The sequence below is a fragment of the Moschus berezovskii genome, chromosome 8 (genome assembly GCF_049115385.1).
Source record: "Moschus berezovskii isolate FMDL1 chromosome 8, NW_MosBer_1.0, whole genome shotgun sequence".
NCBI classification, from domain to species: domain Eukaryota; kingdom Metazoa; phylum Chordata; class Mammalia; order Artiodactyla; family Moschidae; genus Moschus; species Moschus berezovskii.
The window spans coordinates 40478387-40539334 of record NC_142467.1 but is presented as its reverse complement, the minus strand read 5'-3'; the positions used below and the strand labels follow the sequence as shown (position 1 = coordinate 40539334).

The following is a 60948-nucleotide window of genomic DNA, read 5'->3' as shown; positions in this document are numbered from 1 at the left end:
ACACAACGACTTGTACACAAATGTCTATAGCAGCATTATCTAAATGATCAACACATGGAAACAACACAAATGTCCATCAATTGATGACTAAATAAACAAAAACTGGCATAGCCACACAATGGAATCATAAAAAGGAACAAAATACTAACACACATGAGTATATGGATAAACCTTTAAAACAGTTAAGTGAAAGAAGCCAGACATAAATGCCCATACAGTGCATAATTCCATTTATATTAAATGTCCATTATAGGCAAACTCATTGAGACAGAAACCAAATTAGTGGCTGCCAAGGGCTAGAGGTAGGGGGAAATAGAACAACTCAACCCCAAAATTTCTCAGGGTGATGGAAAATTTTCAGATTAGATAGTGGTGATGGTTGTGAATATACTAAAATCCACTGAATTGTATAATTTAAAATGGTGAATTTTATGGTGTTAAAAAATGTGAATATTCAGTTCAGTTCAGTTCAGTCACTCAGTCGTGTAACTCTTTGCGACCCCATGAATCACAGCACGCCAGGCCTCCCTGCCCATCACCAGCTCCCGGAGTTCACTCAAACTCATTTCCATCAAGTCGGTGATGCCATCCAGCCATCTCATTCTCTGTTGTCCCCTTCTCCTCCTGCCCCCAATCCCTCCCAGCATCAGAGTCTTTTCCAGTGAGTCAACTCGTCACATGAGGTGGCCAAAGTATTGGAGCTTCAGCTTTAGATTCAGTCCTTCCAATGAACACCCAGGATTGATCTCCTCTAGAATGGACTGGTTGGATCTCCTTGCAGTCCAAGGGACTCTCAAGAGATATTCATTCAAATAAAATAAAATAAAATTAGTGTAAATCCAAAGAGCTGATAGAGAGGATGAAAATGATTTGCTTACTGATAAAATGTGACTATTACTGAATAGAGTAGATAAATGAATACTGAATTAACCAGAATGTTAAGAAGAGAAAAAGAATAATATTGAGACCTGTTGGGAAGAGAACTGACACCCTTAATAATCAGTGTAGAAGATACTTCAGGAGTGGCTGTTTGACCTACAGGGAGGCTATCTTCCTTAAGAATCCTCCCCAGTAGCCAGGGGCAGGCTTAGGCAGAAATTGATGCCCCTGAAGGAGTTGACTGGTCCAGAGATAGACATGTGACCTAAGTTATGCCATCAAGATCCAATCCCAGGATTTTGGAATTTGAAGCTAAGTGATATAGAGACTGAAAATTACATAAATAGTAGCACTCTAAGGATAAAGGTCCACGAATTTATCAAAAGATCTTAAACTTTCCTTGGTACCTGGTTCAGCAACACTCAGTTAATACCCTCTGTCAGGCACTACGCCCTTGCAATATTTTGCTTCTTCCCCATACCAGTCCCCACTTGCCTGGAGAATCCCATGGATGGAGGAGCCTGGTGGACTGCAGTCCGTGGGGTCGCTAAGGGTCGGACACGACTGAGCGACTTCACTTTCACTTTTCTCTTTCACACATTGGAGAAGGAAATGGCAACCCACTCCAGTGTTCTTGCCTGGAGAATCCCAGGGACTGGGGAGCCAGATGGGCTTCCGTCTATGGGGTCACACAGGACACGACTGAAGTGACTTAGCAGCAGCAGCAGCAGCAGCCTGATTAGGGTTCTATTAGGTAAAACCATAAATAATATTTCAAAACAAATCACTTGAGGTAATATTTATATAGCATCAAGAAAAAAATGTACTACTTTCATGTCATCAATGAGATTTTAAATACTAAATGTAAATACTCTATGACGTTTACTTCAATATGATTAATGAAGTTCTGGAAATTCCAGGAAAGATAAACATAGACATGAGAGAAGTAATAAAAGCTATCAATAAAAAAGAACATGATTTTTCCATTTAGCTTTATGATAATGCAGTAGGTGATCCTTATAATTCTAATTTTGAAACTGAAGGATTGATGAAAATCATGATACACATAGGTCCATAGGTGGCTGTTTGAGAACTACTTAAAACCTAAAGATTTAAAATACAGAATTTAAAAGCATATTTTGGTTATTCAATTAGCTCATTTTTGTAAACCGGGATTGAAGTAGTAGAAATTGATTACCTCAAAGTCAGGAGGATAATTTTAAGCCTGCTCCCAGAACCCTGTGCTCTTTGGGCACAAATACATTTTTAAAGAAATGTTTCCTGACAATTAGAAGTATAATGATTAAAACAATGGTAACCTATTCATTACAACTTACTGGTAATCAAAGCTTGCTTGTAAATGTTTAGATTGTAACAGTCTAGACATTTCATTAACATTTATTGCAAGTTTGAGAAATATTAATTTATCTACTTATGAGTCACTGGATATAAAGAACAAATCAAACTGCCCTCATAATTTGAAATACTGCAACATAATAACAATTTGATGTTCTTGTTTAAGACTTCAAATTGAATGTTTATTAGGTAGCAGTATATCTTACAAAATTTTTAATCTCAGAAATAGTTCATTAGTCTAGAATTTGTTGGTTAGGGACATTTATAATTATTTCTCCTGTGACTGAGATGATACGGTCTCCTATGCACATGACTTTGGTTATAAACCAGAAGCAAAGGTTTTACAGTTAACACTCTGCATGGGTAACTGTCTGCAAGGACACCATACTGTGGACCTAGAATTTTTCTAAGAGGATACATCCCATGTTAAGTGTTCTTAATTCAACTTAAACCTATTTTTAATATATATATGCATGTATACATACATGTGTGTTTTGTTTGTATACATATATAACTTGTTTTCAAAATGAAAAAATTTTTAAATCACTTTCTAATTACAGAAGTAATGGAGACTTCCTGCTTCGAGATGAGACAGAGTAGTTGCATTTCTCCCCATTCCTTCTGCCAAGCACAGCTATAAACCCGACATTATAAAACAAATATAAGAAAACTGAGAGGTGGAGAGAAGGCAGATTGGCTAGTTACCTGGAAAGACAAGGCAGTGAGTTCTATGAGTTTTCTTTCTACTTCACATTTCTCAGATGGGGTGCGAGAGATACAGGCAACCCAGAAATGCCAGTGGGCTCAGACAAAAAAGCCTGTATTCTCTAGACAAAGAACCAGGAAAGCCACAGCCTAGCAAGGGAGAAAACATTTAGTTAATAAACACCTGTGCAGAAAAGTACACACTGAAAGCCTGAGCCTGTTGTCTGCAGAAAGTCCTATTTGCAAGGTTGGCCCTTGGCTGATATTTGGGAATAGTTTCCTACATTGATATTAAGCCTTCCCTAAATGAGAAGAGTGTCTCATCATGCCTAGACTGTTTATGGAAACAATGTGGTTTATTATGCTCTCCTGTGTTCCTTCTGGGAGTCTGGAATTGGTATTAGGAAGGGAGTACCTACATGACCAGCCCTCCAAAAAACCTTGGGTACTGAGTTTCTAAGGGAAAAAACACATCATCATGTTGTCACAATTCATGATTGAAAAACTGCACAGCCTGGGCCATTCCACTGAGTCAGAACTCTTAGAATGCTGTGCCTGATTTCCTCTGAACTTCATTCCATGAAGGTTTTCCCTTTGCTGATTTTGCTTTGTAACCTGCTGCTGTAAATCTCAACTGTGAATACAACAAACTGAGTCTGAGTCTTCCTGGTGAATCACTGAACAAAGCAATGTTCTTGGAGACTGCTGACAAATGGACACACTCCACCCAAACATCACAGGGAAAGTGGTGGTTCTTTCACCTCTGTCAGTAATAGCCCAGTAGGAAGTCTAGGCCTTCACCCAGGCCAGGTTATAAAGAGGTACTCCAACCCTCTTCCAGGATGGTGTAAGAGAAAACTGAGCAGGAAGCCAGAACTTTGACTTTCTTCCAGTGGAGGCTGCGTGGAGTAATGATGAAGCACCCTTCTGCCTCCCAACTCAGGTGGTATCAGTAGAGCCTGGTAAAGAACCCTCATCCTCATTCCTGTACAAGAGTAATGGGGTGCCCTTTCCTGCCCACATGGGGTGTCAAAGGAGCGTAATGAGGAACCTGGACTTCTACCACAACCAGGGAAAGTATTTGAGGAAATAACGTCTGAAAATTTTACAAACTTGAAAAAAAAATAGACCTATAGCTTTTGAACTGTGGTGCTGGAGAAGACTCTTGAGAGTCCCTTGTACTGCAAGGAGACCCAACCAGTCCATTCTAAAGGAGATCAATCCTGGGTGTTCATTGGAAGGACTGATGCTAAAGCTGAAACTCCAATACTTTGGCCACCTCATGTGACGAGCTGACTCACTGGAAAAGACTGATGCTGGGAAGGATTGGAGGCGGGAGGAGAAGGGGACGACAGAGAATGAGATGGCTGGATGGCATCACCGACTTGATGGACATGAGTTTGAGTGAACTCCAGGAGTTGGTGATGGACAGGGAGGCCTGGCGTGCTGTGATTCACGGGGTTGCAAAGAGTCGGACATGACTGAGCGACTGAACTGAACTGAACTGATAGAATAAAAAGGCTGAGTGAATTTCAAACAGAAAAAACCTAAATTAATCTCCACCAAGACACAGCATAGTCATCAAGAAACAACAGCTTATAAATAGCAGGAAAAACAATTCAAATGACAGATTTCTCCTCTAAAACTATGGAGGGCAGAAGAAAGTTGCACATTTTTTAAGTGCCCAAGGAAAAGAACTGTCAATCCAGATTCTATAACCAGTGAAAATATGCTTTAGTAATAAAGGATAAGTCAAAACGTTCTCAAATGAAGGAAGCCTAAAAGAATCTGTTCCCAGCAGACCTATCCTAAGAGAACAACTTAGAACAAGTTCTTTAAACAAAAAGGAATCTTGGAACACCAGGAAGGAAGAACAATGGAAAGAATAAAAACATGGCTAACGACAACTGACTTTCCTTCTGCTTGAAATTTCTGAGTTATATTTGATGATTGAAACAAATTATTGTTTGATATGGCTCTCAATGTAAGTAGAGGAAATAATTAAAACACATATTAAGGTTTTATACTTCACTGGAACTAGTAAAATACTATCACGAAATGACTGATATTAAGAAGAGGTGGCACAAATATACACAAAAGAACTATACAAAAAAGATCTTCATGACCCAGATAAACAGGATGGTGTGATCACTCACCTAGAGCCAGACATCCTGGAATGCAGTCAAGTGGGCCTTAGGAAACATCGCTATGAACAAAGCTAGAGTAGGTGATGGAATTCCAGTTGAGCTATTTTAAATCCTAAAAGATGACGCTGTGAGAGTGCCGCACTCAATATGCCAGCAAATTTGGAAAACTCAGCAGTGGCCACAGGACTGGAAAAGGTCAGTTTTCATTCCAATACCAAATAAAGGCAATGCCAAATAATGTTCAAACTACCACACAATTGTACTCATTTCACATGCTAGCAAAGCAATGCTCAAAATTCTCCAAGCCAGGCTTCAACAGTAGGTGAACTGTGAACTTCCAGATGTTCAAGCTGGATTTAGAAAAGTCAGAGGAACCAGATATCAAATTGTCAACATCCACTGGATCATAGAAAAAGCAAGAGAGCTCCAGAAAAACATCTGCTTTATTGACTATGCCAAAGCCTTTGACTGTGTAGATCACAACAAACTGTGGAAAATTCTTCAAGAGATGGGAATATTGACCACCCTACCTGCCTCCTGAGAAATCTGTAAGGCAGGTCAAGAAGCAACAGTTAGAACCGGACATGGAACAACAACTGTTTCCAAATTGGGAAAGGAGTACGTCAAGGCTGTATATTGTCACCCTGCTTATTTAACTTATACGCAGAATATATCATGCAAAGTGCCAGGCTGGATGAAGCACAAGCCAGAATCAAGACTGCCGGGAGAAATATCAATAACCTCAGATACGCAGATGACATCACCCTTAGGGCAGAAAGTGAAGAGGAACTAAAGAGCCTCTTGAAACAAGTGAAAGAGGAGAGATAAGTTAATGTATATGTTAGATATATAAACTTATACATAACTTATACATATATTTATAAACTTATAAAGATAAATTATGTATATAAAAGTGAAAAAGCTGGTTTCAAGCTCAACATTCAAAAAATGGAGATCATGGCATCCAGTCCCATCACTTCATGGCAAATAGATGGGGAAATAACGGAAACAGTGAGAGAATTTTTTGGGGCTCCAAAATCACTGCAGATGGTGACTGCAGCCATGAAATTAAGACACTTGCTCCTTGAAAGAAAAGCTATGACCAACCTAGACAGCATATTAAAAAGCAGAGACATTACTTTGCCGACAAGGGTCCATCTAGTCAAAACTATGGTTTTTCCAATAGTCATGTATGGATGCGAGAGTTGGACTATAAAGAAAGCTGAGTGCTGAAGAATTGATGCTTTTGAACTGTGGTGTTGAAGACTCTTGAGAGTCCCTTGGACAGCAAGGAGATTCAACCAGTCAATCCTAAAGGAAATCAGTCTTGAATATTCATTGGAAGGACTGATGCTGAAGCTGAAACTCCCAATACTTTGGCCACCTGATGCAAAGAACTGACTCCTTGGAAAAGATCCTGATGCTGGGAAAGATTGAAGGCAGGAGGAAAAGGGGACAAAAGAGGATCAGATGGTTGGATGGCATCACTGAGTTAACGGACATGAGTTTGAACAAGGTCCAGGAGTCGGTGATGGACAGGGAAGCCTGGTGTGCTGCAGTCCATGGGGTTGCAAAGAGTCGGACACGACTGAGCGACTGAACTGAACTGGATAGACTGATAAGTTATGTATATATAATACTTAGAGCAATCACTATAAAAATTTATATAAAGAGATACACTTTAAAATAATACAGACAAATCAAAATGGAGTTCTTAAATCATGCTCGAGTAATCAACAGAAAGACAACGTAGAAAAACCACCCAAGCCAGAAAACAATAAAGTGGCAGACTGAAGCTTCAAAATATCAATAATTGTATTACATACAAGTGGTCTATTTTATTTGTAAAAGCCAAAAGGTAGAAAGAAGCACAATGTCCAGTAGGTGAATGATTAGACAAACTGTGTTAAACAGGAAATCCTCAATCATAAAAGGAAATGTACTACAGATACACACAACTGCTTGAGAAGATCTCACAGGCCTTATTTTGAGTGAAAAAAAGCCAATCTCAAAAGGCATATACTTGCATAACTCCATTTACATAACATCTGGAAATGAGAAAATCAGAGACAGAAAAACATTAGTGATCGAGGGTTAGAAATGGTGAAAGAAATGGTGGTTTCTGTGAGTATGAGGATGTAGCACATGGTGTTATCTTTGTGGTGATGGAAGAGTTCTGTATTGATTGCAGTAGTGGCTTTGTGAATCTATATGATAAAATGGCATAGAATTACATGTACACATATTGTAACAATGTCAATGTCCTGGTTTTGATATTATACTATAATTACCTAAGATGTGATCATTAGAAAAATACTGGGTAAAGGGTACACATGATCTCTTTTGAAAACCTCCTATGAATCTACAATTATTTTAAAATATCACGTATAAACTGTATACACTTACCTAAAGTACAGAAAAGATTTTCAAAGATAGGCATAAAAATAGTGGTAAGGACATGTCTGTATTATTTTTGCTGTTGTTGTTTTGGGACATGCTACAAGGCATGTGGGATCTTAGTTCCCCTAATAGGGATTGAACCTGTGCTCCCTGCAGTAGAAGTGTGTAGTTTTAACCATGGACTGCCAGGGAAGTCCCTGTACTGTTTTTAATGAGAGAGAAAAAGAATGTAAAATTATTATAAAAAATTCAAATACAGAAAAATACAAATAAGGTGAAACTCACCTGCTCTATGATGCCATCATGTGATTTCTTTCATTCACTTAACAAATAGTGAGCGTATCCTATGGTGCCATGAATGGTTAACATTTGGTGTGTATTTCAGAATTTTCCTGTGCATCCAAAGTCATTTACAAATTATAATCATTATAATCACCAACGTGTACTATTACATGTATAATATGTATACAATGTATATGTATTAGTATATATATTATATATATATCTCATTACTTGACATTCTTTTCATTTATTAGTTATTCATTTCAAGTATTTATTTGAGTACCTGCTTTAACCACCATCATGCGACGCTCTGAGAATATAACAGTGAATAGAGCAGACATCCATTTCCTCACAAAGTTTACAGGATAGTAAAAACTGTCACGAAACAAACTGAAAGAAATACACAATTATAATGTCAAGTTTCCTGGAGAAGGAAACGGTAACCCACTCCAGTATTCTTGCCTGGAGAATCCCATGAACGGAGAAGCCTGGTAGGCTACAGTCCACGGGGTCGCAAAGAGTCGGACACGACTGAGCGACGGAACGGAACGGAACGGAATGTCAAGTTTAGACAAATGCAAACAATGCTTTGAAATGCCCAACTGTGAAAAGAAAGGATAGTAGTTATGGCAAGATACCATATATAGAAATGAGCCTGCAGAGAGAAAAGGTTATACAACATCTAGAGAGAGGGATAACTGATTTTCTATGAAAGCTTCCTGAAACAGAAGGAGCCAACGCACAAATATGAGTTGGTTTCAGGTAAAAGGAAAATGACACATTTAAACAAGCATAGGAGGTGCAGCTATAATTTAGTTTGTAGATTTAGAGGTCTGAAGTTTAGGCAACTCCTCTTTTGAGACTACTTATTTCCTTAGCAAAATACAAGACAACATCATCTGCCAAAAGTAAGGATATAAATCAGAAGATCTGAGGTTGGAAGAGAGTTGAGATTTTAAATAGTCATTTGGGAAAGCAACATGAGTAGAGATATGCAGTAGTACCCTTGCCTGCGTGAGGTAAGGGCCTGCAGAGTTGCTTCTATGAGGCAGATTCTAACCGTTTTCAGCAAACTGACTGAAGTCAGGGAAAAAACATGTGTACAGACATTCAAATAGAGAAACAAAGTGCTACAGTGCACTATATTTTAAAAAAATTAGAAGGAGGATGTTTTTCAACTGGAAAGAGAGGAAGAAAATGGCCCGAGAACGGGAAGGAAGTAAAGAGAAAGATGGAGATGCAAACAGGGTGACAGCTTTCCAGCTGGGGGTCAGGAATGTCCTTTTGTCCTCCAATCCCAGCATGGTCACTGTGATATCAGTTTATCTTCACTGTGATATCAGATTTTGTGAAATTGTCCCACATTTCTTTTTAGTCTCTTAGACCTGATAATCTATCAAACCCTATGGGGTAATTCCCAGGCACCTTCAGTGGCTGCAGGGAAGGATGAATGAGGCACAAGGGTATCATTCTCCACATATTAGAAGAGCGACTCTAGTGAGCAACAGCAGGCTGACATTTAATTTTTCTCTTCTTATTGGCAATTGTGAGTTCCTGTGAGTCTTTTTTTAGATCCATTTTATTATATTCTTTCAGAGTTACTGAGTCCAGTTCTTTTACTCAAATGGTATCTTTCAATTGACCTCAAGTGTTTTATTAACATTAATTTTGATTTAATGAATGTTTAGCTAAATATAAACAGATTTGGAGGAACTGAGGTATGGGCATAATTAAAAATCATCTGTTACATGAACCACTTGTAAAATACTCCATAACCATTATTCGCTGAGAAATACTACTGTTCAACACTTGTTTAGATAATTTTAATTATTAAATTTACATTTAGTAATAAGAGACTTATCAGACCCTTTGTACAATGGTTATTCTGTGATTAAAAAGAACCTCCTTGCAAATTTTGTTGCTTAGAAATAGTGAAGCTTAAAAATGTTTTTAACTGATGTTAACAGAAACAATCTTCTTTAACTGCAATGGCAAAAATATAAAGTTGCCAAGAAGCTGTTTAGAACCTGAATAAAGCAAAAAACATTGGGGTGAAAGAAACTGTAATTCATTGCCTAGTCCTTTGTCTTTTGATCATCTCTTTAGCTAGATTGCTAATATGTGACTTTTGTACAAATTCTTTTAATTTTGGGTTTTCCCTTTCCTATTTTTTTAAAAATAGAGGGAATACTTCTTATTGCAAATATGCTTTCATTTAAAAAAAAAGAGCAGATACTCATCATTACTAGTGCAATAAGAATTACCAAAAAAAGGAAGGCAAACAGAGTTTGTGTGTTTTAATTAAAAACTGTTAAGATACAAAACCTGGCTCTTTGCTCCCTTTCCAACAGTCAAAAGGGAAACATGGATCAGTTACATGCTATCAAGAAGAAAGAAAAATACAAGTAATTCGACTAGTGCATGTGAGTCAAAGTCGCTCAGTCCTGTCCGACTCTGCGACTGTATAGTCCATGGGATTCTCCAGGCCAGAATACTGGAGTGAGTAACCTTTCCCTTCTCCAGGGGAATCTTCCCAACCCAGGTCTCCCGCATTGCGGGCAGATTCTATCAGCTGAGCCACAAGGGAAGCCCCGACTAATGCAAACTTAGAGGCCAATATTATTTTCACCTTTTCCCTTCCTTTCCAAAGCCTAAAACATTTGCCGCCACAGACGACAATCTAGTGGGCAATTATTATTATTTTCCTGCTTAACATAAAGGGATGCACGTTGGGAGTTCGCTGTACCAGATAGCGGGTGCTCCAAATTTTCATTAACGTCTGTAATTCTTTTGTTAGGGTTTGTCATTATGAGGGAAGACGTAATGGAGGTGGCAATGGGCAGGCAGACATAATTCGATACAAGACTACAGTAATCTCGATGGCAGCTCTTATAATGAGATCTACTTGCATGGTTCTCTGAGACTTGGACTTGCCCCTTTCCTGACGATCCTGTTTCTTCTGGGACTGGGTAAAACAGGTAGACTTCTAAACTCCTGAAATTACTAGTATTGGTAGCCCCTGGTGACAGGTAGAGTTCTCAAGTCCTCAGTCCTCAAACATCACCTTTCAGGCCTCATTCGGAACATGACAAAGCCACACGAGTCCTAGGCCCGTCTCCCACGAGGATCTCCGTTCACCTGAGTAAGCCAGCGCACTGCCTCCGAATCAGCTTCGACTTTGTCGAAATAATACCACAGACGTCATACTCCCGCGGCTCCCACCCAACTCAGGAGCCCGCCAGCGGGACGCATGCGCAGAAATGGCGAAGGCTCGCAGCCAGCCAGGGGTCGCAGGCGTGTGTACGGCGGTCACATTCTCGGAAAGGCCTGCTTCCCTCGTCTCGGTGAGGCAGTTCCTGGCGGCGACTACGTAGTATCACTACCCGAAGAGAAACAAAGGAAGAGATTGTCCCGTTTCTGGCGCGCTTCCGTTTCAAACCCTAACTTCCGGTTCGTTAGCCGGTTCCGGTCCCCGCCTCTCACTTCCGGTCGCCTTGGGTTCTTCTGCGGTCGGTTCCTGCATCCGCTGTTGTCGGTTCCGCTGTGCTCCAGGTGAGGGGACGCTGGGCATCTGCCCACTGCCTGCGGAAACACCGTTGGGCTGGAGGATCGCAGCTTTGCTTCCTCGCTGCGCGACTTTCACTGTGGCCTGGCAGGCCGGCTGGGGCTGCATTAGGGCGTCCCGCCCGCGGCTGCCCTGGTCCGTGCGCGGCCCAGGCCTCCGGGCCCGGCCCGCACATCACAGACGCCGCCACCCTCGCATCCAGCCTCCTCGCCTGGGTGGAGGGCTTCCCGCGCCTCTGCGGGTTTTGCGTCCTCCCGTCTCATTCCTCCCTCTTCTGGGGTTTGTCCATTTCTTCCCCCTCCCTGTTGAACGTATCCCGGCCCTTTTGGGTTTTGGGGTCTCTGCCTGCCTTCTGTGCTGCCCCATAGCTGCCGCTTCGGAGCCCACAGCTCGCTCCTCTGCGCTCGCTCGCAGTTGCTGCAGCCGTGCTGTCCAGAGAACGAGTTGACAGTACTTCAGTAGTTACGCCTTACTAGGCAGGTTGAAAAGTTTATTCTCCTCAGTTCCTAAGGTGTTAACTTAGGCTGATGGTCCTTTCAAATTGACCACCTTTGCTACTTTTTAGTTGTGTGGCCTGGAGCAACAGCTTGTTTTTCTTCTTTTTCAAATTTCTAGTCTGTATAGTGAAGACAGTAGTTGTCAGTTTAGGATTGTGAAGATTAAATGAGATTATTCAATAAAGTTGTCGAGCATATTATAATTTTTCTATTTTCACCACCATTTGTATTACTTATAAGTGCTGTCAAGGCTGTTATTGCACGGCTTAACGCTTTTGTCATGGTAAACATTACTACCTTGACTAGACAAGTCACCACTGTATGTTAGGTTGGAAGAATTTATCCAGACAGCCGTTCTTGACTGTAGTTTCACCGCTATAAAGGTATGTTTCTTGCTAACTTGTTTGGGTTTGATCGCCATCCCTACCCCCAAAATCGTTTTTCACTTTGTAAATCTGATCAGATCTGGAATGACACAAAACATTAGAATTGTGTAAGAAAAGGCCAAGTGTGAAAACCGAAAATGACTTGTGCATTTGCATTGCATTGCTCCATTCTTGTGAATGTTCTAAATATTCAAGGAGTAAAGTTCAGTATAACTTTGAAAAACAGTTTTAAGGGCTTTTGCATTAAACTTTTTTATGGCATTTGTTTTGTTGTGCCTAGTCCTTTAGAGCAGTTGTCGGTTTGGAAATCCACTTGTGGCATGGGTGATACATAACATTTGTATACTGCTTTACTAAGCACATAGAGCCCACGTCTTCTGTCACATTTTCAAGGCTGAGAAAATTGAAGAGCCTTTCTAACTTTAGCAAGCCTCAAAGATGGGGGGGGAGGTGGGAACAGGGATTGTTAAAACACAAATTGCTAGGTCTCTTCTCTCCAAGCCCAGTTACATTTCTAACAAGTTACCAAGTGGGGTCAGTGCTGTTGAATGGTCTGGGGACCACACTTTGAGAACACTCATCTAGAGGCACAATGATTTGTCCGCACGCACCTAGAGTTGAGGTGATTTCGCTTCAAATGTTCTGTTCTGCCCAATACAACGTGCTGTATTAGTGCTCTTTGCATTCCTAGCTCTTGTAAGTTTTCGTTTTTATTTCCACCTCTCACAGAAAAATAATATTTAAATGGTATTTCAGTTTGACACAAAAGGCCTTTGGCTTTTTTTTTTGAGGAGTATAGCATTTGTTAGAGCACGTTCTCGCCAAATAGAATACATTGCTCTAAATTAGCATACCTTCTTAAAAGTTTTAGTAGAGCAGGTTATAAACACAGAATGAATGGAAGTGAATTTATAGTGCTCTTTTCTAATGGGCATGCTGAAGACATCTTGAGTTTCCAAATTACATTTGCATGTTAAGATTCAGAATTTGCCTTCTTTCTTGTTGGTTGTAATACTTGAAGTGTGCAGTCAAATGTAGTGTTAAATATATTATGACAGCATTTGGAAAGACCACTACTTTGAGATGAAAAAAACCTAGTTCTCTGACCTGTTGGGAGAACAAACCTGAAAACTGGTAGAAAGCTTTCTGGCGGGGGAGACCTACCTGCTATCATTGATGAGTGGCAGCTGCTATATAATTTTTGTGTACTTTATCTGTGCCTGTGGGTTTTGTGTTTACTGATCTTTGGTACCTTAGGTTCATTTCAAGAGAGGCACAAGGGGAAGAAACTTGAGATTTAGTCAGAAGACCTGTTCATTTATCAGCTGTTTGCCCATGAGCCAATTACATAACTTCTCTGAACTCCTAGAGAATTCCATGGACTATATAGTCCATGGGGTCTCAAAGAGTCAGCCACAACTGAGCGACTTTCACTTCACTTCTAAACTCCTGTTTCCTTCACAGTAAAAGAGAGAGTTCTTAGCAAACAACCCTGTTGAATGAGATTGTGTAAAAACTGTTCTGTGTATTCAGTTCAGTTCAATCACTCAGTTATATCCAACTCTTTGTGACACCATGAACTGCAGCACGCTAGACTTCCCTGTCCATTACCAACTCCCGGAGCTTGCTCAAACTCATATCCATCCAGTCAGTGATGCCATCCAACCATCTCATCCCCTGTGAAAAAGTGAAAGTGAAAATTGGTCAGTTGTGTCCGACTATACAGTCCATGGAATTCTCTAGGCCAGAATACTGGAGTGGGTAGCCTTTCCTTTCTCCGGGGGACCTTCCCAACCCAGGGATTGAATCCAGGTCTCCCGCATTGCAGGTGGTTTCTTTACCAGCTGAGCCACAAAGGAAGCCCAAGTATACTGGAGTGGGTAGCGTATCCCTTCTCCAGTGGATCTTCCCAACCCAGGAATCGAACTGGGGTCTCCTGCATTGCAGGTGGATTCTTTACCAAATGAACTATTAGGGAAGCCCTGTTTATTAAATCTGAAATAAATAATGGCCATTTACCATTTGTTTAATGCTGTGCCTAAAACACTTCAGTTCTGGTTTTTGAAAATATTTAACCAATACATACTTGCATAGTGCTATCTATGTGCCAGGTAGTATGTGACTTACAAAAATTAACTTACTCCTCATGAACCTTGAGAAGTAGGTAGTATTAGCATCCCTATTTTACTGATGAGGAAACCTAGGCACTAAGAGTCAATTAACTATCTAAGGTTAAATAGCTAATAAATGGAATTCCTGAACTCCAAACCTAGGTAGTCTGACTCAAGAGTTTGTGCTCTTAACAACTCACTGTCCCACCTTGCAAATGGTAAATGAACATGGATGGTCCATCATGGAGGAACTTGCCTGTAGCATAAACCTGATCAGAGAGCGAGAAATATGTAGCTCATGATTTCAGCTTTCCAATTGAACAGGAGTAATCTGATAGAATATTAGAGGGTTGTAACTAAGCTAAAACTTGGGAGCATGGAGGAATTTTAACTTTGACTCCTAATAACTTTTGGTGTTCTGATAACATTTCTATAAGTAGGAAATCCTGTTTCTCTACCGTAAAATAGGACTCAAAGGATGTAGTTTATAAAACCTAGAGCTTCAATACATATTTTTAAAAACTTTTGTAGAATATAGTTGCTTTGCAACATTGTGTTAGTTTCTGCTGTATAACTATGACATCTTTGATATGTCTGTTTCAACATGTATATGGCTTTCTTTCTAGGTATTTTTTTCAGAAGGAAAACTGCCTTATCATATGTTTCAAGGATGGCTCTTCCTATCATTGTAAAATGGGGTGGACAGGAATATTCAGTGACCACACTTTCGGAAGATGATACTGTGCTGGATCTCAAACAGTTTCTCAAGACCCTTACAGGAGTGCTACCAGAACGCCAGAAGTTACTTGGGCTCAAAGTTAAAGGTAATTTTTTCCCTTCTTCAAATTTATTGCATTGATATATTTATTAATCTTTACATTAGCTCTTACCAGTTCACCTTAATAAGTCTTTCCCCCTGGAGGTTTCTTTGATAGGGATATCCCTGAAACTATTTTAGTGATATAAGTAAGAATATTTAAGGATACTTGGAAATAACACCACTGTTAAGATTACTTTTGATTTCCTCTGACAGTTGATGTTTGCTTGTTAAACCTTAGACATGGAAGTCCCAGGTAAAGAGTGTAATTTGTAATATCTGTCTTCTAGTACAGTCTTTTCATTACAGCTTGGGCCTTTTACTCTCTCCAAATTACCTTTTCTCTTTTGAAAGTAATAACAATTTAGAAATTATCAGCAATGTTCATATTCAGTTAAAAGGCACTTTTACCATTGTTTTACCATTGAAGAGTGAGTTCTGAGTAGCAGTAAATCTACAGTTATCCCAGGCACTAAATTTTCAGGACTTTCTGGAAAACAGTTATCTTCATCTTGAACAACAGAATAAGAATAAAGCATGAATTTATTTAGTTAGTTAAATTAAAGGTGTTCCTCTAAGACGGAGTTGGGGGAAGAAACCCAACCTTGTATTAATTGCTCTTCATAGTGTGTTAGAAACTGCTAATTCAGCAGTAATAGTTTATTAATTTAAGGGAAAAGAACCTGCTGTGAAATCTTTTAATGTTAGGGTTTTATATAATGGGATAGTGAAACCAGCACCTGAACTTTAGTGAGAAAACAGTCATTTGCTTGTATTGTAGGCAAACCTGCAGAAAATGATGTTAAGCTTGGAGCTCTCAAACTGAAACCAAATACTAAAATCATGATGATGGGAACTCGTGAGGAGAGCTTGGTAAATGTTTACTTTTGTTACGTTTGTCCCATTGAAGATGCGTGCGTGCTTAGTCGCTCAGTCATGTCCAACTCTTTGCGACCCTACAACTACAGCCCTCCAGACTCCTCTGTCCCTGGGATTTTTCCAGCGAGAATACTGGAGTGGGTTGCCAGTTCCTCCTCCAGGGGATCTTCCCGACCCAGGGATCAAACCCACATCTCCTTCATTACAGGTGGATTCTTTAACACTGAGTCACTGAGGAAGCGCCCCCTTTGAAGATATTATGATTTATATCACACTGTTACATCATAGTTTTAATTGTGGTAAAATTGTCAGTTTAATAGTCAATAGAAAGTAAAAACTGCACAATGAATGTAGTATTAACTCAGCAGAAAGCAAACACTGGGGAACTTTTCAGTGTTCATAGGCCGCTTTTAGTATAGTGGTAGTGATAATGGTCAAATTTATTGTGGTAAATCTGCCTGGTGAACATACATAAAATGTGAATGTTTTCCCGTAGCGTGTGCTTGTAAGACTTTTGGACTCAATTTGTACCTCTTAATTTTTTATGCTATGCATATATCTGTTGTGTTAAAGATAATATGGTAAAGCAAAACTATTTTTTGTCTTAATAGGAAGATGTCTTAGGTCCACCTCCTGACAATGATGATGTTATTAACGACTTTGATATTGAAGATGAAGTAGTTGAAGTAGAAAATAGGTGAGTGCTTTTCATCAATAAAGAGAATTGGTTGTAATACAAGAAAAAGTGAATCTTTCATCTGATTTTGTTTTTTCATTAGGGAGGAAAACCTACTGAAAATTTCCCGCAGAGTAAAAGAGTACAAAGTGGAAATTTTGAATCCTCCCAGGGAAGGGAAAAAGCTTTTGGTACTGGATGTTGATTATACATTATTTGGTAAGTCAGCTGAAACTGTGCTTCATCGTCTGTTACTGTAACAGCATTTCCCCTTTTATTTGTTTTTTCCTTGCACTATGAATTACTTGAAAGCATTTTTTTTAATTTTAAAAGTAAATCATTTATTATAAGCAAAAAAAGAAGTCATATGTAATCCCAAGAGCCAGAGATCTTTTTTATATGTTAATTCCCTGGATGTTTATATGTATATCCTTTTCATGTTTACTTAATGATATATTCAACATTTCAGTCATTTTGTATTCATTGCGAGTTAAATATATGTATTTTTTGGTTTGTTGATTTTCTAGTTTATAAATATGTGATAATTTAATAAAGCCATTCCCTATTAACATTTTATGAGGATTATTTAAAAATCATTTTTGATTATTTATTCCTGTTTTTTTTTTATGTTCAAGACAGATTCTTCAATTTAAGAATTTGACATTTGATTCTTCATGTCAACAAAAAAAGATGTTCATTTCATCCTTTAATATTGCCAGAAATAATTAGTTAATTCCTAACATTAAAATGAGCATATTTACCTCTAATCCTAACCTTTAAGTACGTGTCATAAATTATGTACATTTATTTTAAAATTTGATTAGTAAATTAATTGAATCTGTCATTTTGGTGAAATGTGATTATATTTGGAAGGTGAATGGCTAAAAAGTGAATATATCTGGCCCTAGTTTGCTTTTCATATCCTAAAATGAGATCTATGTTTTAGAGATTAGAAGAGAAGAAAACTTAAGTTTATTATATAAGCCTGAATTCTGGGTATTGGCTCTTTGCAAACTGAACAGAATTGATCAGTTAAAGTTGGATTGCAAGAATACTGAATTGTGTGCTTTGAAGATGTCCCTCTGTCAGCTGATAGAAGTTAGTCTGAAGTAGTTAGTATTTTGAGTGTTTCTGTTATATTTCAGAAGTTTAGTCAATATTAGATAATTGTCCATGATGATAAACTAATCATCATCTCTAATTGATTTTCTTTTAGACCATAGGTCTTGTGCAGAGACTGGGGTAGAATTAATGCGGCCATATCTTCATGAATTCCTAACATCTGCATATGAGGATTATGACATTGTTATTTGGTGTAAGCTGTATTTCTTGTTTAGATTTTCATGAAAATAAGGTTGTTGCTTATATTGCTTTGCTTTACAAAATGTGACTTAAATTTTATTTTGCAAATTTCTGATGAAGCATGTTTGATACTTTCATTCATCACAGTATAAACATAGATGTTTATTTGCCAATACCACTGAAATACTTAAATATAGGAAGAGAGTAGTATATTATAGTGTGAAATAAAATGGCCTGTTTTTACAAGACCCCACCTTGGTAAGGATCTTTTCTTTCTGATATTTACTATAGAATCTTTGATATTTTAGTATACTGTTGCTTTCTCCTTTCTTCATTATTGTTGTCTCAGAACATTGGAGAAACATATGTATTAAAAAAAATTTACAGTGATATAGTTCAGAAATAAAGGCAATGTGAATTTACTTAGGGAAAATTAATAAGTGGGTTAAAGCAGTGTGACTCAAGTTGTGGTCTACCATTCCAGGAATTTATAGGTCTATGATAAGAGTGAGTTTGCTCCAGAAAAGTAAATTTACTGCATTACTGAGCACACTGTTTAGTTCAGGTGACATTGTTTTTTTGTGGCATGATTTTCTGAAAAGGAAAGGGTAGTGGTGTATTGATTTACATCTCACCTTCCCACAAACATTTCAAGTTTTCTCTTGGCAATATCATAAGCAGAAAAGAGCTGTCCTAATTGTGAATTAAATAAACTCCCATCAGCTAAAGATGGTACATTTAACTGTACTAGGTTACTGATTATAGAGGCTACATACTTCTGCAGTCTGTAAATTTCCTTTGTGTTTTCTTTCATAATCAGTATTTCAATAGTTTAGTATTAATATGAGTGCATATCCATTATAACTAAATACACAGTTAAATATATAATTTTCTGATTTTTAAGATACAGAGGAGAAAGATTCCTGAAAAACAGTTTTGTGTTCAGCAGTTCTGACTTCTGAGATGACATTTGAGAAAAATGTTTATCCTCTAAGTGTTATTAGAGTAGACTTTTAGGGATTTTGAGAACTTTTTACGATCATATACTTAAAATAGGTTATTTTTATAAATTTCATAGTAGTACATTGAAAAGGGCATCTCATTTTGTAGCTAAGTAGACTAAGGTTTTAATTCTGGCTCTGACCTTACTGATACTGGGCAGGTCAGTTAATCGCTCTGAGCCTTAGCTTCCTCATCTGAGAAATGAAGATAAGGAAACCTGTATTACAGGGTAGTTATAAGAATAAAATATTGATATAGCAACTGGTAATGTGTCTGACATGTAATAATTGCTTAATAGAAATCCTTTTTATTAGCTTTCTGTTTTTCATCTGGGAATTACAGATTCAAAATATATACTGAATTAAATTATTTTTCCCTATCACATGATTTGTTGTCATTGTAGACACATCATTCTCTAAAATTTTAGTTCTGCTGACCAATTTTGCATATAAGGTGATTTTGGTTCATTTATATGTGCTAAAGATTATTATTCTGAGAACTTAGGTACCTCATTTGCCCTTAAAAAGTAACATACATGCATGTGTATATACACTTGAAATAATTGAACTCCTTTTTCCCTTTTGAAATATTTTATTCTGTATTACCTATGTAGTTTAGTCCAGTAACTTGAGATGAGTAATGCACATGAAGCTGAAGGTTGAATTTTAATGTTAGTGATCTCAAAGTGGTTGGTGACTGACAGCGAGCAGGTACATGACATAGATGCAGTTTATGAATTTAGTTGTCTCAGACTTGTTAAAAGCTGCTGGACTCAGTGATCACTAAGTTTGCTGGGCCTGGAAAAATTCTAATTTTCATTAGCTTATATTGACATACATACATATTCATCTGCTTATATTGACATACATACATACACCCGCCAACACCCACACGAATTCCCCCGCACACCACCACCTGTGTGTTACCTGGCAGGGGGAACATAGAAGAAAATGGAGATCCAGGCACCCTAAATTTGAGTTTAGAACTGATGGAAAACAGTAGTAGGGCTGTTTTTAAAAGGGTGATTAGGTCTTGATTTATGAGTTTCTTAGGTTCAGAGTTCCTTTGAGCATTGGTGACCGGTATCTTTTAGAGAAAAGTTAAAAATTGTTGTCTTGAAGACACAGTAAAATAAGTTTATTTTTATAAATAATTAAAAGAAAACCATAAATTATGCTAGGGATTATTTGTGATGTATTTGAACTTTTAGTATTGCTTAGAAACTAATTTATACAGAAGAAAGATTTTTTAAAATTAAGTTCAAACTTTTCATATATATTGTGTTATCATTCCTCATGTTTTAGCTGCAACAAATATGAAGTGGATTGAAGCTAAAATGAAAGTAAGTGTTAGAAAACAATCCATTTAAGAACATTTTGAAACTGCATTTGTCTTTTTAGAAAGTTCTGAATTAAATTAATTTCATTGTCATTGGAGGACATTTAGTAGCAAAACAAATGCCAGTATCAGGAGTTAGAGGTGTTTTTCAAGTCTGCGTAGTGGTGATTTGCTCTGATTACCTATGTCTTTTTCAAGATAAAGTTCAACAAAGCTCCTGTTCCTCTTTCCCTCATTTTACGCTAACACTTTATTTTCCTTCTTTTGTCTGGTGTATGATGCTTAAAGGAGTGATGCTCTTCTAAAATGGTGAATTAGGAAGTAACCTGTTTCTGGTAGTATATTGAAAAGAGCCCCTCATTTGGAAGCTAAATAGACTAGGGTTCTTTGGACTACCATTTACTGAGTCTGCTTAGTGAAAGTAAATTGCTTGTCAGTTGTTGATCAAAATGTGGTAGCCAGGGGGATAGAAAGACGGTGTAATGGGAAATTATGCTGGACTATTCATAAAGCCTGGGATTGTCCACATTATTATATTTTAACCACGTGAACATTTATATTTATAGGAGCTGGGAGTGAGTACAAATGCAAATTACAAGATTACCTTCATGTTGGACAGTGCTGCTATGATAACAGTGCATACTCCGAGGAGAGGATTAATAGATGTAAGAAGTCATTTTTCTTTTATTTAAAGACTTGCTTGTTTTCTGATATACTATTTGTATTTATATTGATGGAATAAACTACACAAAGAGTTTAGAAATCCGAGTGGATAATATAGTATCAGTTGAGTTTTGAAAGAGGAAGCTGTATTTCAGGTTAATAGATTTGAATTTTAGTGACAAAATTAAGAAGCTTAAGGAAGGGCTGTCAGGAAAAGTCATGGTTAATTGTCCCATAATGATAGCAGCATAGTGTTGCTAAACACAGAGTAGGTGAGAAAAAAACACTGGATATCTTCAGGGAAGATAGTAGAAACAGACAGAACATACTTGTCTTGGCCTATATGAAACTGATAAATAAAAGCAGATACATCATGATGCATGTCTTTGGGGTGACATGTGAAGGCCTAAAGAAAATAAGAAGAACCATCAAAAAAGATTTGTGCTTAAAAAGATTAAGGTTCTTCACTTTGTTTACTCATCAAGTAATCATATTATGAACTTCTAGTATCTGCAAAGCCCTGCAATGGGCACTGTTGGGAATAAAGAGATGAGAACACATTGTCCATGACTTTTGGAAACACACAGACTAATAGGAATTGGGGAGAACTTAGCAAACTAGGAAAATTTAGAAGAGACAGTATTAAAATTGTCCATCGTAAGTCAAATTATGTGCATGGGGATTTTTCAGTAAAGGAAATTAAATATACATCAAGAGAAAGTGGAATTTATTATCTGCTGAAGTGGTACATTTACAAAATCTAAACAGGGAAAAGAAGTGTGGCAAATGTTAAACATAGGAATGTTTCTAATAAAAAGAAATAAAAAGAAATCCTCAATAAACAAATCCCCGCCATAGTAGAGAGTTGATTGTATAAATTTTTATTCACCCATTTAATGGAATGCAGCTAACTATTTGATGTAGTATTTAGTGCTTTAAAATTTTTTCATGATACATTATTAAAGTGAAAGAAGTATTTTAGCAGTATTTGCAAACTGTTAGAAAATAGTTTTTTAACCTTTGTTTGGTTCAGGGTTTCCCTTAGCTTAACAAAAGATCTGTGAACTCTTTGAGGCTGCCGCTGTTTATCAGAAAGACTGGAGGTAAATATACCAGAATATCTAGTTGTAATCTTTGGTACTAACTGGATTATAGATATTTAAAATTTTTTCTTTGTCCTTTTTTGTGTTTTCACAATTTTTTTCCCTACAGTCAGCAATGTTACTTCTCTAATTGAGAATAAAGTAGCTCATGTTTTGGGGAACATATGGTGCTTGACCTAATTACAAAATGACAGCTCTATTTAAGAGGATGTAGGATTGCTAACCCTGGCTGTCATAAAGGTCTTGTCTTATTTCTTGAGACTATGCTGGCTAAGAAAACCAAAAATCTGGTTTATTGTTTCAGTTCCAATATATTTGTCTTCAAGTATTTGGGGAATTTGTTTCAGTAGTAAACAGATAGTGCAAACACATACAGCAAATAAAATTTTAGTGAAATTAAAATACTTCAATAACATTTTTTGTAGTAGCTAGAACACTAAGATAGAAAAAGAGACTTTCTCCGTATTAAAATAAATTACATAAGGGAAAAAAGAAAACATTTTTAAATGACAACTCTTAACACCATTTATTTACTACCATTTAATTTCATACAGTTATTATTAATAGCAATGTAATCTCTTATCACAAATTAGATCCCTGTGTTCAGCAAAAAGTACTTTTTCTTCTAAAAGTTAGTGTATTAAAAATTTTTTTTGAATGTATAAAATATGTTCATGTGATTCACAAATAAAGTATGTAGTGAAAAGTCTTCCTCCGTCCTGAACCTTCCAGCCACTTAACTCTCCTTCCTATAGGCAATCACTGTTACTTCTCATGTGGTCTCTCAGAGAATTTATGCAAGTATCAACAGATAGGAATATCTGAGGAATTATCTTTTTGAAGGCTCATTTTAAGAACTCAGAAATACAAGCAAGAATTTACCAATTACGGTGTTTTTGAAGTTAAGCAGTCAAATGCTCTAGAAATTGTGCACCTGTGCTACTGAACTAAAGAGAAAGTCAATTTTTGCTTTACAAAATATTTAAATATTGTAGTAAAAGAGCCAGATACATTGTTGTTAACGTTTGCTAGTTTGGAAAAGAGACCCCAAGTGAAACCTCAGGTTCTGGGGACATAAGACTGCTCAGCAGACATCTAAACAATTACTAGATTCTTACTTTTTAAATTAAATACACTTATTTTGATCCCAAATCTTCGTGTTAAAATTATTGAAAGTGTTATAATGGGCTTAGTTCCATTAGACATGAACAGACCTTTCAGAAGTTAACATTGGGAGATACATGTCCCGTAAAGTGTGTTGCCCCTCAGTTCTGGTCTATTCACAGAGCCAGCCATCACTGTCTTGTGGTAAAGGAACACTCTGACATAGTTCTGTAGGCATTTTGCAGTATTTTTGCTTCTAAGAAAGGATGGACTATTTATGAAATTTGAGTTAAATCTAAGTTTTTATTCAAGGTAAAGCCTCTTGGTGTTATATGGGGAAAGTTTTCGGAATTTTACAGCAAGAAAAACACCATCATGTTTGATGACATAGGAAGAAATTTTCTAATGAACCCACAGAATGGACTAAAGGTAAGGCATAATTTACTTGCTATTCTCATATATGCTGGTATATGCAGTAGAACTTTAGCACTATTGAATTTCATAAATTTTTTCAGGTAATGTGTTGGCAAGAAAAGCTTACATGTTTAGAAAAATTCATATAAAATTGAACATTTTCTCTTTCACATGGTATCTGCTTAGTTAACCAACTCATCTAGATGTTTTATTTTCAGTTAGCTCTAAGGAACAACATGAGCTTACTGACATTGACTTTCAGCATCAAAAGTGAAAGCATCAGACATTGTTGGATTAAGTATTGTTGTGTTGTTAAGTCTTTAAGTCATGTCTTACTCTGTATGATCCCATGGACTGTAACCTGCTAGGCTCCTCTGTCCATGATGATTCTCCAGGCAAGAATACTGGAGTGGGTTGCCATGCCCTCCTCCTCCAGGGGGTCTTTCCAACCCAGGGATTGAACCAGGTCTCCCTCATTGCAGGCGGGTTCTTTATCGTCTGAGCAGTGTAAAATTGGTAAGAGAGAAATTGAAACTTAAAATTTTTGGTACCTGTGGCTGCCTATGTATCAGTACATTATGAAAATGGAAAAGATGGCTTTATATTACGGTACTAATGCAAATGAAATCTCCATTTGAAGTGTAAATCCTGACACTAAGATATTTTTAATCTCAGTCCTAAACTTTGCACAAGCTGAATTCTTGATGACTTTAAAAGACAAGAGAAAAACTTGAAGTAGATACATTTTTGAAGCTATCCTTGCAGACTATTGATGTGGTCTTCGGTGTACAAGGAGGATAGTTGAGGGAATTTTTATTAATCTGGGTAGTGAATTGTCATGAATATAAAAACCGTTGACCTGGAAGAAAAGTTCTAGGAGTAGATTGGTGGTTTTGTTCCCCTTTAAAAATGATTTCTCTTTGAGGCTTTAGGAGAAGTACTTTTTCCCTGTGTGGTTTACCAGGTATAAGACACAAAAGTACATTCTTCAGTCTTGAGCAAAGATTCAGTTGATCTAAACTGAATCTTTTATGAAACCAATGGTATCTGTCCTGGAAAGGAGGTAAAGTCATGGTATTCAGGGAATGATTAAAAAAATTTTTTTTTGGTTGAGATATAATATTAGTTTCAGGTGTACAATATAATTTATGATTTGATATTTGTATATATTGTGAAATGATCACCACAGTAAGTCTAGTTACATCTGTCACCATACAGAGTTATTTTTTTTCTTGTGATGAGAACATTTAAGATCTACTCTCAACAGCTTTCAAGTACGCAATACAGTATTAACTATAGTTATTATGCTCTACTTTATGTCCCCATGACTTATTTTATACCTAGAGGTTTGTACCTTTTTTATTTTCTTCATTTCTCCCACCTACCCATTTCTGGCAACCACCAATCTGTTCTCTGTTTTGTATGAGCTTTGTTTTGTGTGTATGTGTTTTGTTTTTGTTTTTAGATTCTGCATATAAGTAAGACAGGGAATGACATTTGAGAGGAGCTTAAATTAAAATATATATATATATATATATTATTTTCATGTGTGTTTGTAGAAGAAACATTTTCCCAGCAAACATTTAGGCCCTCCTTATCTCTGGATACAGCACGATGATGATACAAATTTCTAGTACTTTAGAGCAAGATTTTTTTTTTAACCAGAGTACTCAGTAGAATCACTGAAGGAGTTCCTAAAAATATATTAGTTTCCACCTCCAAAAATTTTAATTCAGGAGAGGTATTTTTAAGCATTCTACAGGTAATCTCTCTCATGTCTCCTTTTGAAAACCCCTTTTAAGAAGGTAGTAATTAATGTTCTGCCCACATTGACATAGAAGTGGTTTTGAAATTGAGAAATACTCTTAAACTGTGTTTGTTACCACTGTTTCATAACACTTCTGGTAGAAATCTCAAAGATTTCACAGAGATCTTAAAGACTGCTTATTTTTGAAGTAGTTAACTTCTCATAATAAAAGTTTGTTTATCTTAAGGTTTGAAATATAACGTAGGCTTTGTCAGTTATAAATATAGTACCAAACTTAAGGAACTTGAGTTTTGGTCATGCATAAACAGTAGTTACTCTGAACTTCACTTTTATTTTCTATATAAGGAAGTGGAAATATAAGAGAATGCAGATCATTAAATATTCTTAAGTTCCTAAAAATGTTTTTTTGGTTATACAGCAATAGGGGTAATATCTGTTGGTCACTTAGATTATTCTTGAGAATGGAACAGTGATTATACTGAAACAGTTGAAGTCAATTAGGTCAATTTTTTCCACTTAACTGGTTTAACTTTTAGATTTAGAATCTTTGGGTTATTTTCGTTTTGTAAATAGTGCTTAAGACCAATTGTTTAGAAAGTAAAAGTAGCTTAGCAGGGCCTTGGGTTGAAAGTCTTATTTACTAGGCACTGACTCTGTACTTTCTCTTTCAGTCTAAATCTTTTCCTGCTTTTACACTGGAAATCACTTTGGTACATTGTATATTAATAGTTTAGAAGTTAATATAATCTTTATATTAACTTTATAATCTTTAGTTACATGAGGGAATACTTTAAAATATAACAGTATTGACCAGGACTGTGCAAAAACTCATGTCACCACATTCTGATATCATGCCTGTTTATACCTAGCTGCAGAGCTTACGAAAGCCCCTGTGTAGAGTCTTCTTGATCTCCTGCAGTCACTGCTGCTGCTGTGAAGCAGCACTGCCTGTTTGGAAGTAGGATCTCCTACAAGAGCTTGCATCTGTGCAGACTCTGACAGCTCTTACTGGTGCCAGTCAGCCACCCGCTGACTCACAGCTGTGGAGGTCCTTGGCCCTAAGCTGTTTTGATGCAAGTAGAACCTGGGATGTATGGGAATATTTTCTTCTGTTGGTTTCAAGCTGTTGTTGTGTTTTTCTCATGACACAGAAGTATATAAAAATTCTTGTTAAACCTCTACTCTTGATTGACACGGTAATGACTCCCATGGGCTCATTGTTCTCAATATGTAACAGTGATCAAATGTCATGTTTTTAAATGTCCCTATGTAAAATTGACCAGTTTGCATTTTCTCTTAGTCACAATAAGGATATATTAATATTTTACTAAAATGATTTATTCTGTTCTTACAGGAGTATGTTTGAATTTTGTTTAAAATTTTTTTATAATGGAAAAGTTCAAACATAAAATAGAACTGCTTGGAATTGTACAAATTAACCCCCATGTATGCATCGTCCTGTTTAAACAACTTGTTAATTCATGAATATTTGCTCTATACCTTAACTGTTTTCCTCTCTTTGATATTTTACAGCAAATCCTAAACATTATTTCATCTAAAATTAGTTAAAGGTTTATGAAATGCTGTCTTAAGTGGTATATAGATGAGCAGGGTCTTTAAAAAACTACAACTCTATTGGAACTGTAACATAAAGAAAAGTACATAAAATGTATAGTTTAACATTGTTTTACAGAGAACTCGTGTAACTACCATTCAAGTCAAGATATAAAATTCCTTACTAATTGTAGTCTTCAACACTATCCATCATCCTGACTTTCATGCTTTTGAAATGAACTTTAATCATAATAAAATATATTGAACTTAAAAATTCAGAAACTGACCACTTTTTATGGGAAAACTCATATGATTAAAAATATTTTAATGGAGACTTTAATAATAAAGAAGAATACTTATGATAAAATGTGAGTGAAAACAGGTTATACCAATGTATAATATCTTAGTTATATAAAAGTTTCTAGAAAAATACTGATGTGAAAATAATCAGACATTTATTTTTCATCAATAGTTTGTTCTTCCATACTAATATATGATAATGATGTTTTATTCTCTAGTATTATAATACAAAGTTGATTTTTTAAAATATATTTAAATGTTTTCTCTTTTCTTTCTTTTTTTTAAATAACAAAACAACTCTGGAGGACTTCTGGGGTTAAATGCATATGTAATACTGCGTTTTATTGTCCGATAATTTTTTATCAGTTTTTGATTGTTGAAGTTATTTGTAATAATAAATTTATGGTTTAAAAAAGTTTATCTCACTCTACTATAAATCAAGCTTTTATTGTGTACCTTTTTAATGAATGAAGTGATGTGAATGAGATTAGTTAGTAAGAAGCAACTAGATAGAAGAGGGAAAAGTCTTAAGTAGTTCTGCCAAGTAGAGAAGCCATGTAGGGTTGAAGTGCTATAAGATAGCTGGTATTGTCAAGTTCAGACTGAAAGGCTAATAGAAGGAAAATTAGGTGGAAGGGGTCTTCTATTATAAACACACCATGATTGTCAGTGAGATAATATAAAAGTAATTCTTAGTATTGACATCCTTGGTGATATTAATTTCATTGACTGTAACTTAAATGTATAAGTTTGTACTATTTCTCTTACTGCAATGTGAATTGTTGGATAATGTCTGTTTTCTAATAGATAAGACCTTTTATGAAAGCACACCTAAATCGAGATAAAGACAAAGAACTTTTAAAATTAACCCAATACCTCAAGGAAATAGCAAAACTAGATGATTTTTTGGACCTGAATCACAAATATTGGGAAAGGTAAGTGTCATTTGCTTATTCATTTATTTCATCTGTACATTATTAGATGAAAAAATTGTCTGGTAACTGGTATACACATAACTCTTATTTTTTATTTAAAATGGGTAAATTCTAAAGCTGTTTTGTAATCTAGTGACATCTCCCCTGGAAGTGTTTTTCCCTTTCGTCTTAACTTCTAACTTGTTCATAAACCCTCATCTCTTAAGACCTTCAATATTCTTTAGTAGAGAGGATCTCAGAGGCTAGAACATGTTTTTAATGCTACCTGTTAATTATTTTGTAACATTAAGTGGGTCACTCTTTTATGAATCATATGAGAATGTAATCTCTGTTCTCATACTGTAAAATAATGTCAGGATAAAATAAAATATGCTAAAATTTTTTTTGTTAAGAATTACAAGTAACCACTCTATGTAGCAGAAAAATTAGAAAATTAATTCCTTTAGGCAAACAGTTGTGATTATGAAACATACCAGTTTGGTGTCTTGCCTTCTAGTCTTTTTTTCTGAGCACAAATTTAAATACAAGTCTACACATAGATTGCATGTAAACATCAAGATTTTGCAGGAAAACCTCTGGAGGAGTGGACAGGATTATGTACTGCAAGTATTCTTTTCAAAGTAGATCTTTAAAGATTGGATTTCACTAATACAGCAACAAAAGAAACTTCATGTATTATAACATGCTGGCTGAATTACACTTTTGACTTTTCAGATTACTTGTACACTTATGTACATAGATATACTTACAAGAACTTGTAAAATGCTTCTTCCTAGAGTCTCATAATATCAGGACTGTCATTTTTATCCCCAGTTCCTGTAAGGTGTAATAACTAAGTCATAGGAATGATAGATGCCAGTGTGAGCAAGTTTTACCATCAAGACTTATCTGGATCTCCTGATTTTAAGAACTCTTTCTTTACCCCCATAGCTCTGAGTATAGTAATTCATAAATGGGAGAAAAAGAGATGTAAAAATTTTAGTTTGTTTGCAGACTCCTATAAAATGAAGAAAAATTTGTTTGTTTAGTGAATTAACATCTTTATACTCTTGATCAGAGTTCTTTAGCAGCTTTGGCTCACTACCTTTATGCAGGAAGAACATTAAATGGACTTTGAGTTTGGGGGGAAATTTATAATATTAGCTAATACGTTGGTTTCACATTTGGAAGTAAGACAGTATGTAGTGACAGTGTACAGCCTCCAGAGTCTTGTTTTCAATCTGAACTCCACCACTTTCTTGCTCTATGAGCTTGGAAAAATTGCTTAACCTCTTGTGACTGTAAAATAGAAATAAATTCTCATTGAAAACTCCTCATAGAATATTGCAAAGCTAGTGGTGGTGATGGAATTCCAGTTGAGCTATTTCAAGTCTTGAAAGATGATGCTGTGAAAGTGCTGCACTCAATATGCCAGCAGATTTGGAAAACTCAGCAGTGGCCACAGGACTGGAAGAGGTCAGTCTTCATTCCAATCCCAAAGAAAGGCAATGCCAAAGAATGCTCAAACTACCGCACAATTGCACTCATCTCACACGCTAGTAAAGTCATGCTCAAAATTCTCCAAGCCAGGCTTCAGCAGTATGTAAACCGTGAACTCCCAGATGTTCAAGCAGGTTTTAGAAAAGGCAGAGGCACCAGAGATCAAATTGCCAACATCCGCTGGATCATGGAGAAAGCAAGAGAGTTTCAGAAAAACATCTATTTCTGCTTCATTGACTATGCCAAAGCCTTTGACTGTGTGGATCACAATAAACTGTGGAACATTCTGAAAGAGATGGGAATCCCAGACCACCTGACCTGCCTCTTGAGAAACCTGTATGCAGGTCAGGAAGCAACAGTTAGAACCGGTCATGGAACAACAGACTGGTTCCAAATAGGAAAAGGAGTGCGTCAAGGTTGTATATTGTCACCTTGCTTATTTAACTTATATGCAGAGTACATCATGAGGAACGCTGGGCTGGAAGAAGCACAAGCTGGAATCAAGATTGCTGGGAGAAATATCAATAACCTCAGATATGCAGATGACACTACCCTTATGGCAGAAAGTGAAGAGGAACTCAAAAGCCTCTTGATGAAAGTGAAAGAGGAGAGTGAAAAGGTTGGCTTGAAGCTCAACATTCAGAAAACAAAGATCATGGCATCTGGTCCCATCACTTCATGGGAAATAGATGGAAAAACAGTGGAAACAGTGTCAGACTTTGTTTTTTTGGGCTCCAAAATCACTGCAGATGCTGATTGCAGCCATGAAATTAAAAGACGCTTGCTCCTTGGAAGGAAAGTTATGACCAACCTTGATAGTATATTAAAAAGCAGAGACATTACTTTGCCGACCAAGGTCCGTCTAGTCAAGGCAATGGTTTTTCCCGTGGTCATGTATGGATGTGAGAGTTGGACTGTGAAGAAAGCTGATCGCCAAAGAATCAATGCTTTTGAACTGTGGTGTTGGAGAAGACTCTTGAGAGTCCCTTATACTGCAAGGAGATCCAACCAGTCCATTCTAAAGGAGATCAATCCTGGATGTTCATTGGAGGGACTGATGCTGAGGCTGAAACTCCAATACTTTGGCCACCTCATGAGACGAGTTGACTCACTGGAAAAGACTCTGATGCTGGGAAAGGTTGGGGGCGGGAGGAGAAGGGGACGACGGAGAATGAGATGGCTGGATGGCATCACCGACTCTGTGGACATGAGTTTGAGTGTACTCCGGGAGTTGGTGATGGACAGGGAGGCCTGGTGTGCTGTGATTCATGGGGTCGCGGAGAGTCGGACACGACTGAGCGACTGAACTGAACTGAACTGAACTGAAATGAATTAATGCATGTATTCGGAATAGTACTTGGCACATAATGCATGTTAGGGATTATTAACAGTTATTACTTATCTTGAACAGGTTTGTTATTAAAATAATCAACTTTCTTTTGGGAGGAGTGTTAAATTGTTAACTTGAATTCAGTGTAATATAGCTTAGACATCTTTATTTTGATTTCTTGCAGGTATCTCTCAAAGAAGCAAGGACAGTAGTTACAAGCTATACTGGCAGTTATTGAAGATACTTGATATCCAGGAACAACTTCTCGCTTTTATGCTAAAGATCATTATGATAGTGCTGGACACTGCAGCAAATACCGACTGCTTATACTTGGTCTTCCAGTTTTTTTGTAAATTTAATTTTATATTTTTTGAAGATCATAGCAATACGCCAAAAAAGAAGAAAAAAGCTCCCCCCCATATGAATATACTGTAACTCTTAAAAAATATTTTCTCCAGCATAGAGTAGTGAGTCCCCACCCTGCTCACACACACACACACATACACAAAGTGGCAGAAATGTATACTTAAACAATGTCATTTTGTGACTTTGGAAACAAGTATGTCTTGTGTTTTTGTCTCAATGTGTTGTCTAAGACCAAACCCATCTTGAAACTATTATTTTTCTCTTTAAAACCAAAATAAGAAATGTTTTTAGTAAGGAACCTAATTTGGTTTGCTTAAAATCACCAAGATTTTTTTTTATTCCTTTCTCATAAACACAATTTCTCTTCTTACTCCACTACTTAACATTTCTAAATTCTGACCTGTGTCAGTTGGGTCTGTATGTGTGTCAGTGTTCTTTGAGTAAAACTGGAAAACGTCTGCTGTGATACACATGTGTCATAGTATGACAAGTAGTACACATAAGACTGAGGAATGAAAGTACAGAACTAGAGTGTGTTTCTTTGTGGTGGCCAAGTAGAAGCACTCCTGCCTCAAACCATTGTCCTAAAAGCAGTACATTTTCAAATGAGACGTATCACTGGTTCAGCCCTGAAAAGCATGAACAAAAAGTTTTTGTTCTGTTCCAGCTCTGTCTTGTAGAAATGCAGACACTGTTTCAGTGAAAATACCTAGCCATAAGATGAAAAAAAATTTTTTGCAATGCTTGTGCCTGCAGATATGTAATGTGACCATTGTTTTGTGTTGACAGTATTGCTTTATACAGTTCTTCTATTTGAAAGGAATCTGATTCTTTCAAATAAACATGTTATATATTGTTCTTATGGGGGACTATTTCAGTGGTGTAAATAATAAATTTCTTTTCTTAAGACATTGGTTATCTGCTCTATATTATCCCAGATATTTTGCCTCTTTGTTGAATCATGAAACAAACACTAGGTTCAGGTAGGCACTTCTTGAAAAAAATTAAATGTGTATAGTTTTAAAAGTGTTTATTACTATTCATGCATTTGGAGTTGATTTTAGCAACTAATTAGATATGTTAGCTTACTTATTCTAATAAGCACCATGTTTTCAGAAAGATAAACTGTTTTGGGTGGTTATTATAAAGATATAGAGTGTAGAAGCATTTGAGAACCCTTAATTAAAATAATTCAATGAGAGCACTTTAATTAGGCTAAATTTAAATATTTAAAGATAGAATTTTTTAGAGTATTTCTTTGGCACATTTTCCCACTGAAAAAGCAGCTTATTATTCTAAGTTAGGCATGGAAAGGGCTTGATCTTTTTAAGAAAGTTGAAAACTTCGAACTGTTTAGGTTGATAAAAAGCGAACATTTTCTAAATCCATGTAAACTAAAATATAAAACTTAACAAGCTTCAGGAAGCAAAGCAGAATAGGATTCAAGAAATTTTTTTTCTGCCATTAGGTGGTGCCCTAAATCAAAGTTTATTAACGGATATGCTAAATTAAGCAGTCCTGAGTGACCCTTGTCATTGTCAACTTATTGGAATCACATGTGCTTGTGTGGTTACTACATTCATAGTGTGAGAATTTTAGTTTGTCTTCAGCATCTCATGATTTATTGAACAGATGTATCTATATATCTGTGTATGTGGTGTACACAACAGAGCCAAGAGATGACTTAATTCAGATGCATATTCTAGTGAAATAGCAAGTTAGTTTTATATATGCAAATGTTCCAAACTTTCAGACATTAGTACCTAACAAAGTATATTTAATCTAAAAACTGCAGAACATCATTAAATCTTTGGTTTATAGGGCTGTTTGAGACCTGGTAGCCCCTCAGGTCCTTTATGAAAATTAAGTTGTTGGGTTAATGTTATCTGTAGGAGTTACTCAGTTGTATAAAGACAATAGATAAGCAAGTCAAAATAGTAAGGAACTGCATCTTGTTCTTCATTCATAGAAAGGAAGATGGTTGTCGTGGGGAGAAGGTGAAGCTGTCCGGGACTGGGAAAGAAGAAGAATATGCAAAACAACAACATGGGAAAAGGCAGATCGTTTAGGGTGTTGCTTGGTTTTTAAATGACAATTGCCAAGAATAGTAGTAAAACGTAAAAAGTAAATAAACTGGTTGAGGATTTTTCTCATCCAGAATAATCAACAGAACTCTCTCATAGGGACAGATTGTTCAGTTCAGTTCAGTTCAGTTCAGTCGCTCAGTCGTGTCCGACTCTCCGCGACCCCATGAATCACAGCACACCAGGCCTCCCTGTCCATCACCAACTCCCGGAGTACACTCAAACTCATGTCCACAGAGTCGGTGATGCCATCCAGCCATCTCATTCTCCGTCGTCCCCTTCTCCTCCCGCCCCCAACCTTTCCCAGCATCAGAGTCTTTTCCAGTGAGTCAACTCGTCTCATGAGGTGGCCAAAGTATTGGAGTTTCAGCTTTAGCATCAGTCCCTCCAATGAACATCCAGGATTGATCTCCTTTAGAATGGACTGGTTGGATCTCCTTGCAGTATAAGGGACTCTCAAGAGTCTTCTCCAACACCACAGTTCAAAAGCATCGATTCTTTGGCGATCAGCTTTCTTCACAGTCCAACTCTCACATCCATACATGACCACGGGAAAAACCATTGCCTTGACTAGACGGACCTTGGTCGGCAAAGTAATGTCTCTGCTTTTTAATATACTATCAAGGTTGGTCATAACTTTCCTTCCAAGGAGCAAGCGTCTTTTAATTTCATGGCTGCAATCAGCATCTGCAGTGATTTTGGAGCCCAAAAAAACAAAGTCTGACACTGTTTCCACTGTTTTTCCATCTATTTCCCATGAAGTGATGGGACCAGATGCCATGATCTTTGTTTTCTGAATGTTGAGCTTCAAGCCAACCTTTTCACTCTCCTCTTTCACTTTCATCAAGAGGCTTTTGAGTTCCTCTTCACTTTCTGCCATAAGGGTAGTGTCATCTGCATATCTGAGGTTATTGATATTTCTCCCAGCAATCTTGATTCCAGCTTGTGCTTCTTCCAGCCCAGCGTTCCTCATGATGTACTCTGCATATAAGTTAAATAAGCAAGGTGACAATATACAACCTTGACGCACTCCTTTTCCTATTTGGAACCAGTCTGTTGTTCCATGACCGGTTCTAACTGTTGCTTCCTGACCTGCATACAGGTTTCTCAAGAGGCAGGTCAGGTGGTCTGGGATTCCCATCTCTTTCAGAATGTTCCACAGTTTATTGTGATCCACACAGTCAAAGGCTTTGGCATAGTCAATGAAGCAGAAATAGATGTTTTTCTGAAACTCTCTTGCTTTCTCCATGATCCAGCGGATGTTGGCAATTTGATCTCTGGTGCCTCTGCCTTTTCTAAAACCTGCTTGAACATCTGGGAGTTCACGGTTTACATACTGCTGAAGCCTGGCTTGGAGAATTTTGAGCATGGACAGATTGTTAATTTCCCCTAAAGTATTGGTACATCGGCTGCCATCTATGGGGTCTCACAGAGTCGGACACGACTGAAGTGACTTAGCAGCAGCAGCAGCAGCAGCCCAAGTGGTGTCTCTAGAGATTAAATGCTTAGGTATTTATGTAAGGATATATTAGTTTTTAGAATTAACTTGGAAAAAGCTGTGTGGGTCTTGTGGGAATGCTAAGCATATAGCACTTAAGGAGAAATCCTTGATGATTAGTTGGATAGATTTATCAAAGACTGAGAAACTAATGCATTTTAAGAATTGGAACAGAAATCAGCATCAGGCATCCTGTAGGTTTACAAAAGGGTGTCAACTACTTAAGGTCAAGGTTTTAAAACCTCCCAATCTAGTGATTTTTTAAAACTCGATGTTTCTTTTTTTCTGAGTTTTGGCCATGCCACATGGCCTGTAGGGTTTTAGTTCCCCAACCAGGAATTGAATTCACACCCTTGGCAGTAACATCATGGAGTCCTAACCCCTGGACCAAGAGGAAATTCCCAAAACTGGATGTAAGTAAGCACTTCTTAAATGCTAGTTTAAGGATATTCCCTGATATACAGTGCTACTTATTAAAACACTGATTTCCTTTTGAAAAGCTTTAAAAGTTGAACTTACAGCTTGGATAAACTGTGGGAAAGCAGTCTTTAAAAATACCAAAACCAAAGATATTCTATATCAATATAGCCACAAGAAACACAAATTAGGTTGTGTATGTGTAATCTGTGATACTAAAGACCAAACTGATGAACACATAGGTTATTTAACAATTTTTGATTGAAATTCTCTCAATTCTGTCTACAGGTCTTTTTTTTTGTCTTTACTCATTAAAATGCCTTGAGATTTTTAAAATTGCAGTATAGTTGCTGTACAGTATTTTATGAGTTACAGGTATATAATAAAGTGATTTACAATTTTTAAGGGGTTATACTCCATTTATAGTTATAAAATACTGGCTGTCTTCCCCATGTTGTACATTATATCCTTGTATAAGAGCTTATTTTATACCTAATTATACCTCTGTCTCCCCTGCACTTACGTTGCCCCCACCCCTTCCTTCTCTCTGCTGTTAACTACTAGTTTGTTCTCTATATCTGTGAATCTGAATTTGTTTTTGTTTTATTCATTAGTTTGTTGTATTTTTTAGATTACACATATATAAGTGGTATCATAAAGTATTGTCTCCGTCTGGTATATTTCACTTAGCATAATGCCCTCCAGGCCCATCCATTTTGTTGCAAATGGCAAAGTTTCCTTTTTTAGTGACAGAGTAGTATTCCATTGTATATTCATTCATCATTGTATAGTCTTTATCCATTCATCTGTTGATGGACACTTAGATTGCTTTGAAAAGGTACTTGCAGCCCAGTATTCATAGCAGTGTTATTTACTATTCCCAGTTCTTGATTTCCTGGAGTACTTTTGATAGCTATCACTTTTTGTTGTGTAATTTGTAAGGAGAACAGTGATGGTTTCCCAAACCTTAAGAAGAAAGGGCAAGGGATATGTCAGAAAAGAATCCCTCCTTACTGGTACCTTGGGTAAGTGTCTCTAATTCTTTGAGCTTCCCTTCTTCACAAAAATTTTAATGATGTGACCCCATAGGCTGTTGCAAAGGTCAAATGAGACAATGTGTAAGTACTTTCAAGTAGCAAAGGTTTGTGTGAATCAGGTATTAAAAGTAGCTCAGAACATGTGGCTGTGACTGAACTTATCTCATTCTTGAAATTATAATTTAACAAGAATGTAGTATTAAAAGGAAAACTTTTCTCAAGTTTATTTTTTACAACATTACCTTGGTTTTCTGAGAGTTCTAAATAATCAAGGAAAGTAGAGTGAGGAAACTCTTCTTATGATCCACATGTTTTTGTAGATATCCAAATGCTTTTAGTCTGCAAATGCCACTTAATAATGGTGTGAATGGATGATCTGCTGGATATGTTTGAAACTTTCACAGTGTTATAATATATCTTGTATAGTGGAATATTAACATTATTTTAATCTTTTCACTGAACCCAGCTGTTCCCAGATAGAAGCTTGCTAATATTGCCATGCCATGTAAAAATTAAGATATTGTTCCAAAGCACTGAATTTTTTAAAACATTTTTTTTTTCTTACACAAGAATACTAAGGTACATGTTAGTTTTTTCCTCAACAGTTTTGGCAGAATAAACTGTCTGTGCAGGGACCAGGAAATCAACATTTAGCATGGATTTGTTAGTACCTATTGTGTGTTTCAGATGTGTTCTTCAAAGGTAAACAATAAGATTCTCTACTCCCAAAGAGTTTATATTCCAGTAAGGAAAACAATTTAAAACCTTTTTTGTCAAAGAATAAGAAGTGCTATAAAAATATAGTAATGTGATAAGTATGTGGGGTGGTGGGGTTGTAGAGTAGTGACTGACAGTAGCAGGGACTAATGTGGGATCACCTGAATGATAAGAGGCATTACTCAGAATATTATGAAGAAGAGTATTGTGGGCAAAGCTAAGAGACCTTAAGGCAGGAATTAGGTGGGCAGATTCAGGCACTGGTGGGAGGCAAGTGGTGGCTGAGGAGAGCTGAGGATAGAGAGGGAAGCAGAGCCCATGGGATAGGTTGGATTGTGTAGGTCACTGTAAGTATCCTGGTGAATTCCCAGTGACAATTCTTAGTGAAATGGGAATAAGTGAAAGATTTAAAAATTTTTTTAAAGATTTTTAAATTTTTAAAAATTTATTTACTTTTAGTTGAAGGGTGATTGCTTTACAGTATTGTGTTCATTTCTACCAAACATCAACATGAATCAGCCATAGGCTTACCCATGTCCCCTCCCGCTTGGACCTTCCTCCCACTTCCCTCCCCATCCCACCCTTCTAGGTTGTTACCCAGCCCTGATTTGAGTTGCCTGAGTCATATGGCAAGGGAATGACCATTTTTAAACAACCTTACTGAGATATAATTTACATACTCTTAGGATTCACGCATTTGAATTCAATGTGCAATTCAGTGTTTTCCAGCATATTTATAGAGTTGTGCAACCATCACCATGATCTAATTGTAGAACCTGATTTGTTGTTTAAAAGATCATCTCGGCTCTTGTGTGGAGAACGAATTATAGAGGGGGAAAAGGATAAAAGGATAGTATCAGGAGGCTACTGATGTTACCCACGTGAGAGATTTTTCAAAGTGACCAAAGGAACATTGGCATTTTTTCACTCTTTGATTGCATCACTTGCCAACTACCTATTGAGCCTGTGTTCTGTGCTAGGCCCGGTGCCAGGAGCCAGGTCTCCAGTGATGGAGATGATACTAGACGTGATCCGTGTGGAGCACACAGCAGTGCACGGACTGTGTGTCTCCTCGCACGTTTGACGAGGATGTTTCTTTCATCAGACCTGCAGGGAGGGTCTCTGACTACACCTGCTGAAACAGCCTTGTCTCTGTGACGTGGAGTTACCATGGCAGTGACAGCCCATCACTCTTGCCTCGCTCTGTTAGAGTCAAGCAACAGATCCCTCCCGCATTTGGAGATTAAACAAACGTGTGAACACTGGGAGGTGGTGGGGGAGGGGAATCATTGAGTTGTTTTATGGACTCTCAGCCACAGTCCCTGAGCCTAATCTGTAAAGTTGGTATAAAAATAGCCTACTTCACAGGTGGTTATGCAGGTGGTTGTAAGATAACCTATAGATAACTTATAGCAAACGCAGCCCTCTGGGCTTTACCACTTGGTAAGAAATTTCATTTGAAGAATAGAGAACTCAACATATCAAAGTCGACATATAAGGAGCATTTCTCACTTTACCCACTCACTACCCACAGAGGTAAAGGCCTCAGTGCTGTCCAGAATTAGACCTAGAATGGAGTGTCCTGCGTGAGCATGCTTGGCCTGTGACAAGAGCCTACTCAAGAAGATGGATCAAAGGCTGCCGCCTCTTTCTGTGGAGTCGCAGCGAGAATATCCCCTTCTAACAATTTCATACACAAACAGCCTAGAATGCCATTTATAGAATATCTTGCACTTATGCTCAATATACTGCCACTTCTGCACCATCTAATGCGGTGACAGTGCGTGCCATAGTGGCTAAATTCTGCCAGGTATTTCTCCAAATTCTTGAAACCCTCCTCTTACAGCCTTCTGGAGTCTCATCTGCAAATGGATTCAAATGTACTGCATTACAATCAGATCTTTAAGAACAGGCACAGCTGTAAAGTTTTTAAAATTTTAGTCAAAGCAAAAACAAAACATAAGCCTAAACTTACTCCCCTCTAGTAGTGGGGGAGGATGAAGGAACACTTAAACACTATTGTATATATCACTCAACTTTAAGAAGACATTTTTGTTTGTTTTGTTTTGTATTTACCCTCTTCAGTGAGAGTACAGAGTCCTAACCACTGGACTGCCAGGGAATTCCCAAGACATATTAAAAAAAAAGAATGTGGGACTGTTAATATTCTTTATTTTCCCTTAAGTGGCTCTTTCCTCAGGAGGAATAGATGGGCATCATTTGGTATGTTTGTTTAGTTAACATTAGCCCTAGTCGTTAATTTCTTTTTTTCTTAGGCCATGAGGCTTGCAGAACCTTAGTTGCCTGACTAGGGATTGAACCCAGGACACTGCAGTGAAAGCACCAAGTCCTAACCACTAGACCAGCAGGGAATTTCCTAGGCCTAGTGGTTTAAAAGATCTTTGATAGCAATGCATGATTATTTTCATTTTAAGGGCTATTTTAAGAAATACATATAATTTTTAAAGATTACATAAAATCTCACCACCTCAAGGTAGCCATGGTTAACACTGTGATGTACTTCCAGGTTTTTGTCAGTGTTCATGTATGCTGATGGAATACGTGTACAAGAATGTCAAATTATATCCAAGGGGCTCTATGTGTTTGAATTAGCCCATATGGTTATTTTCAGATCCATATAGTTGGAATGATGTTGAAGCTGAAACTCCAATATTTTGGCCACCTGATGTGACGAGCTGACTCATTTGAAAAGACCCTGATGTTCAGAAAAATTGAAGGCATGAAGAGAAGGGGACGATAAAGGATGAGATGGTTGAATGGCATCACCGACTCAATGGACATGAGTTTGGGTAAACTCCAGAAGCTGATGATGGACACGGAGGCCTAGTGTGCTGAGGTTCGTGGGGTTGCAAAGAGTTTGACATGACTGAACAACTAAACTGAACTGAACTGATAGTTGGAAAGCCCCTGGAAGAAGAGACTATATTTCTTTTCCTTTTGATCTTTTCAGGTATATAGTAGGCCTCTGAACTAGGTGATACAAGACAAATGTGAGTTAACTAATGAATATATAAACAAGCCATAAAATATACACTTATGTAATGTCATTATTTGAAACATTTGCTTTAAATGCTTCCAACCATAATGAGACTCATGACAATAATATGTGTATTTCCCTTTTTTCACTCCTGTATGTTGATTTTTTTCCATCTACCTTTGAGGAGTATATATTGAAATAAGGAAAATATTTTCATGAAAGCTTATTGTAAAGATGAAATTGGTAAGTTCTAGTTACTGATGTAATGTTGGATGGCTCCTCTGCTATACATTCATGTCTCATGATGCACAGGAGAGAATCATCTATTTCTTAGGTACCTTCTGTAGTAGTAAATTGATTCATATAGTTTACAAGTGCCTTTACCAAGCAATAATAAAAGTGCACAGCACCATATCTAAATGCCATAATTCTTTTTCATAAACTGATATTCTTAGGGAATTCTAGGAGCTCAAGGCTAGATGATTCTTTTGATTAAGAGGACACTGATAGGTATCAAGAGGCTTTTTAGTTCCTCTTCACTTTCTGCCATAAGGGTGGTGTCATCTGCATATCTGAGGTTATTGATATTTCTCCTGGCAGTCTTGATTCCAGCTTGTGCTTCTTCCAGCCCAGTGTTCCTCATGATGTACTCTGCATATAAGTTGAATAAGCAGGGTGACAATATACCGCCTTGACGTACTCCTTTTCCTATTTGGAACCAGTCTGTTGTTCCATGTACAGTTCTAACTGTTGCTTCCTGACCTGCATACAGGTTTCTCAAGAGGCAGGTCAAGAGGTCTGGTATTCCCATCTCTCAGAATTTTCCACAGTTTGTTGTGATCCACACAGTCAAAGGCTTTGGTGTAGTCAATGAAGCAGAAATAGATGTTTTTCTGGAACTTTCTTGCTTTCTCCATGATCCAGCGGATGTTGGCTATTTGATCTCTGGTGCCTCTGCCTTTTCTAAAACCTGCTTGAACATCTGGAAGTTCATGGTTCACATATTGCTGAAGCCTGGCTTGGAGAATTTTGAGCATGACTTTACTAGCGTGTGAGATGAGTGCAATGGTGCAGTAGTTTGAGCATTCTTTGGCATTCCCTTTCTTTGGGATTGGAATGAAGACTGACCTTTTCTAGTCCTGTGGCCACTGCTGAGTTTTCCAAATTTGCTGGCATATTGAGCGCAGCACTTTCACAGCATCATCTTTCGGATTTGAAATAGCTCCACTGGAATTCCATCACCTCCACTAGCTTTGTTCATAGTGATGCTTTCTAAGGCCCACTTGACTTCACATTCCAAGATGTCTGGCTCTAGGTGAGTGATCACGCCATCGTGATTATCTTGGTCGTGAAGATCTTTTTTATACAGTTCTTCTGTGTATTCTTGCCACCTCTTCTTAATATCTTCTGCTTCTGTTAGGTCCATACCATTTCTGTCCTTTATCGAGCCCATCTTTGCATGAAATGTTCCCTTGGTATCTCTAGATGAAAGTGAAAGAGGAGAGTGAAAAGGTTGGCTTGAAGCTCAACATTCAGAAAACAAAGATCATGGCATCTGGTCCCATCACTTCATGGGAAATAGATGGAAAAACAGTGGAAACAGTGTCAGATTTTATTTTTTTGGGCTCCAAAATCACTGCAGATGCTGATTGCAGCCATGAAATTAAAAGATGCTTACTCCTTGGAGGGAAAGTTATGACCAACCTAGATAGTATATTAAAAAGCAGAGACATTACTTTGCCAACCAAGGTCCATCTAGTCAAGGTTATGGTTTTTCCAGTGGTCATGTATGGATGTGAGAGTTGGACTGTGAAGAAAGCTGATCACCGAAGAATTGATGCTTTTGAACTGTGCTGCTGGAGAAGACTCTTGAGAGTCCCTTGGACTGCAAGGAGATCCAACCAGTCCATTCTAAAGGAGATCAATGCTGGGTGTTCATTGGAAGGACTGATGCTGAAGCTGAAACTCCAATACTGTGGCCACCTCATGCGAAGAGTTGACTCATTGGAAAGACTCTGATGCTGGGAGGGATTGGGGGCAGGAGGAGAAGGGGACGACAGAAAATGAGATGGCTGGATGGCATCACCGACTCAATGGACATGAGTTTGAGTGAACTCCGGGAGTTGGGGATGGACAGGGAGGCCTGGCGTGCTGTGATTCATGGGGTCGCAAAGAGTCGGACACGACTGAGTTACTGAACTGATCTGAACTGAACTGATAGGTATCGTGTAGATGCCACTGAGCAGAAAATCATCAAAAACAAAGTACTGCCGTTTGTCTGCCACTATCCAGTTTACTGAGCAACTAACTAAGCATCCCCACATCCAGCCTCACTGTGGGGCACAGGGAATGTGCATGGGGGGCCCCTGCCTGTAGGAAGTCTTGCCAGGACCACTGACTGACCACCGACACTTCTCAAATGCTTGCTCCCTGGATGGGCCCATATTATCATTACTCCATCAGGCAGCTTCAGCCTACTTGAGAAGGTGGAGAGGTCCTGCAGGTGATCCAAGTCAGGCAAGGTCCTTTGGTTTGAGTAATTAGAGGAATTTAACTTGAGTCCCATGTTGGAGTGCAGGCTGAGATTTGAAACAGTCTTGAAAGCACCACGTAGATGCAACAGGTGGCCCTGGATAACATGGGAGTCAACAGACCCAGGTAGGATCTCCAGTCCTACAACTTACATGAGGGTCTAAGGTAAGAAACATAACCTCTCTCTGTTTCCTATGGCTACATAACAAGTTACTGCAAACTTTCTGGCTTAAGACAACACCCGTTTAGTCCCTCATGTTGTTAGGAGTCTGTGTACTGCTTAGTTGGATCCTCTGTTCAGGGTCTCATGAGGCTGCAACAAAGTATCTGCTAGGCTATATTGGGGAAGAATCTGCTAGAAGTCAAATCTTTTGCCCCCTAGTTGGTTCTAACCAGTTTTTGTTGTATCCTGGCTCTGTCATTCTTTTAATGGTTGTGCCCTGCTCCCTTCCTTTCCCTTTCAAGTTGAGGTCAGACTCAAAGACAGGAAGGTAGCAAATTTGGGGGAGGGCCAGTGAAAACAGATAAGCCATCTCCAGAAAGGGGATAAAATCTTGTAATCCAGGTAATGAGGATTTTGACAACATTCCTGGGGCATGGGATTGAGATGGGGTGGGCTCTACTCTAGGTTGTCAATTAGCCACCCTTGTATTTGCTAAAGTCTCCAAAATCTGCTCTGGATCTCGGTCACTGTTCCACATGAGTCGTTGCCACCTTAACCCCCATTCCACGTCAGGTCCAGGGATGCTCCTTGTTATGTCTGAACTTCTTCTGAATGTACAGAATTCCTGTGCTTCCCTCAGCCTTGAGTCACTCTGTGGAGCCAAAACCCTGTGGTACCTCAGAGCCACTCAGGAGCCTTCATCAGGTCAGGCTTCTCTCTTCACCGAAGAGGAAGCTGAGCCACGGTAACACTCTGGGGAGCTGTCTAGGTTCTCTCTGCCTAAGGCACACCTCACAGCCATTTCTTCTCTGAGACCATGGTAGCCCTCGTGGACATTACCTGAGAAGAGAGACCTGCATTTGCTTTGCTCTCTGATCTCATGAACCTTCGTGGAATTCTCCTTGTCCCCCTCCTGGGCTCATTTTCCTACTGCTGCTGCTGCTGCTGCTAAGTCGCTTCAGTCGTGTACGACTCTGTGCGACCCCATAGACGGCAGCCCACCAGGCTCCCCCGTCCCTGGGATTCTCCAGGCAAGAACACTGGAGTGGATCATTTTCCTACTACACTCCCTCAATTCCAGAAGAACCTAATCTTTGTGGGAGGAAGCTTTGTTCTAATTCATTACCTGTGTTCCCAAATTTATTGCCTGGCTTTTGAGATTCAAAAGCCCAAAGCCGACTAGATTACTTTGGTCTTCTCTGAGGTATCCATTCCCCACACATTTCTTAGTGAATGACTCAAAGAGGGGACAGAACAAGAGGTGCAAAGAAATACAGGGAAAAAACATTGTTTAATAGTTCAAATTTATCAATCCAGCATAACAGTATGTTGCATTGGGTAGCGATGCAATAAATATGTTTGTGTGAAAGGATCACACAGTTTTTTCAGAGAGACTTTAATGCTTTCAAAGCAGGCTGTTAGGGAATGTTTTCCTAGGGAAAACATGATTTATGAATGGCAATCACTGATAAAGTTTGTTTTATACTCACTTTCCTTGGATGCATCCGAGCCCTAAAGGAGAATTACTTAAGTTTTAAATTAGGTACATGAATATTCAAAGCAGCATTATTCATAAATAGCCCCAAAGTGGAAACAACCCAAATGTCCATCAACTGATGAATATATAAATAAAATGTGGCATATCAACACAGTGTGATAAAAAGAGTGAAGTACTGATGCATGCTATAACATGTTTGAACTTTGACAACATGCTAAGGAAAAGAAGGAAGTTGGAAAACTGTGTATCATATAATTTCATTTATGTGAAATGGAATAAACAAACCCACAGAGGCAGAAAGTAGATTAGTGGTTGCCTGGGACTGCCAGGGGGAAGAGAGAGATGGTGGGATTGGGGGTGCTGGGTTTCTTTATGGAGTATTGAAAATATTCTAAATTGATTATGGTAATGGATGCACAACTCTGTGAATATGCATTGAATTTATGCTTTAAGTAGTCAGTTGCATAGTTATGTGGTTTATACTCATAGCTGTCTAAAGATTTTGATATTTAAGTTTTAGTAGCTTCAGTTTATGAAGTTAGGAAAGTGAAGCCTAATATGGGAGTTTGTTTCTATATATTTAAATAACTTTTTCATTGTTTAAAAGTGAAATGGTTCTCTTTTTGTGAATTTAGGGCTGAGTGTAAACTCACAAATTTGTTATTTCTATGTATTAGTCTTTTGGCGGTCAGTACTCAGTGTTTCTCTTATCCAGTGAAGTTTTGTTGCTAAATGCAAATTTGTCTGCCTGACACACAGTGAAGCCAAATAAACCAAAACCCTATATATCTATCTTAGTTATCTATCTAGTTACATGAGGTATTCTTCCAGATGAGGAAAGATTTTCAAAACTGTATGTTAAAAAAATTAAGCAGGGGAGGGGAGGGAAATTGGAAGGCACAAAAAGCTGAAGACGTAAAAGATGAAGGCTGTCTATAAATAGAGCATAGATGTAGATGGACCAGTTTGGGGAAGGACACAGCAACCACTCCCACTGGCAAACGTAGCCCAATCACTGCTCCTAAGACAGAACTGAAACCTGGGGCACTTGCTGGAATCCTCCCTGCCCCCCACCCCCCCACCCTGGGCGTCTCCCTCACTTCTTTTCCATCTGTCACCTCTTACCTTGTCTAAGGGGTCATCCCATTGGTTGACCCTACCTGAATAGAGGCTTTCTTGCCATATTGTTCTCTACTCCCTCACTCAAGCTCACTTCGTGTTTCTTCAAAGCAGTGGGATTTGTTAGTTTGTAGTTTATCTCCTTGTGAAATTGGAAGCTCCACAGGGCAGGTATTCAGGGCAGGTCTTTGGTCTCAGCACTTAGAGAAGAGGTTGGCACACGTTCTCAGAGAGTGATTGTTGAATGAATGCCTGATAGATTAGGAAAAGCAAAAGTAGTGGCTGCTTGGAAAGAGGAGTCAGCAGCTTCACCGTTAGTGCTTATAAATGTTTTCATAAAAGGCAAAGTCATGATTTTTCTTTTTTTAGGAAAAGTGATTTTGTTTTCAAGTACCTAGAATAACACTAGGCTAACTAAGGATTTCTGGAATGCTTTGGGATTTCTTTTAATGAGTAAATGAAAATTATATCTAGTTAGCATTAATTTTTATGTGTAAATGGGTACATCCAAATTGTTTAAAAGCAGTTCTCTTGAATAATTTAAACATCCTCTTCACCCTGAAAAGCATTAGCATACTCTTCCCTCTAAGATTCTATTAATGGGAACTGAAACCATGAGGTTGAAATGCAAAACAAAGGAAGTTTTTTTTTTTCTTTGTTCTAGCACATAAGTGAATACCTCAGTAATGGGCAGACCCAAGAAAAAGATACTAAGGAACCCTAAGAAACTAACTCAGTGGCCTCTGATAACCTCAAATGTAGGAATATTTTATTAAAAAGAATATAGGAAGAAGGGAAAGCCTCCTTTATGGTAAAATTATAATCAATAAATGAAGAAAGAATGATGGAAATAGATAATCACCATTAGGCAAAACTATTGCTGCAGGCAAGTATCACTGTATTCTAAAATTAGTGGCTGAAAGTGTGATGAGGAGGATATTAACATAGCCTCCCAGTATCTCTCCACAAGATAGCTATATTAATTCTCAAGGGAACAATAGAACCTCTGTTAGGGTCTGGAGTCGCCCTTCCCTTAAAGGAACAGAGGACACTCACGATAATGCAAGACACACAGGTTTATTTCCAGCTAGCTGGGGTCCAACTGTCTGCCTGATGCAGTGGGTTTCAACAAGGACCCCGAGCACTCAGAGCCAAGGGGTTATATAGCATTTTCAAATCATGATATTTCTAAATTACCTAACTCACAGGAATTTTTCACACACACACACACAGCTGTGCATATCTCTATCCTGGTGTCTTAACGAGATAAACTTATCAGACCTGTTTACCTAATTTTCAGTGTCGCAGCTGCCCACATTCTTGGTACTTAATATTAACTTGTCTCCCAGGTTTTATCTAGTTCTTCTTCCCTCAAGTCACATACTCAGTAAAAATGGTTTTTCCGGCCTCTAAGATGGCCGTTCTTATGCTAACCCATTCTTACACCTCCACAGTGGAGAAGCTTGGCGGACACCACCCACATCAGGTGTTGAGCAGTCCTAAGGCTCCAGTACATCAACTCTGATTGATGCTGAATTGCCTGACAAGATCAATGAGAAGGCACAGTATCCGTTGTGTGGGATCCTTGGCAAAAAAGGCAGAATCCACATTTAATCGCAAGGAAATATCAGGTAAACCCAAATTGAGAGATGTTTTACAAAATAACTGGTCCCTGCTCTTCAAACTGTAGCAATAGCAAATGATTAGGGAAGACCAAAGAGTTTAGATTGGATTATGGGGATATGAAATTACATGCAGTATTGGATCCTGGATTAGATTCTTAGACAGAGAAAGGACACTAGTGGGACAGTTAGAAAAATTTTAATAAGGTCTATGAATTAGTTAATAGTACTGTGTCAGCACTCATCTCACACGCTAGTAAAGTCATGCTCAAAATTCTCCAAGCCAGGCTTCAGCAATATGTGAACCGTGAACTCCCAGATATTCAAGCAGGTTTTAGAAAAGGCAGAGGCACCAGAGATCAAATTGCCAACATCCGCTGGATCATGGAGAAAGCAAGAGAGTTCCAGAAAAACATCTATTTCTGCTTCATTGACTATGCCAAAGCCTTTGACTGTGTGGATCACAATAAACTGTGGAAAATTCTGAAAGAGATGGGAATACCAGACTACCTGACCTGCCTCTTGAGAAACCTGTGTGCAGGTCAGGAAGCAACAGTTAGAACTGTACATGGAACAACAGACTGGTTCCAAATAGGAAAAGGAGTATGTCAAGGCTGTATATTGTCACCCTGCTTATTTAACTTATATGCAGAGTACATCATGAGGAATGCTGGGCTGGAAGAAGCACAAGCTGGAATCAAGATTGCCGGGAGAAATATCAATAACCTCAGATGCAGATGACACCACCCTTATGGCAGAAAGTGAAGAGGAACTCAAAAGCCTCTTGATGAAAGTGAAAGAGGAGAGTAAAAAGGTTGGCTTGAAGTTCAATGTTCAGAAAACAAAGATCATGGCATCTGGTCCCATCACTTCATGGGAAATAGATGGAAAAACAGTGTCAGACTTTTTTTGGGGGGCTCCAAAATCACTGCGGATGCTGATTGCAGCCATGAAATTAAAAGACACTGACTCCTTGGAAGGAAAGTTATGACCAACCTAGAGAGTATATTAAAAAGCAGAGACATTACTTTGCCAACCAAGGTCCATCTAGTCAAGGCTATGATTTTTCCCATGGTCATGTATGGATGTGAGAGTTGGACTATGAAGAAGGCTGGTCTCCAAAGAATTGATGCTTTTGAACTGTGCTGCTGGAGAAGACTCTTGAGAGTCCCTTGGACTGCAAGGAGGTCCAACCAGTCCATTCTAGAGATCAGTCCTGGGTGTTCATTGGAAGGACTGATGCTACAGCGGAAACTCCAATACTTTGGCCACCTCATGCGACGAGTTGACTCACTGGAAAAGACTCTGATGCTGGGAAAGGTTGAGGGTGGGAGGAGAAGGGGACGACAGAGAATGAGATGGCTAGATGGCATCACCTACTCTATGGACATGAGTTTGGGTGAACTCTGGGAGTTGGTGATGGACAGGGAGGCCTGGTGTGCTGTGATTCATGGGGTCGCAGAGAGTCGGACACGACTGAGCGACTGAACTGAACTGAACTGAACTGTGTCAGCATTAATTTACTGATTTAGGTTCTTGTACTAAGATTATGGGTGCTGTTAACAATAGTTACAAGGCAACACTATTTTTGAAATGTTTTTTTTTTTTTTTTTTTGTCTGAAATGAATTCAAAATAAAAACTTGAAAGATAGGTATATTTGTTTGGTACCTGAACTGAGCATAGTATTAAAGTTAACAGTAATAATACTAGTTGTTATCGATTGGATTTGCCCCCCACCCCGATTTACATGTTGAAGTTCTAACACCCTCAGGTGTGTCACCTTTTTTAGAAACAGGGTCCCTGCAGATGTAATTAAGTCAAGATGATACCATACTGGAGTTGGGTATCCCCCTAATCCAGCTTGTCCTTACAAAAAGGGGAAATTTGGATACAGGTACACAGGGAGAACAAACCTCATGTGAAGATGAAGGCAGAGATAGGGGTGATGTAGCATAAGTGAGGGAACTCCAGAGATTGCCAGCAAAGCAGCCCAAGCTAGGGGAGACACATAGAGCAAATCCTCCCTGGCAACCCCCAGAAGAAATCAGTGCTGCCAACAGCTTCATCTTGGACTGCAGCCTCTAGAACGGTGAGACAGTAAGTTTCTGTTGTAGCCACTTGGATTGTGGTACTCTGTTACATCAGTCCTAACAAACCCATATACTAGTTAACACGTACTGAGAACTTAGAACATTGAGCTCTTCGTATGCATTATCTCATTTTATCTTCACCCCATCACTGCAGGAGGTGTTATTATTGCTTCCAGTTTATAGCTGAGAGAATTGATGCACAGGGTAGATAAGTAGCTTGCCCTGGCTTACACAGCTAGTATATGCTGCTGCTGCTGCTAAGTCTCTTCAGTCGTGTCCGACTCCGTGCAACCCCATAGACGGCAGCCCACCAGGCTCCTCTGTCCATGGGATTTTCCAAGCAAGAGTACTGGAGTGGGGTGCCATTGCCTTCTCCAGTATATGCTGGGTGGATTAAAACCTCTATATTCTGATACCACCATATTCCTATCCACTACACACACTTCTGGATGTCAATGCCAAAGATTTCTTACAGGATGTGAAATGGTTACCTTTGATCAATTTCTATTTGTTGTTTAGTCGCTCAATTGTGTCCAACTCTTTGCAACCCCGTGGACTGTAGCCCACCAGACCCCTCTGTTGTTGGGATTTTCTAGGCAAGAATACTGGAGTGGGGTGCCATTGCCTTCTCCACAGGATCTTCCCGACCCAGGAATCGAACCTGTGGCTCCTGCCACATCTCTTGTACTACAAGCAGATTATTTACCACTGAAGCACCAGGGAAGTCCAATTTCTCTCTATATTATATATAAATTCCCAGGGTGAAGAATATCAAGTGCACGGCTGGATGCCCCATCCTATTTCATTACTGCCCATTCCCCCACAGCCACCCCAGCCTGGTGAAATCAAATAGCTGCCTCCTTGGAAACACTGTCTTTCCTATGTCTTAGTCTCCCAAGAAAGACGTGTTAGTCTTCAAGGAGGGATTTCATTTTAAAAGTGAGCAACTAATTTAAGGGACTATTTGGAATTAAATTCAGTTGTTCAAATACATGGGAGACTGCATTCTAGGGCAGTGGAGCTACTTTAAAAAGTGGAGAGCAAATGTTTCATCTATTTTAGAGCAAAGAATCTGAGAGAGAATAGTCCACTGGGTTTCATTTGTTTGCCTTCTTGAGTCATTCCTTCATTCAATTAACCTTTATTGAGCACCCCTGGGCTTTTTGGTGCCAGGCTTAGCCAGCATAAATTGATGAAGAAGATAGTCCCAGGTTTCAGTTAGCCTCTCATTCAGGGTTGGTCCCAAGGCAAAAAAAAAAAAAGGTGGAGATGAAAGCTTTTGAAAGCAAATCCCCATTTCCTAATTCTTAACCCTTCTCATAGGCATTGTCTTTTGAGCAACTGAACGTAATTTTCTTGTATATACTGGTGATCCCCAGCTCTCTATCTCCAGCCCAGATTTCACTTACAGGTTCTGGGCTCATATGTTGTTCAGTTGCTAAGTCGTGTCTGACACTTTATGACGCCATAGATTATAGCCCACTAGCCTCCTTTGTCCATGGGATTCTCCAGGCAAGAATACTGAAGCGGGTTGCCATTTTCTTCTCCAGCAGGTCTTCTCAGACCAGGGATCAAATCCATGTCTCCTTCACTGGCAGGCAGATTCTTTACCACTGAGCCAACTGGGAAGTCCCCGGACCCATATATCCAAAGTTTATTGGATGCTCCAATTACTTGTCCCTTATATATGTTCTCAGATATAAAGTGGAACTCATCATTTTTATTCCCTCTTCTCGGTTCCTTCCCAACTCAATCCTTCTCCTCCCTTCTCAGTGAAGGTATCAACAGGGACCCAATTGATCAAATCAGAAACCTCTCAGTTCCATGTAAAGAAGGACTGTTTCTTAATGCTGAGCCAACATTCTGTGTCTAGCTAGCTCAGTCGTGGACCATTCACTGTGAAAAGTGCAAATAATGACCTGATGAGTGGATGGATGAATGACTTCATCCTTCCATCCTTCCTTTCTCTGCCTCTCGCCACTCCAAGCAATAAGCCCTGTCAATTCTCTCCATCATTTCTTTCAAAGTAGTCCTCTCTTCTCATTTCCCAGTCCAAATTGTTGTACTCTCTCACCCGGACAACAGCTGTGCCCTTTACCTGGTTGCCCTTTACCCTTTGCCTTCTCTCATGCCATCTCCCAATCTGTTCTCCATGTAGCAACTTGAATGAACCGGTAAATACAGAAATCGGACCTCATCACTTATCTGCTTAAAACCCTTCAGTGGCTTTCTGTTGTCATCATGATGCAGCCCATGCTTGATATTTGAGGACCTACCTGGTTTAGTTCCTAAATATCTGCCTGTCTTTATCTTTTCATCTTTCTCCTTCCCTTCTCCTCTTAGTCCCTATGCTTTCATGATTCTGTGCAACTGAAGCTCCTATGCTTCAGTTGAAATGAGTTTTCTGCTGGTTTCCAAACATGTCTTTCCCTCTTTAGACTTGTGCTCATGTTAGCCCTTTCACCCGGCAATTCTTAATTCATAAAGTCACAGCATGTGTGCATTCTCATTTGGGATCTTGTTTTAGTTTCTATTGCCTCTGCAACAAAATGCCTATATTTAGCTGTTTGTAGTAATACCCATTTATTATCTTACAGATTTCGGGATGGGCTTGGCTGGGTTCTCTGCTTAGTGTCTCACAAGTCAAGACTGCATTCCTTTGTGGAGATTCTGAGGAGCAATATGCTTCCAGACTCATTCAGGATTTTGGCAGAATTTAGTTCCTTGTAGTTGTGGAAGTGAAATCCCCATTTCCTGGAAATATGCCTCCTCTATATTTAAGCCCGTGATGGCAGGTCAAACCCTTCTCATGCTTCAGAAGACTTCAACTTCTCCCTCTACTGCCGTCTTTTGACAGTTTTTTAAAAGTTTCTCCTATACAACGGAAGTGAATCAGTTATATGTATACATATATCCCTTCCATCTTGGACCTCCTGCCACCTCCCCCCTGTACCACACCCCTCTGGGTTATCACAGAGCACTGAGCTGAGCTCCTTGTGCTATAAAGCAGGTTCCCGCTAGCTACCTATTTCACACATGGCAGTGTGTATATGTCAATCTCAGTCTTCCAGTTTGCTCCACCCTCCCTTTCCCAGCCTCTGTCCATGTATCTGTTTTCTACATCTGTGTCTCCATTCCTACCCCGCAAATAGTTTCATCTGGACACATCTGCTAGAGTAATGAAAATAAACACAAAAATAAACAATTGGGACCTAATTAAACTTAAAAGCTTCTGCACAGCAAAGAAAACCATAAACAAGATGAAAAGACAGTCCTCAGAATGAGAGAAAACATTTGCAAATGAAGCAGTTGACCAGGAATTAATCTCCAAAATATACAAACAGCTCATACAATTCAATATCAAAACAACAAACAATACAATCAAAAAAATGGGTGGGAGATCTAAATAGACATTTCTCCAACTCTTTGACTCTTAAGGGCTCGTGTGATTACAATTTTTCCACCTGGAGAATTTGATGAGATTTGATGAGATTGTCATCACAGTCACAGGTTCTGAGGAATAGAGTGTGGACATATTTGGCGGCGGGAGGGCGGGTTATTTTGCCTATCACAGGTGCCCACCTTCAAATCTAGGATCTATGTCCCTCCTTTGTGCTCCAGTGGCAGGCACTGCTGGTTGCTTCACCAACAATCATTTCCCATTCTCAGCTATAGTACTTTCCTGCTGTCAGAGACTGCCTCCCACTTTGGAGGGTGAAAATACCAGATTTTTGCTTCCCCAGCCTGTCAAGTAGGTAGGGTATGGGTGCTTCTGCTGGAGGACTCTGGGAAAAACTGTCTTCTCTGATTAAAAAAAAAAACAAAAATTTAGAGAAGAACCACCTTTCTGATCTTTGGGCATGGCAGTGTGAGGACATGATGTTGGGGGCTGCAGCAGCCATCATGAGGGACACATGTCAGGACAAAAGCTAGCACACTGGAACTAGTGGAGGAGGGAGTTCCCAAGAGTCTTAGTTCTTGATGACGTCATAAAATTGCTGAATTGCATCCCACCACAACTTACCTCCACGCTTCTTAGGTTGCCCTTGCTGCTGCTGCTGCTGCTGCTAAGTCGCTTCAGTCGTGTCCGACTCTGTGCGACCCCATAGACGGCAGCCGACCAGGCTCCGCCGTCCCTGGGATTCATTTTAGTAGAGTCTCTCTTTCTTGCAGGCTGAAGAATCCTAGTTTGTAGTGCCAGAGAACCCTTTTTCTTTCCTGTGCTAACAGCACACTGTTGTTGTCCGTGGCCTCATCTTCATCTCTCTCAAGGCTGTAAGATCTTGGAAGGCAGTTGACCTGTTCACCTTACTAATGTACTTTCTCCTGCACCTGTGTGCCTGGCACAGTAAACATTTAGCAACTATTGGCTAAATAAATGAATGAGTGAAAGCTCTCCCTCTCCTTCAGTTTCCTCTACACAAAGCACCTATTCCTCTTACCATGACCAGAATTGCTATGTATGGTTGGGCAGGTTGTGTACTGCACAAGAGCCCCTGGTGGAAGGAGCATGTTGGGGCTGAAATCTAGCCTGCTCTCCACTTTGTAAGCCAGCCCAGAGGAGAGGGCACTTTATTGTATTAACAGTAAGGTACTCCAGGACTGGTAGCCGTGCTATGACAGCCCAAATTCTGACTTTTCTCGTCTGATAGGGTACATGCCCTGTTTATTTTCCATTTTCCCAAAGAGTGGAGTAGAGGATCTTCTTTGGGTCCTGGACACCATATTCCAAAGAGCACGGTGACTATTTCGAGAAACTCATTAGTCCTAAAGTGCTTGTGGGAGCTCCTAGGTTTTAATGTGCCTCCCCTCTTTAGTAATAGGTTGGCCATTCTAATAGCAATCTTCTGGAAATTCAGTTCAGTTCAGTTCAGTCGCTCAGTCGTGTCCGACTCTCCGCGACCCCATGAATCACCGCACGCCAGGCCTCCCTGTCCATCACCAATTATAGCCTAATATAACAAGAACTGCCAAAATGGGAGTCAGGAGACCCAAGTTCAAGTGTGAGCCCTGACATTAATCAGCGCTTGGGCAGGCAACGACCTTCTCTGGCCTTCAAGTTTCCTCACCTATAAAACTGGAGGTTCTCACACGGTGCCCTGCAGAGTGTAGGGGTGTTGAGGTGACACCCCGGGCTCTCTGTGGTGAGTAGGGAGGTGAGACTGGGTGGGTGGGAAGCTTCAGCCAGAAGTTCTGCTTTTGTCTACTTTACATGTAGGACTTTTTAAAAAATTAATTTTTAACTTTGCAGGAAATCTACTAATATATCCTTCTTGTAAGGAATTAGAATACTGCAGACACAATTCAGGCGCCTTTGGTACCCATCCTCTCTCATCCCTGTATATGTTGGAAATTCATTTAAGATTTCCATTTGACCACAGAGATCCTGGCTCAAACAAGGTAGGGGACCACTGGTCTGATTAGTCTCCAAGACCCTAAAAACACAAAAAAAGAGGGATTTCAGAGAAAGGGGCAAGCCACCACTGTTTCCACAAGGTTGAATGGAAACCCTTGCAATGGTTTACTGAAATGAGCGTTGCTCTGGGTGCTGTAATTTGGGGGTGGTGTCACTGCTGTGAGCTGGCAGTGTACCCAGGAGAGGGCTCATGGGCAGGGGGACATGCATTTACAAATTGGAATGGGAAGGCTTGTGTACATGTCCCGAAGCGGCCCTCATTGCCATAGGGAGGGAAGATGAGGTGGCATTAGTATTGCTTCTTTTTCGCCTGACTTTAGAGAAACAGCAAGTGTACCTAGCATTTGTTGTGTACTTGCTGAATGCTGGGTGCTCTGAGCCTGGTCTTGGGTAACCCTCAGAGTAACCCTGGGAGGTGATGGCCCTGCCAGCATGCTTGTTTTAGAGGTGAGGACACTGAGGCCAAAAGAGATTAGGAAATGCCTAGAAGCACATCACTGGTAAGCAAAGGGTAGAGATTTGAGCCCTGGGTCAGATGTGCATACCCCATTGGCAATCCTCCCACACACTCCCTGCCACCACTTTAGCTCCCTCCCACCTGTATGAATGTCGGCTGGTGGGTGCGAGGAGAATAAAGCTGGCTGGACACTGTAGTTTGTCTAAGATTTGTCCCCCAACTTTCCACTCCCTCAAATTCCAGGACCACAGGGAGAATGCTCACTTCCCTAGAGCCCCCCTTGCTCAAGTTAACAAGCAGTCAGGGAAGATGCCAGGTGGACTGGGATAGAGAGGACAGGGGAGAGTCAGTTTGTGCTCCTTATGAAAGGAGATGGGAGTCTCAGGCTAGGTATATACCCAGAGTGAAGTCGCTCAGTCGTGTCCGACTCTTTGCGACCCCATGGACTCTAGCCCACCAGGCTCCTCCCTCCATGGGATTCTCCAAGCAAGAGTACTGGAGTGGGTTGCCATCACCCCAGTGTTCATTGCAGCACTGCTTAACAATAGACGGGACATGGAAGCAGCCTAACTGTCCATCAGCAGAGGAATGGATAGAGAAGACGTGGTACATATATACAATGGAATATCACTCATCCCAGAAAAAGAATGAAATTGTGCCCCTTGCAGAGAAGTGGGTGGACCTAGGAGGGGGAAATGGCAACCCACTCCAGTGTTCTTGCCTGGAGAATCCCAGGGACGGGAGAGCCTGGTGGGCTTCCGTCTATGGGGTCACACAGAGTCGGACACGACTGAAGTGACTTAGCAGCAGCAGCAGCAGCAGCAGCAGCAGAGACTGTCAGCCAGAGCAAAGTAAGAAAAACAAATACTGTGTATTAACACTTGTATGTGGAATCTAGAAAAGTGAAACAGATGAACCTGTTGGTAAAGCAGAAGTAGAGACACAGACATAGAGAACACATGTATGGACACCAAGGAGGGTCAGAAGGGGTGGGATGAAAGGGAGCTTGGGAATGACATGTATACACTGTTCTGTTCTGTTCAGTCGCTCAGTTGTGTCCGACTCTTTGCGACCCCATGGACTGTAGCCTACCAGGCTTCTCCATCCATGGGATTCTCCAGGCAAGAATACTGGAGTGGGTTACCATTTCCTTCTCCAGGGGATCCTCCCGACCCAGGGATCGAACCCGGGTCTCCCGCATTGGAGGCAGACGTGTTAACCTCTGAGCCACCTATGGATAAAACAGGTAACTAATGAGAACCTACTGTATAGCACAGGGAGCTCTATTCAATGCTCTGCGGTGACAAAGAGGGAGTATATGTATATATGTTTATGAATAGCTGATTTACTTTGCCATACAGCAGAAACAAACCCCGTGTTGTAAAGCAACTAAACTCCAATTAAAAAAAAAGTTATATGAAAAGAAAAAAGGATTTTTTTCATGTGTTTGTTCAGTTCAGTTCAGTTCAGTTCAGTTCATTCCCTCAGTCATGTCCAACTCTGCAACCCCATGAATCACAGCACGCCAGGCCTCCCTGTCCATCACCAACTCCCGGAGTTCACTCAAACTCATGTCCATCGAGCCGGTGATGCCATCCAGCCATCTCATTCTCTGTCGTACCCGTCTCCTCCCGACCCCAATCCTTCCCAGCATGAGTCTTTTCCAGTGAGTCAACTCGTCGCATGAGGTGGCCAAAGTATTGGAGTTTCAGCTTTAGCATCAGTCCTTCCAATGAACACCCAGCATTGATCTCCTTTAGAATGGACTGGTTGGATCTCCTTGCAGTCCAAGGGACTCTCAAGAGTCTTCTCCAGCACCACAGTTCAAAAGCATCAATTCTTCACATCCATACACGACCACGGGAAAAACCATAGCCTTGACTAGACGGACCTTGGTTGGCAAAGTAATGTCTCTGCTTTTTAATATACTATCTAGGTTGGTCATAACTTTCCTTCCAAGGAGTCAGCGTTTTAAATTCATGGCTGCAATCAGCATCCACAGTGATTTTGGAGCCCAAAAAAATAAAATCTGACACTGTTTCCACTGTTTCCCCATCTATTTCCCATGAAGTGATGGGACCAGATGCCATGATCTTTGTTTTCTGAATGTTGAGCTTCAAGCCAACCTTTTCACTCTCCTCTTTCACTTTCATCAAGAGGCTTTTGAGTTCCTCTTCACTTTCTGCCATAAGGGTGGTGTCACCTGCATATCTGAGGTTATTGATATTTCTCCCAGCAATCTTGATTCCAGCTTGTGCTTCTTCCAGCCCAGCATTCCTCATGATGTACTCTGCATATAAGTTAAATAAGCAGGGTGACAATATACAGCCTTGGCGTATTCCTTTTCCTATTTGGAACCAATCTGTTGTTCCATGTACGGTTCTGACTGTTGCTTCCTGACCTGCATACAGGTTTCTCAAGAGGCAGGTCAGGTGGTCTGGTATTCCCAAGATAATCACAATAACATGATCACTGACCTAGAGCCAGACATCTTAGAATGTGAAGTCAAGTGGGCCTTAGAAAGCATCACTACGAACAAAGCTAGTGGAGGTGATGGAATTCCAGTTGAGCTATTTCAAATCCTGAAAGATGATGCTGTGAAAGTGCTGCACTCAATATGCCAGCAAATTTGGAAAACTCAGCAGTGGCCACAGGACTGGAAAAGGTCAGTCTTCATTCCAATCCCAAAGAAAGGCAATGCCAAAGAATGCTCAAACTACCGCACAATTGCACTCATCTCCCATGCTAGTAAAGTCATGCTCAAAATTCTCCAAGCCAGGCTTCAGCAATATGTGAACCGTGAACTCCCAGATGTTCAAGCAGGTTTTAGAAAAGGCAGAGGCACCAGAGATCAAATTGCCAACAGAGATGTGTTTGTTAGCCATCTGTATGTCTTCTTTGGAGAAATGTCTGTTTAGTTCTTTGGCCCATTTTTTGATTGGGGCATTTATTTTTCTGGAATTGAGCTGAAGGAGCTGTTTGTATATTTTGGAGATTAATTCTTTGTCAATTGTTTCATTTGCTATTATTTTCTCCCATTCTGAAGGCTGTCTTTTCACCTTGCTTATAGTTTCCTTTGCTGTGCAGAAGCTTTTAATTTTAATTAGGTCCCATGGCTAACAAACACATGAAAAAATGCTCAACATCCCTCATAATCAGAGAAATGCAAATCAAAACCACAATGAGATACCATTTCACACCAGTCAGAATGGCTGCTATCCGAAAGTCTAGATGCAATAAATGCTGCAGATGAATGGATAAGAAAGCTTTGGTACATATACACAATGGAGTATTTCTCAGCCATCAAAAAGAATGCATTTGATTCAGTTTTAATGAGGTGGATGAAATTGGAGCCAATTATACAGAGTGAAGTAAGCCAGAAAGAAGAACATCAATACCGTATATTAACGCATATATATGGAATTTAGAAAAATGGTAACCTGAACCCTGTATAAGAGACTGCAAAAGAGACATAGGCATTGAGAACAGTCTTTGGGACTCTGTGGGAGAGGGTGAAGGTCTAATGACTGGAGAGAATGGAATTATAGCATGTATATTATCATAAGTGACCAGTCCAGGTTCGACGCATAAATTTTCCTCTGTTCAAAAAAAAAAAAAAAATGCTGGAGAGGGTGTGGAGAGAAGGGAACCCTCTTACACTGTCGGTGGGAATGCAAACTAGTACAGCCATTATGGAGAACAGTGTGGAGATTCCTTAAAAAACTGGAAATAGAACTGCCATCTGATCCAGCAATTGCACTCCTGGGCATACACACCGAGGAAACCAGAATTGAAAGAGACACATGTACTCCAATGTTCATTGCAGCACTGTTTATAATAGTGAGGACATGGAAGCAACCTAGATGTCCGTCTGCAGACAAATGGATAAGAAAGCTTTGGTACATATACACAATGGAGTATTACTCAGCCATTAAAAAGAATGCATTTGAATCAGTTCTAATGAGGTGGATGAAACTGGAGCCTATTATACAGAGTGAAGTAAGCCAGAAAGAAAAACACCAATACAGTATACTAACGCATATATATGGAATTTAGAAAGATGGTAATGATAACCCTGTATACGAGACAGCAAAAGAGACACAGATGTATAGAACAGTCTTTTGGACTCTGTGGGAGAGGGTGAGGGTGGCATGATTTGGGAGAATGGCATTGAAACGTGTATATTATCATATGTGAAATGAATCACCAGTCCAGGTTCAACGCATGATACAGGATGCTCGGGCCTGGTGCGTGGGGATGACCCAGAGGGAGGATAAGGGGAGGAGGGAGGTGGGAGGGGGGTTCGGGAGGGGGAACTCATGTGCACCCGTGGCGGATTCATGTCAATGTATGGCAAAACCAACCAATATAATATTGTAAAATAATTAGCCTCCAATAAAAAATAAAAAAAAAGAAAAAAGGAAACGGGAGACTAGTGAGCAGCTGCTGAGCCTTGAAGCCCATCACACACGGGCATCCACCTGGTGAGAGGCTGGGCAAAACTGCTGCCCTGGCACCCAGGCCTGCGTGAAGGAAAATGTGAATCAGTTCTGCTTTCCGCAGAAGGAGGCTTTTCAGTATGCACGCCTGGTCTCTTCCGCCTTCAGCCCGAAAGCTGATTTTATTTTTGCATTTTATGAGCTTGAGAGAAGGAATTCATTTCCTTGGTATAATATGACCCTCTGGAGAAAGTCTTGTCCAAATATATTTTGCTCACAGGTTCTGTCCTGGAAGATGGGCTGTACTGAAATGAAATGGAAAAAAATGATTACAGTCTGATTTATAGGTAAAGTGTATTGGTAGGTTTACGCCAAATTATTGCATCCAGGAAGGTGAAAAGGAATGACAGGCTCTTCCTAGAAGCTGTAAACCTTTATAAAAAGAAATTTTTAGGGTGTGCGTGCTCTTATGCTAGCTAGCCTGTATTTTAATATAGTCGCTGCATTTGGCTCATTTCTCTCTCACTAGAATACAATCCCTGAGGGCAGCAACTGCTTTCATTGCATCTTGGTTTCCCCGATGGGGATGTTTTTGCAACTTTATTTATAAGAAAGGGATTCTACACTGAAGACTGTTTTCAGTCTCAAGGGGCTGAACTGCCTCTTTCTTCCCCACTGGCTGATTAATACTGCCTCCATCCCAACCTAGTTCTTAGAGACATCAGGGCCTCCTAACAATGACTCCTCCATCTCACCACCTCCCAAAAGCACGAGTGATAAATTATGCTTCTTTCAGGTGATAAGTAATATGGTAAGAATATTAACAACAAACTTATTGAGTACTTCTATGGATCAGGTATTCTTCTAAGCATTTTCTGAGTGTTATTCCATTTAATCCTCACAACTTCCCTGTGAGATAGGAACCTTCATTATCTCATTTTACTGAGGCTTGAGGTTCTTAAGTAACTTGCTCAAGATCACAGAGCTGGTCAGTGGAAACAGCTTCCATTTCCTGGGTGCTTATGGTAGACCGGGTACTGTACTGATCACGATAAACTGATGACCTCATTTCATAGTGCTCTTAACCCTCAAGAGGTAACCCCTCATCTTCTCCTCTTGCACCCCACCATGTGAATCCTGCTGACACTCAGGCTGCCCTTGAAGCAGGCTTCCTGACCATGGCAACCCTACCAGGCTAGGTAGTGTATTACCAGGATCCCACCTGGCATCATTAGGATCAAGTCCTCCAGGGCCTCCCCAGGGTTGTGCCAACTGTAAGGAGTAGAACCAGATTTTCTGATGCCAGTTCCTTCCTGTGCTGACCTGGCTCCTTTATCTGACTTGGCCAACAGCCTCCTGTAGATGGGGATCTGAATGTTTAGGAGGATGTCTTTATTTAATTTTCAGTTTATTCATTTTCTATTTTAAAAACAGAGTTGTTTAATGGGTACAGAGCCTCAGAAGAAGAGTAAGTTCTGGAGCTGAATAGTGGTGATGGTTGC

General features: G+C 39.3%; 1 protein-coding gene and 1 long non-coding RNA gene across 5 annotated transcripts; one reads left to right on the top strand and one right to left on the bottom strand.

Annotated features, from left to right (window-relative positions):
• Positions 1-213: 213 nt before the first annotated feature.
• On the bottom strand, positions 214-11216 carry LOC129559215 (uncharacterized). Its single transcript, XR_016038021.1, has 3 exons — positions 10516-11216; positions 2941-3090; positions 214-1626 (listed from the first exon to the last, which is right to left on the bottom strand). It is a non-coding gene; the product is annotated as an uncharacterized LOC129559215 (long non-coding RNA).
• Positions 11176-32267, top strand: UBLCP1 (ubiquitin like domain containing CTD phosphatase 1). Of its 4 annotated transcripts, none has more exons than XM_055430776.2 (11): positions 11176-11321; positions 14955-15152; positions 15927-16018; positions 16636-16721; positions 16804-16919; positions 17917-18015; positions 20309-20346; positions 20909-21007; positions 23525-23641; positions 28056-28183; positions 31177-32267. In XM_055430776.2, exons 2-11 carry the CDS (start codon positions 14999-15001, stop codon positions 31202-31204), a joined length of 957 nt encoding a protein of 318 aa, XP_055286751.2. In that variant the 5' UTR covers positions 11176-11321; positions 14955-14998; the 3' UTR covers positions 31205-32267. The 4 variants fall into 4 exon arrangements, with proteins under 4 accessions (XP_055286751.2, XP_088694657.1, XP_055286752.2 ...); XM_055430777.2 differs by lacking the exon at positions 11176-11321 and adding an exon at positions 11328-12214; XM_088838531.1 differs by lacking the exon at positions 15927-16018.
• Positions 32268-60948: the final 28681 nt, after the last annotated feature.

What these genes read in the sequence shown, in the direction of transcription:
- UBLCP1 (XM_055430776.2), top strand. Translation starts at nt 14,999, where the DNA reads ATGGCTCTTCCTATCATTGTAAAATGGGGTGGACAGGAATATTCAGTG. An exon ending in TGTTGATTATACATTATTTG is followed by an intron (nt 16,920 to 17,916) that starts GTAAGTCAGCTG and finishes ATTTTCTTTTAG; the next exon opens with ACCATAGGTCTTGTGCAGAG. An exon ending in ACCCACAGAATGGACTAAAG is followed by an intron (nt 23,642 to 28,055) that starts GTAAGGCATAAT and finishes GTTTTCTAATAG; the next exon opens with ATAAGACCTTTTATGAAAGC.